Source organism: Vitis riparia, chromosome 16 (genome assembly GCF_004353265.1).
Source record: "Vitis riparia cultivar Riparia Gloire de Montpellier isolate 1030 chromosome 16, EGFV_Vit.rip_1.0, whole genome shotgun sequence".
NCBI classification, from domain to species: domain Eukaryota; kingdom Viridiplantae; phylum Streptophyta; class Magnoliopsida; order Vitales; family Vitaceae; genus Vitis; species Vitis riparia.
Genome location: NC_048446.1, coordinates 23,625,340 through 23,686,211, shown reverse-complemented (window position 1 = coordinate 23,686,211; position 60,872 = coordinate 23,625,340). Strand labels below are relative to the sequence as shown.

Here is a 60,872-nt window from a genome sequence, read left to right as displayed (position 1 = left end):
GAGCCGCTGGACCAGTTTACATGCTTAGTCGATCAATTGGTCTATAGGGTTTTAAAATTAAAAAATATATATTTTTCAATTTATTTTGATTTGAGCCCATTCGATTATCATACAAGGGTTTACTTTTCATATAAAAAGGCATTTCCAAACATTAGAAATACCAAGCACCAAGTGAGATAATGAAAGAGACATGGTGCCCCATACATGATACACCAAAGATCCCAAAACCAAATGTTGAATATTTTTGAGCTTGGCTTTGAGGACCCTACGCTTCAAAAGGGTTTTTCATTTAAAGGGTCTTTTTTCAGTTTATCCTTAATTCTTTACCAGCCTAATTAGCCAAGCTATTCATATTTTTTCAACTTAAAGGACAATGGAGCATCATGCACACATTGTCAGCTCTTTGTTAAGGACTTAATTTTTTGGAACTAAACCTTGAACTTGGCATGAAAAACCTCTAATTCCTATACAATTTCTAACTTATACAACAAAAAAGAGGATTGCCCATTGAGTTAAAAGTTCTGATTGTTTGATGACGTTTTCAAAAACATTTTTTGAGAACAATTCTTAAAAACAACTAATTTTTAGGAACCAAATCATGCTTGAAAACTCAAATGTCAAAAACTCTCTATTTGCAGTTTCGTACAAAATTCTCAAGATATTCTCCATTTTTTTTAATTATTGCTCAAAACACCATACAAAAAATAATTGAATCACCTGAAAATTTTTCTCTAATTCCTTGTATAAACTGTATTTCCTTCTCTCATTCTTTGCACTAACTCTGTTTGTGTTCATAGCAGAATTCCAATGAAATTATTGGGGATAGGAACAAGATTGAAGTTAGGCTACATTGGCCCAAACTAAAACCAAATCATCATGGGGGTCCAAGTTTGATTCACTTGGAACCTCCTCCCAAGGTACATTGGAAGGCAAAGAAAAATATGGGTTCTGCTGGCCTTGGTCCCCCCTACCTACCATCAATGGAGGTGGGGCTCCAAATCACATCTTTCAGGCAGATTGACAATGAATTTTTCCTCCCTCTCTCTCTCTCTCTCTCTCTAATGGGAATTTGTATAGTTTATAGTTCCTTTCCTTGCACCCCTTAGAAGGGTAGTTGAGGATCCACACAGAACCCCATTTATGGAATAGCCTTTGAAAGACTAGGAACCAAAATAGTTTGGCAGTTTGGGTCTTACACGAGAATGTAACTACTATAAATGCTTGAATAGATGGATATAATTAATAAAAACCTAATCTAGCAAGCAATTGACTCCCATCACTGGACCAAAGTCCTTGTCTGCCATGGTCTTCAACTAATTTTCTCCTCGAGACACCATTCCCACCTGACTGTTCTAACTTGAATTTCTTCACAGCATAGTACTTTTTTTTTTCAACCAACACAACCCACTTATGTTTAAGCCAGCAGACACAACTAAGTGGGTGGGGAACACAACTAGTACCAGAATTGGCCACAGCTGATCCTCATACCACATCGTTGGGACCAAAAATGACAATAAGAACCATGCTTCCCACCCGCATAACAAATATGCTGCCCACAAAGATAACAAGTACTATTTTTGGTTTAAATCCTACAACCACCAAGAGAAAATAACTGCTATAATGCACAAACATAAAGGAGAATTATCCACAAAGATTAAGTACTATTTTGGGGAAAAATCCTACATCCACCAAGAGAAAATAACTCTTATGATGCACAAGCATAAAAGAGAATTATACCCAAAAACAAATAGAATCATATTGATTTTGATAGATGGCACTAAAACTAGAAGGGAGTAATAGACATACTCATTAACCCTAATCAGCAGAATATTCAGAGCATGAGAATAGTCCATGTGAATACAGAGTTTCAGACAAGTGAGGAGAATAACAGCTGCAACTGTCTTTATGTAGATAACATGGCCTTATGGATCTTGACAAAGATGGCAAATCTAGCATGGCCAGTGGGCACTGCCCCTCAAAGCTTCAAAATATAATAAAAACCTCATAAAGCCAAAATGCTATTGTCTCCTTCAACTAATAAAAATTTTCATTCAAATGGCATCATACAAAGGACATGGACAATGCCCAAATTCACAAAAATCCATAAAAGATAATATATCACTTGATCATGAAAAGATGAGGCAAGACTACAAATACACTGCCTCTCTCGACAAGTGAGACTCAAAATACTCTTTCCAGCCTCTTTCCATATGTCATCACAATTCGTGACATTTTTTCAATATACCACTCTCTACAGATGGAGATCATCAAAATACGATTACACATTCCCCAAATCACGATTTAAAAAACCTATACTTAAGAGGCAGGAAACATGGCAGCACACATGATTTCATGAATGCATGGTATTTAACATTTGACTTTAAAGAAACACCTACTGTAATAATTGTAAAAATAAAATATGACCGATGCAGGATGTAATGAGTATGTGGGTGATGAATCCCAACCCCACATAATGAGTATACACGAAAACAGTGAATGATATGAAATGCAACTTGACTATGACAAACAAGAGACTTCGATACAATGCAAGACACAAATTAGAAGAGAGAGGGGGGAGGTGTTGTTGGAACAAGAAAGAGAACTGGTTGAAGGAAGGAGAAAATGTGGAATATAGCACTGGGTTGATTTGACGTGCCTCGGACACTTTGAACCAATTTTCTGCAGTCATCCAATCCGATGGCACCACCATGGTGGCATTAAGTCTCAATGATATAGCGTGAATTGTGAGCTCATCAACAACAAGGGCCGACCAACAGCAACCAACTCAATCAGTCATGAGTTGTGCAATCTATTCAGCATACCACAGCCACCTCTACCTCCCTATCCCAATCTTCTGGCACCAATAATATACTTTTGATTTAAGGGAGGTCTTCCCCATTTCTTCAACGCCATCACTACCCACTTCCTCCATGACAAAAGATAGAAAAAAGGAAAAAAGAATCTGACCCCATGGTGCTGATGCAAGAGTTAGTGACAACTCGAAGACCGATACTTCTGTTGTCTGAAAATGGTGACGACCTGACATGTATGCAATCCCGGACCCAACTCAACACACCCGAATGCATGCAGGGACTTCTAAAAGGAAAACAATAGACCAAGGCAGCAGCCTCAAACAGAAATGGCACGACTAATGGCCAGCTTGGCCCACTCGGCAGATTCCTTAATCAAATGGTCTTCTGAGGACAAGCATTCATTTAAAAAGTCTTTGCTTGACAGAGATTGCTGAATCAAAGAACCTGCATTGCTGCCCAGTGTGTCCGCTAGATCCCCAAGAACTCCAATGGCAGTCTTCATCACCACATCATCCCTGCATGCAAATCAATAAGTCAGTTACCAAATCATCAAAAGAAGATATAATTTAAATCAAGAATCACAGGAACTAAAACAGGTCTTAGTAAGAACTCACATGTCTTTCTCCATGTATATGCTATCTAGAAACTGGAGAATGTGAGGTGCATAAGGAATCAAAAGCTGAGTTTTTGGAGAGTTCTTAAAGCCTTGAAAGATGCCAGAATATGCCTCCAATATCCCATTTCTCAGAAGATTGGTGTACTCTGTCATTTCATCATCAGCACCTGCCGTGTGAGACGATAACTCTGCAGCACTCTGGAGCATGGGCATTGCATACATCAAGTATTTCTCAAAATTCTCGCCTATTGCCAATGCTATGTCACCAAAGCACGAGAAGATGGGGGGCTTCACAGATCTGTGCAACTGGTTGCTTGACAAGTCCTTTAGTAGCAATGTCATAATCCCATCACAGTAAGGCAGGATCTTATCCTCCAATGCCCTACATATATCCCCGACTACGCCGACGGTGACAGCACAAACTTGGTACTCCTCAAAATTTTGAAGACCCATTTCCAAATACTTATAAAACTCAGGCATGTATTTTGCAAAATCTGGCCCTGTTGCATAGGCAAGTGCCCCAATAGCAAGCATCGCCTCCTCATGCACAGTTGCACTTCTACAAGCAAAAACCCTCAAGAAGAGACCCATTATCTGGTCTGCATACTGCATGAAGACATATTTAGTTGGCTCTGATGATCCTAGCTTCTGAATGATAACCTGCAAGCACCCACAGAGCAGGCCTTGTAATTCATTTTGCTTTTCTCTTTCATCAGATGAAAGCTTCTGAGCCTCAAGTGTCTGATGAAGTTCCATCATAATGACAGGAACAAGTTGCAGCACCATGGGAGCTGTTTCATCAGTTGAACATCTCACCACTTCATTCAATGTTTCGTATGCAGAAGTCCTTAATCGTGACTCTCCAGCATCTTTTCTGTGGGTGACAGTGAGAAGGGATTGAACAATTTCCTGGAAAAATGGAGTTAGGGGAGATGCTGAACCCACATCCTCATACCCTTGGGCAAGAAAATAGAGAGCACCACAAGCCTTCTCAGCAACATTTGGAACATCCTTCATGCTCAGAAGCAGAACTGTGATAATCTGCTGACAGTTTGCATGAGTAATTATAGGTGTCTCCATTGTTGAACCATGAAGAAATTCAAATATTCGTCCAAGAGTCCAAGCTGTTGTGTCCTTAACATGATTATTTGGGTCCTTTGTTAAGGCACTAAGCATGAAATTCAAAGCAACATTAACAATGGGAGCCAGCTTGTCGGGGGAAGGACCCTCTAAGATGGAACCAAATGCATATGTGGCTGCCTCTCTCTGCCTCCAATCTGGTTTTGTAATGTTCTCTTCAATGAATGGCATAACAAGTGGGACAATATCATCTCCAACTGTTCGAGCAACCAAACCTAGGCATGTTCCACCAGCCATTGCAAGATTCCAAGCCCCTTCATCCTGATCCTGATCCTCCTCTTGTTTGAGAAGAGTCTCCAACAACATAGGGACAAGAGCTGGAAGTGCTTGTTTGATAAAATAGAAGCAAGGAATATCCGAATCACCAGAGAAATCACCCCCGTATTCTTCTAGGATATCTATCTCCTCATCACAGATAGAGCTCCAGAACTCAATGGCTTGAAGAGCAACAGGTTCCTCATCTTCCCTAACAGCCTTTGCTGTGATGTTAAAGATGTCCTGGATGTAAGGAGCCAATTTCTCATAATAAGTCGAAGAAATAGAAACCAAGCACTCAAAAGCAGCCTGCCGAATCTTGACTTCAGGAGACAGAGTTGCTTCACAGACAACTCTCATGATATAATCACGCTCCATATCATTGGTAAAGTTTGCCTGAGCAAAGCCAAGAGCATTATACAGTGCACGGGTAGCAGCAAGCCTAACATCATTGTTCCCTTCAGATGAATTCATACCCTGAACAACGGCTGTGAGTATTTTATTTACTTGATCTTGGTCGACAACATCTGGGGAGACTTCCTCACACAAATACCCAAGAGTCTCTAACGTGGCTTGCTTAACATGAGATGGAAGCTGGTGAATATTTGACAACAGTGACCCAATCAGCTCAGGCCACTGTTTCTGAGGCAGCTCAATGCCTGCAATCTTCGCAATTACTTGTGAAGCAGTTGACCGGGCATCAGGGACAGGAGATGAGAGGGTCTGCAACAAGCAGGTCTTGATCTGGGTCTTTACAGCAGCATCCAAAGACAACCATCTTTGGACAAGCTCAAATTTCCTATGTTGCTCCTTGGCATCCAATGCATTCTTAAGAATCAAGCCTGCTAATTTACGGCTATCAACAGGCTTTTCATCATTAGCTAGTTCTCCAGAAAGAGATAGCAGGAAACTTGGAAGATTTTGGTCCTGGAACTGTTTTAAACTCTCTTCTGCATGTTTCCGAATGTTTCCATCGACTGCTTGTGCATTCAAAAGCACTTGAGTGACTTCCATTGCCATATTATACCTGAAAGTATCACATATTCAATTAACTATAACTACATAACTCCAGAAGCAAGATGGTAGGTTGCAAAAATCAATTACTTTTTTACCCCACATTGCATATTCAATAAAGAACCGAAAATATTGAGGAGGAAATAAGTCAAGTTCAGAAACCAAGACAAAACTAAACATGACTTGGTCGAGGTATTTTTTTCCCAAACAAAACTCCATGAAAGAGAGGTTTCAAAATTGTGCTTTCTGCTCGTCCTTGGTTTTTCCAGCAACCAAACAGAGAACAAACCTAATTAGGGTTTTCATAATGCCTCAGTGCACAAAATGATCTAAAACACCAATCCCAACAAATCCAAACAAGTGTTGTGACGAGATTAGTAATCGAACTACTTGTCATAATACAAACATGACATAGAAAAGAGTTCATGGAATGAAAATCTTATATTTTCAAACAAATACTAAATTATGTATCCAGATCAATCAAGCTATTTCTATGGTTATTGCCTGAATAAAAATAAATCAATACACATTAAATAAATAATCACTGTAACAGAATTGGGCAATTTAGTAAACACCTAGGTCTATCACTAAGGAAATCCATACCTCCCCAACACATTAACACTGCAAAATTCCAACTTTCTTAACCAAACAACTGCAGATTTTACTTAGATCGCCAAACTTAAGTTAAATTCACAGAAAAATAACTGAACTATTCAAAAGAAATAAATAAGTATAATTACAGTACTACATCAATACTAATATAGAATTGGCTTTTCCAGTGAAGCCCCAATTGATCCATCAAAAACCCCAACCTCAACCAAACGAATCTATGCCCAACCGAACCATGTCAAATTAAATTCACCATCTCAACCAATAAATTTCAACAAACATAACAACAGCGACAGATCGAATCAGATTTCACATTCCAATTAACCCAAAACCCAAAACCCAAAACCAATCCTTTACTAAGCCAATGATTTACAAAATACAAAATAAAAAATGGAACACCAAGAAAAATTAGAAGCAAATACAGATCAAATATCGAGTTCCTAACCAAAATCGAACAAACTCGGACCAATCAGATCAGTAAAACAGATAACTTAAACAACACAAAAAACACAACCCATTTCCGAACAACGCTGATTCAAAGAAAACCCCAAAAAAATAACACCATGTACAGATCAAAGACTGAGTATTGAAGCCAAAATTGAAGAAATACCGAACGAATCAGATCAGCAGACCCGAGATCGAACACCCGAATCAGTCCATAAGAACCCTAATTTTGACACCAATAGAGAGTGGGATTGACATAGGTGGCGATGAAATTACCTGGGAACCACGGCTATGCTGCAGTCACGGATCGTGAAGAGAGCAAAACGGCGCTGAGAAACCCTAGGAGAGAGAAAGCGAAGAGAGAGAAAAAGAGAAGAAGACGCGAATGTAGAGCTGGACTCAAATTACAAATCTATATCTATTATTTTTTCTTTTTATTATTTTTATGGTTTTTATTCGATGCTACGCGGAATTCTATTGTTCTTTTACACCGAGCATCAAGGCCATTGATCTATGACCTCAGGAAGTTGTGGTTGGCGGTGGAGGAAACGCCAAACTGTTGGACGGCTGCAGTTATGAGTTTGTTGCGTTAAGGTGTGGCTCGTGTGGAGATTGTGGGTTCGCATGAGCAAATCGGAGCGGTTAATTTGTGGGCCCCGTTGGTACAGGTAGATAATCATACTTGTACGGCCATGATGGATCCAGGTCAACACATCGTGGGCTGTGATTGTTCGTTGGACTTTACTTGTAAAGTCGTGTTTTCGGGGAAGTTTTTTTACAGTTGGTACATTTACCTAGTGATTAGGAAAATCAGGCAATACATTTATGACAGGTGGCGCTACATTAGCCGCTGAACAATTCCATTACAACACTTCGTTATCAACTCAAATTATTTGTCATAGCTTTTAACTTTTCTTTATTCAGTTCTAAACCAAAAGTTATGGTACTAGTACTATTTTCACTAGGGATTTTATATTATATTTTTAAAAATAATTAAAAATATGATATATCATTTTCATCAAAATAAGACTAAAACTGTTTTTTATATTTTTTTTTTCTTAGCTTACGAACAAATTTTGCTTTTAAAAATAATTAATAGCAATTGATATTAAAACCTATTTCCAAACAAACCCTTAGAAACTCAAATTTTTTTGTATAAGAGAATTTATATTTCATATTAAATTAATATTATTTTTTTTGTTTTTAAAAACAAAAAGTATAGCCCTGCAAACCTAAATTATTAAAAATATACTAAGCATTTTTTAAATATTGTTTAGTAAACATAAATAGAATAGCAATGCTTTAATTATTTGAGAAACATATTTTATAAAATTATTTTTAATAAATTTCTATTAGCATTGATTGGAAATTATTTTCTAACTTAAAAAAAAAATATCTCAGATGCTTTTTTTTTGTAAAAAAATAAAAATAAAATTGTTTTAAACTGGGCTATACTTGTGGGAGATAAATGCCTCTCCCACATGAATTCTTGTTAAATAAATAATAAATAAAAACCCATAGATTATATTTCACTTTAAAAAATTTACAAAAAAATATATAAAAAAAAAAAAAAAGTAGAAAGAGAGAAAAAAAGGAAAAAATATAAAAAATATATTAAAAATCTATAAATTATTTTTATATACTACTTTAAACTTATTTTATTTATTTTAACTAATGTAAAAATTAAATAATTTAAAAATATATAAAATTTTAACTAATTTTAATTATATTTATTTATTTTTAAATATTTTTCATAAGACAATCAAATATAAAAAAAAATCAATTTTTTTTTACATTTTTTTTTCTTAGTATTTTTTGGAACCAAACATAACCATAAATTTTCAAATAAAATAAAATAAAATTTTCAATTCAATTTATGAGTAATAAATATTTTAAACTCATAAAAACCATTTATGAGTAACGATTTTAATTATTTTTTACTTTATTCTTGAGGATGGTATGATCATATTAGGATTTTATAATACATACAAAAACTATGTTCGGAAAAATATCATTAAAAAAAATTAAAATTAATAAATTATTTTTAATTTTTATATCTCACTTCGTACTCATTTACTTATTTTAACTTTTATATATATAAATAAGCCCACTTGAGAGCAGGTTCGGGGGGATGACCTCTCCCCGCCCGTCCCATTACCATCTCAACTTCTCAACTATAACGGTAGAGCTTGACAATGAAGAAGTGGAAGTTTAAAGGTTCGAAAAGAGAGAGTAGTAGAGATTCTGACAAAAGTTCAATTAAGAACACAAGTTTGAAACTGTTACAATACCTATGATTAAAATGCAGGAACCCATGAATCTGAATCTGAATCAGAATCGGAATCTGATATTGCTACTGACTCCAATCCTAAAATGGTCTGATTCTGTTCATGTTGGCTTGGCTTCTAATTGGGAAATCCTTGATCATCACTTTGGGTTGGATTCATGCTCTAGGGGTTCTTACTGTGCCTGGTTCCATTACAATCAATGGAGGGTGGTTGTTGATTTTGAAGGTTTCTCTGGCCTGCATCAGGGTTAGAAGACAAGCAAAATCAGAGTTGGAACTTGGAACATGCCAGCAAACCAGATGCTTACCACCATTGGATCCAGGGAGAGCATATTGAACCTCCCATTCAATTACTACCTCGACTCTGTTAAGGTGTTTGATATGTGGAAATAGGAATGGAAATAAAATGAGAATGAAGGTGAATCATAATACAAGGAATCAAAATCCTAATGAGTGTGATTTGACTTTCATAACAATTAATTCATTTATCCCCGTTCCCGTTTTAAAAACAATCGAAATGCATTAGTGAATGGAAAATGGAATTGATTTCTTGTCTCGATTCTCTATTCCAATGTTCCAAACATGGCATAAATTGCAGCTGGTAATGTAATGCACGCAATTCTCTTCGCCTACCACCAAACCAGCAACCTATATTTCGCCCCAAAATAATTTTCTCAGCAACACTACTTATAATTGACTCTTTTGAAAGAAATAGCTTTCATAAGAAATTGGTAGTTAAACGCTACCTTGTGATACTACCCAAGACCTCGGACATATTGGTCAAGAGTCATATTGAATAGCTCAGACCTGCACAAAGCAATTACAGGTGTAGCTGGTAAGAATTTGATTGTTGTTGCAGTTAAGATACTTTAAAGAACCTAGAAGAGAAACTAGTTCAGAAAAGTAAGATCTGGTTATTAATCCTAGCAAAAGAAGTATGATAAGAAATGTGCCGACCTTTGTAACATGCATTTCAATTTATTTTAACCTCTTTAACAAAAAAAAAAAAAAAAGGGGTGATAAAGGTGTCAACATCCAACTATGATGGGTCAAACACCAAGTCATAGCTGACACTCATTCGAGTCTTGTCTTTGGATACATGTGAGACTCACCTTGGATATTTCCCAAAGGAAATCTCCAGTGTCACATTGCGTGGGCACGGTTTCTATTTATGATAGCCACAGGCCAAAATCCTCAGCCTATGTATATGAGTTCAAAACTATAATACGTTGATTTGGTACCTGATTGGCATTCCTGGAGAATAGAGCGGATTCTTGACAACATATTCAACATACAAGTTGTAAATGTACTTTAGGGATTCCCGTAGATCACCAGTCCTAGGATGAGTGACCAAGATAATCTGCAAAAAAAGATATATGCAGTGTGTCACGACAACCGATATTAAGGTTTCCTACGCTCAAAATAATTAAACCAACACATATTTACATGCATCACTAATAAATTAAAAAAAGAAAAAATCCATAGCAAGAATATTTTAACTAACCTTAATCCCAGATGGACTTTCCATGAAACTTAGTTTGTATGTATTAGTACGAAAGCTATGAAATGAACACCCCTGACCAGTTAACTGAGGTACCCCAAGGTTTCCCTTCTCCACACTACCAAAAAAAAAAAAAAATTAGGAACAGAAGACAACCCTATATGCACAATCAATAACTTATACATCATCAAGAACAATGGAAGACATTGTTAGGCACTAAATGAAGTGCCCCGGGGTTCAACAGGCTTAATATTGGAACAATGTAAGAGTTTGGGAACTCTAACAAGTGACTTATCTAGAAAGTAGAAACTATATATTGAATTCAATCAATAAATATTGTTCAATCTAAAAGGGAATGAAAATTCACATTACGAAACATTGATTCAATAATTAAAGAAGTATTAGTACTGATAATGAGGAAGAAACATTCGATTTTCTACAAACAGTATCCAACATGAGTTCATCATGTTTCTCACCATGGTTAGATTTTAACCTAAGCTCCTTCAGCATAAAACCATTTTACAAATTTCAAAAAAAGAAAAAAGATATTCATGAGCATGTTTACTCCTCGTGCTTAGAAATACCAGAAGCTGTATCTCAGTCATTTCATAGAAGGTGGTCCTAGAGACTTCATGAGCAATAGATAGGGAGTTCAACCCAACTGTTTGGGATTGACTGAGAACTGGGTATGTTTTTTCATTACATGATGTTCTGACTGTCTGAGTTTGTAGTCACATTTGAGTTTATATATACATCATAATTCTATTAAAAAGGATGAACTTATGCTTTCAAAAACCGTTCATTTTGAAAATGCTCAAACACTTTAAAAACAGTTTCAGTTTGAAGTGAAGATTAGAGAAGAAAATATACCTAGTGGGATCCATCTTAGCTGTTAAGGACTTAAGAGAGAAAAGCAGACCAAACATGAGCTTGTGGTCTTGTTGGGCATTCAGAGTCCTAAGGGAGCGATTCCATTCTCTGTAAAGCAAGCACACCCCGTTCTTATTGAACACATACATCATGTGGGCATTGTTTCCAGATGCCGTTGGTGGTGGAGGCAATGGGCTGATGTCCGACCCTCCAAAAAACTGCATTTTTCTTGATTGATGAATTCACCCAGATGAACGGCTAAAAAGGTATCTGAATTCAGAGGGAACGCCAAATTTTAGGAGTTCCTGCAACACAGAAAATCCGTAATTCAATCCCATGATTAATTTTAGGTTAATTGATTTATATAACAAATATATTTTATATTTTCTGCATAATAAAAAAAGCCCTAGCATTTTGATGCAGACAAAAATAAGGAAAGGAAAAAAGAAAAGTTCAAAATCTACAGGTTCACCCAAATACTCTTAGGTACAGTTGAGTGGAGATTCTGCTTGTCTCCTAACAAAAATAGTGGAAAATCTGACATTTTAAATTTTCATTGCTTTCAATTTTCCTTCATTTTCTCAGCAAACAAACAAGCACTTTGGAATAAACAAAAAAGAACCATAACAGAGACCAAAGACAGTTTCGAGCAAAAAACCAACAAAACACAACCCATTTCTGAACAACGTCGATTAGCAGAAGCAACGAAAGACCACAAAAATTAGCAGGAAAATAGATCAAAAAAACAAGTTCGCAAGAAAAACAAAAAAAAATCAGATCAGATCAGTAGAACAAATTAGTCAAACAAACCAACGAAACACAACCCATTTCTGAACACCAATGAATTCCAAAAACAACGAAAACCCATAAAAATGACCACCAAATGCAGATCAAAAATAAAGTACTGAAAGCAAAATTGAGGAAATACAGAGCACATAAGATCAGCAGACCCGAATCGAACACACGAATCATTCCAAAAAGAACCTAATTTCGACACCAATTGCGAGTGGGATTAAGAAGGGTGGCGATAAAATCACCTGGAAATCGCGATCCCGGTGTAGTCACCAATCAGAGGAGCCAAATGGTCAGGAGAAACCCAAGAGAGAGGGTGAAGAATAAGACGAGAATTTCGAATTTACACCCATTAATTTTATTTTATTTTTACGGGTTTTATTCGGTGTTTCATGTGATAAATCATAATTATTATGATTATCTGCATAATAAATCATAGCCGTTGGCTTTGATCACGAGTCTTTGCGATTGCAACTTGGAATTGGACTGCTATGGTTATGAATAAAAATAAATTTCACCTTATTTATTTATTGGTTATTGATAAATTTTGGTCCAAATATTTTTTTTTAAATTAATTATTAAAACCATTAATAGAATTTTGTAAATTAAACAAAGTGAAAAAACTTGAAAATTTTAATTCTTAATATTTGTTTCTAAAATTTTCCTATAATATGCAATTTTAATAACGTTCTTATAAATTAATCGTACCAAACAATTTATGTTTCTAATAAGGGCTATTAAAAATTGTTTTATAAAAACATTGTCATGCAAATCTTACCAAAACAAAATTTAACATGAACTAAGTTTTGTAGAACTCGTTCCCAAAACATACCCTTTTCAAGAACAAATTTTAATTTAATTTGTAAGTGTTGTCTTTTACTGACCTTCGTTCAAAATAAACCCTCATTCAAAATAAATAAATAAAATGATTTTTATTTTTAAATCCTCAATCAAAATTTTATTCTCAGAAATAATAAAAATATGTTTTTAAAAAACATTTTCAAAAAAACTATTTTTTAAGAGATGTTCTAAAAATGGTTTCCAAACGGACGCTACATCTTTCTTGCAAAGATTTTTAACCAATATGTTGGGTACAAGCAAAATGAATCTACGCCATTAAGGGAGATTGAATCTTCATCATCCTGATCAAACAGTGCCCATGCCAAAGTTGTTCATGGAGATCATCTTCAATGCCTCCATGATTTGATCATTAGATTCATTGTCCATTGTTAAACTCCCATCTCCATTATCATCAACCTGAATTCAAGAAATGCACGAGTTAGAAAATACTCAAATATCCGTTATTAGAATGTTTCTGGAAAGTCACAAACCTCATGAATCAAACAACTTGTGTGATAGTAAATAACGATAATTATGTGTTAAGATTTCTAGGTGTCTAGCCGTTTGATATAGAACGAAAGAGAGAAATTTAAGACTCTCTTTGGCAATGTTTCAGAAAACCATTCTCAAAAGTAAGTTTTTGAAAATAATTTTCAAAAATAGTTCTCAATTGTTTTTAGAAACAAAATTTTGTCAGAGAACTCAAATATGAGAGACAATTATTGTGCACTTGTATGAATCATAAGGTTTTGAAAATAATTTTCAAGAAATAGTTCCCGATTGTTTTTACTTTTTAGGAACAAAATTTTGTCAAGAGAACTCAAATATGAGAGAAACAATTGTGCACTTATATGAATCCTCTGTTTCCTAGATCACCCTAAAAATCACTTGCTTTTCAGAATAAATTCTCAAAAACCTGTTTTTAATTTATTGAACATGTTTAGCAACCCAAGCTGACAAAAGCTTCATTAAAACATACACAAAGAGACATAAGTTGAACAGTTAAAATACCTATATTAACTTATGAATCTGAATCTGAATCTGACACTGCATCTGACTGCAATTCTAATGGTCTGATTCTATTCATATTGGCTTCTAATGGGGGTAGACCATCATCATCACTGGAGTTGGATTCATCCTCTTCTTGTTGGGAGGTGCTACAATGCAAGTTTCCATTAGAATCATGCCGGGCTGTTGATTTAAACTCTTCTTGTTGGGAGGTGTTACTATGCAAGGAGGTTCCATTAGAATCATGCAGGAGTGTTGATTTAAAGATTTCGGGCCTGCATCAGAGTTAGAAGTAAGCATATACCTTGCAAAAATAAAAATCATCTAAAAAATTTTGCTAACTCTGCAACAAGCAAAAACGGCATTGGTCTCATTATCCAAACTGTGGTTGCATTTTTTGGCATCACAATCAAGTAGTAATTATGATCTACTTGGGAAAATTTTCAATGGGAACTATCACATAAATTCCAAAACAAAACAAGTTGTCAAGCTGATCCAAATTCCTAAGTTGCATGCTTCATTCCATAAGGGAAACGGGAGACAAGGCTCACAACTTTACTTAGCCTTAGGTTCATACAGGCGGCTGTATGTACAAATAAGGTTATAGAAATGGGACTGTAGAATTGAGGAATCAGTCAAGTGCAGTTGGTCCAAAAGAATACAATGCTTGGAATTCCTTCAACAAAGAATTTTTTGTTTGGATTTTGGAGTCACAATCTGAATTTAAAAAGTGATCACTAAGTCTCTATTATCTCAGTACTTCTCAGCAAAATGATGTCCAGAATCTGGATTTAACTTTTTTTTTTTATAATCGAGGAACCTTCCATGGCTAAGCCATTAGGACTCTCCATGAGGACCCAAACCTTGGGGTGCTGACCGCCCTGCAACAACAAGCACAGGGTAGAATCTGGATTTAACCATTAAGTACTTCAAACAAGTATTTGACTCAAAACGCTTTGTTTGGGTTCAGTCTTTGACTTGTTGGTAGGCTGGATTTCAGCTTGTTAGCTACCCCTTTTTTGGAAAGTCATAATTTAGAACAAGCATATTGTTTCTCAAAAAATATGGCACTTCTTTTCTATAGGAGTAGTGACATATTGTTTGATTGCTTACTACTCTTTAAGATGTGAAGAAACAACACACCATTCTATAGACTTCTGAAGCACACGGACTTGCTCATAAAAGAGAACTTGAGAAACAATACATGCCACCTTGCTACCCGACTCCATAGCTTTCTCCCTTCCGCTTTCATCAACCACAACAAAACTCCCTGCATATTGGAAAAGAATCCTATTATTGTTTTCCAATCCATAAGAGGATGTCAACAGAAATCAGGAAAAGTCCAAAGAAAAAGGTGGAATAAAACTCCATAAATGAAAGAAAAGTGGCAAACAAAAGGCAGTCAAACGATGGTCCACCGAAAACGTAGCTCACCAACTGAAAGGTTAAATCAAGAAGTTCATGAAAGCATAGATGAGTTTGGACCAAAAGTAACTTGCCCTTCCTAGGCACAAAACACCGATGAGAATAGAAAGAAACAAATCAATACAAGGAGCTCTTCCGGCATAAAATTAGCAAAGCATTATGTCTGAGAGGAGTGAAAACCTTTTTTTATCCACATGCTCTTTTGAAATTTGGCTGGAAACAACGCCAGTGAATTCTCGCCTCGAGCATCCATTACCTAGGCAGATGCATAATTGGGCAAAAAAAGCACAATCAATAGATAAACACAAATCGCATACCTAGTGATCAGGAATAAAAAAAGGAACAACAATCAAATCGGGCAGGTGGAAAACCACATAGATTGATGTTTAAAAAAGGGAGAGATGGTACCTCAATGAGATTGGAGCCTCGAAGGGACACAACTTGCATAATGCTTTGACCTTCTTGAAGAGTCAAGGTCTGTTCCTCAGCTGCCCTTTTCAGATTCTTCCTTCCTCCTTTCATGGACCCTCTTCCAAGTCAAGTTCCTTTCCTCTGCAACTCAGCCACAATGGGTGTAAGACCAAGTTTGCAAACTATTCTTTCCCACCTCTTGTGCTTGGTTTTCTGTTTACCATGTGCAAATAGTGAGCAGTCAGCAGACAAACAAACAATTTAACATTAAAAAAAACAGAGACCAAGTTACGTTTTGAGCACAAAACCAACCACACAATTGAATTTTCAACAACACTGATTAGCAGAAAGAACAAAACCCCAGAAAAATTAGCAGTGAATATAGATAAAAAATAAAGTTCCAAACAAAAGTCAAACAAGAAAATTCACATCGGTAGAACAAATTAGTGAACAAAACCAATGAAACACCGCCCATTTGATCTTGCAAAAACAATGAAAACCCAGAACATTTACCCCCAAATACAGATCAAAGACAATATAGTGAATGCAAAACTGAAGAAATATACAGAGCAAATGAGATCAGCAGACCTGGAATCATACATGAATCAGTACCCAAAACCCTAATTTCGCCAAGATGTGTAGCATTGAAATCACCTGGGAATCACAGTTCTGCTATAGTCACGGATCAACAGAGCAAAATGATGTTGAGAAACCTTAGGAGAAACTAGAAAGTGTGAAGAAGAGCAATATGGCACTGAAAAAACCCTAGGAGAAAGAAGGTTAAGAATGTGCCAATTTCAAATTAATTTCTTTCTTTTAGTTTTAAATATGTTTTTAAAAACTATATACACACACACCCCATTATATGAGAGTACAAATAAATGCGACCAAAAGTATCCCCATTGTAAGTATGAAGAGTTTGTGGACTTTTTCATATTAAAGTATCCCAATTATATCACTCATTTACTCATATTTCACAACGAAGAGTTTGTAGACTTTTTCTTCCTTAAGTACCCCTATTATAAGTATGTAGGGTTTATAGACTTTTTCTACTTAAAGTACCCCTATTATATCACTCATTTCCTCTTATTTCACTATAACAACCATAAAAACTTCACTTTAAAGACCATAATAAATTCACCTTTTTATTATTTATCGGTTATAACCGATAAAATTAAATTCACTATACTTATTATGCACTTTAGAGCTCTTCATTTTCCTTTTTAAGATGAGAGTCTATACCCTTTTTTTGTTCCCCTTCCTTTCTTCCAAAGGCTTCGATTTTCATAACATGGTAGGTACTTAGTGAATGTTTATTCAAGCCAAATCTTTTTTATACAAAACTGTTAGATCCAAGTCTGCCCCATTAAATAGTTAAAATGAAAGGATGAAAGGATAAAGCATACAGTGCATAGACTTTTTATTGCTTCCGTCCAACTAGAAAATACTAATAATACCACATATAGATAGTAAGATATTCATCTCCAGGTATAGTCACTGATGGCATTAAATGTTCTCTTCAAACTTAGCAAGCTGCCAGTGAACTAGTGTGATTTAAGAGAAATTTCAAACCTCATACTTTCCTAAATTACCTACTATCTTAAAAATGAAAACGTGTTCAGACTCTAAAAATCAGTTTAAATATGTAACCATTCAACAGTAAGGCAAAACGAATTAATTACAGAGATGAACATTTTGCAAAATTTGATACTGCATCATTTAAGGCAGGTTGATGAACTTGCTTGGACGTTTCAAAGGAGTCCAATACAGGCCGCCTGACAGCTGAAAGGAAGAGGCCTGGAATTTTCAAAATAGAAGAACAGGTAAGATAAAATTTTCTCCACCATAAAAGGATAATATACACTCATATAAGATTAATTGCAGAAACTGTTCAAGAATTTCCTCTTTTTATAAGCATAATGCATAAGAAATTATGAAGAAGGATAGCCTTTGCAAAATATTCCACTTCACAAACAATGGATGTTCAAATCAGTGGCTGAACCAATTACATTTGTCATTCCAAATGACATCTTCTGCAAATTCCTCTCTTTCTCATCCATTCCAGAATTAGCCAATTTTTTCTAATATTTCCTCATCTATGTGAGCAATTCTCCATGGTTATTGTCACAAGAATTCAGCCCAATAACAAGAAAAAAAAAAAGGGTTTCAGCATCAATAGGGAAATGTACTTCAGTGATCATATGGTATTTTCCATGTAGTCCAGAACATAGTTTTAAAAAACGCCCGTAAAGCGCACCTAGGCCCAAGGCTCAACCACTCCCTAGTCATAGCGCCTTGCTTGCCAAGACATGTACCTTGTTGAAGAGGTGCACCTCGTCTACTTTATTTTTCCTTTATGAACACTTCTATTCTTGAAATCTCTAATTGTATATTGAAATATACATAATTTGATTACTTTTTTGTCAAATGCTTCTTTTAAATGTTTGGAATCTTAAATTTTTTATTGATTGGATCATATTTTACAAAATTGACATGCATCCCTGGAAAGGTTTCACTTCACTTAGGCGCGCCTTGTGTTGCACCTTGAGCCTAAGTTGTAGACGACTTTTGCCCCTTAGGTGCGTCTTGCACCTTTTACAACTATAGTCCACAATGAATCCCTAGAATTCAAAATTTTGAACAATTGCATTGACAAGGTAAAAGCATTCCAAGAGAAACCTATCCCTCTTTTTGGTTTCCAAAAAAATACAGCTATGAAAGAAAACAACATTTTCATTCCTAAGTCATTTCTCATCTTTTGCTAGAGAAAAGGAAAAAAGGAAAAAGCCCCTCAGCAGGGTCAATTTTAAGTGGCATTTTTCTGTATTCCCGAATCATTTGGTGAAAATTTTGCAAGTCAAAATTTTAATTACTTGTTACATATTCTCTCCGCATCAAAACTGAATCTGTTTTTATACAAGAAAACATTCCCAACTAGCAAATACCGTTAATCAATAAAAAAAATTCATCGTGAGCTGTAATCCAAACTAGTAATAGTTTCACGGCTGTTAAAAGAGAGAGCCTAGAATTCAAAACTCACAGCAATACATTCCCAATCTATAAAGCACTGAGAGTGAAATTCAACCCTCTGTTAGGATTACCAATCAAACGAAGATAAATCAAAATTCAAAAAATAAAAAATAAGAACATATTATGATTACTACCTCGACTCCTAGATGGTGAAAAATTTAGGATTCAAACTCGTCTTTCATGTTCTCACTATTTTCTCAGCACCCAAACGCTTGTACGTAATCTAAAATCTCATTGAACTAATTAGGAATAGAGATTGGAGGGGTACCTACCTTGAAGGCTTGAACTCAGAGATGGACCGAATGCTTTCGATCAAAGAGAGATGCTGCTGGCAAACCCTAATGCATGTAGAACGAGAGTGTGCTCAGGTGATACTGGGCTGGCCTGGCCTTGGGCGGGCCGGCCCGGCCCGGCCCGGCCCAATCTTACCATGTAACAAAACCAAAATAAACTATCCTTAATTTTCATTAAATTTTTTTTATTAAAATATAATAATAATTCACATTCATCTAAATATCAATTAAAATCAACTATTTCAATTAGTTTTAAAATTTTAAATTTAGGAATTGATGCCCTTTCCCTAAATGTAATTCACAATTTCGATTTTTAATTATTGATGTCATCGTATTTGTTCGATAATTATGATAATATCGTGACTTTCTTTCTATTTTTTTTCTCATATTTTTCTTCAATTTTTCCACAAACTAATAGTATTTGGAAGAAAATGAGAAAAAATGTTAGGAGATTTTTCTACAAAGGTGAAGAAAGTTTGAGAAAAATATATTTCTTAATATTCTAACTCTTTTTTCTCAATTTTTCAAATGATAACCAAACAAACAAAAGAAAAGTTTTATAACTTTTTATCTTCTTCCTTCAAAATTTTTGGTAACCAAATATAATTTTAAAATATAAATAGATAATTTAAACGGTACTTATCAAAAGTAGCGATGATGGAATCTAAAAAAAAATACAATTAGAAATTAAAAAATAAAAATAAATGGAATTGTGTGCAACCAAAAATGAATCTCACTACATTGACCAATAATTTTGGAGTCTATACATGAATGTTACACCAAAAATCTTAGTCAATTGTAAAAGAAATAAAAGCAGAAAGAAGAAAATCTGGAGTCTATAAAAAAAACGACTCCTTAATTTTCTACACAATTTCCCATCTCATTGTAAATTTTCTTCTCAGCCAAACAACAGTCAAAATCAAAATTCATGATGGAGATCATCATCAGTGCCTTCATAGACAATATTGTAGAAAAGATTCTCATTGTTGATCATTTCTTGCAATGATAAACGTCCATCTTTGTTCTCATCAGCCTGAGTCAAATAAACGTAAGAGTTAGAAATTTTTTCTAAAATGTTTTGAAGTTTCCTAAAATTTTAAATCAAAGTAAGAAAATATGAATTTCATCTTGCTTTTCTTTTTTTTTTTTTATGTATTTTTTAACATAGCATGATTCCAGCATGAGCAGATTGAAACCAACCTCATGAATCAAATACTTTGAGTAAAACCCAGCATAAGCTGATTCCCCAGGATGAAGGTAATGTAGAATGGGCTTCATTTCTTCCTCGTTCAAATACCTGAGACCGAAACTTTGTAGCATGAGTTGATGCTAACAAACAAAATGGTCATTGGCAAGATCATATATGAACAAACCTATCCTTGTTCGCATCAAGTTCAGCAAATTTTTCTTTGGGTTCAGCTGCTACAAGTCCAGAATTCTCGAATCCGACATAAGTCTTGTAGAGATTGAATGGTTGTTCTTGAAACTCGATGTAGCTGAGTTTTCCATCGTTGTCGTGGTCAAATTGCCTAAATTGGAATGATATCATGCATGAATAAGAGGAAAGGGCGACAAAAAGAGACATATATAAGTTATATTTATTCCTATAAATAAAATATAATTAAAATTAATTAGAAACTTTTATATTCTTTCAAACTATTTAATCTTTATATAGAAATAAAAAAAAATAAAAAATAAAATGAGTTTTTAAAGAATTATGTAAAATAAATTATTAATGTTGATTTTTTTTCTTTTTCTTTTCCTCTTATTTTCTTTTAAATTTTTAGGAACCAAACATAACAGAAATGAAATGTAGGATGAGATGATGACTTGCTTTATTTTTTCTCTTGAGATCCATTTTTGAATTGTTGCATTCTCGCTGTCTTTTGGGTATAGGAAACTGCAAGAAAATGTGGATTTTATTGATCAAATTTGACAAAAATATGAAGAAAATAAGGGAGAAAGAATAAATTTACTCTTTGAATTCTTCAAAGCCGAGAGCTCCATTGTTGTCAAAATCGGCATTCTTGAATTGATCCTCCCACCATCCAGCTTCACCATGTGTCATGCCATTGTTTTCTAGCATACAACGATTAACATCACAATCCATTTGGCTACCAAGAAAATGAGAGAAAATAGAAGAAACTTGGGAACGTATAGAGAATAAACCAAACAAAATAATTCACTTACCTATACTTTGATAAGAGATTTTAGGGAGGTATTCCCTAAAAGTGATAGCCCCATCTTCATTTTGGTCAAACAATACCAATTCTTTATGTGTCCTGTAACTCAATCGATGAATCGCTTGTTGCATATTCCAATGCTCGAGTTCTTTTAGGCTAATGAACCCATCACGTGGTTCTACATCTAGCAAAGGAAACAAAACCATTAGCCTCATTGTTATGTTTAGATTTTTCACTTGGCTAACAAATTCGTATTTGTCCTCAACATCATTTAGAAAAATATTTGATAAATTGAAAAAAAAATGATGGTCAGAAGTTTCTCTAGCTTTTTCTTCAATTTCCTCAACTAAAGGGTTAAATGCTACTCGATTGTGGCCTAGGCGACGAGCTAGGTAAAAATTGTTGTGACCCTTTTGGGTAGTGGGGGTGAAAACAACAAAGAAGACGAAGGCGATGGTAAGAAGGCCAGAAACCATCGCCTTCAACATTTTTTTTATTTTTTTATTTTTGAAATTTTGGATGACAAAGATGAAAAAGGCAAAGGGAGGATTTACTTCTCCTTTCGATAGAGGACACTTAAATCCCTATTTCTAGAGGAAGAAATAGTTGGAAATACGGTTATTGACAGTTAGAAATTAAGGGTATATAAAACACTATAGCTAATATTTGAACACTTGGTGTATGATACGAGGCTTATATCCTCTTGTGGGAATTATTTTAAGAAAAAAACAAAGAAAGATGTACTTTTTTTTTCACTATTAAAGAAAATAAAAGAAAAATGATGTTGAAGAATAGGGTTGGGGTTGAAAGGTTGAAGGGTAATTTTGTCCTTTTATATATACAATTGTAATTTTTTTAATAAACTTAAAATGGAAATAGTGACTAAAATTACATGTCTAAACCCTAGCATTATTAATTTGTTTTTATGTTTTTTTAATTGTGGTCAATGGTCCACAAACTTGTAATTTAATCTCTAAATCAACGGCCAAGATCTTCCCAACGCAAGAATCATTCTCATTGGCTGACGCCACCCTCTCTCGAATCCTATTGGTCCATGTCATCACCGATGACACCATCCCCAAAATCTTAGACTATATATATATAGACCTCAAAGTTGATGAAAATTACTAGTCTCGAACCCGAACTCTCAGAAACACAGAGCTTCACACCTGGACGCGATGTACGGTGCGTGGGGTCTACGCGCTTCCTCTGTCGTCCTCGGCATCCTTCTCGTCGGTGAGTGTTGTTTTCAAGCTTTTTGGGTCATGTTGGTTACATGGTGTGTTTAGGAGTCCAGAAAGTGAAAGAAAATTTGAATTTTGGACCTTGTTTTGTTGGGTTGGGTTGGTTCTGTGTTGGGAGTGAATGATGAGAAGTCCGAGGTTTCGGGTTTGTTTTCTTTTCGTTTTCCGTCACTTTCCTGGGAACCAAACGGAAAGATCTTTGATTTGGCTTGGATCTTTTGTCGATGGTTACTTGAGTTTTTTAGGATATAATGTGATCTGCTTGGATGAGGGTTCACTGAATATGCTTAGCTTTTGTTCTTCAGAGCAGTTTAACGTGTTCATTTCAGGATTTGATTTATACAAAAGAAAAAAAAAATAATCAGAAAAAGTTTGTGATCTTAGTGGTTTGCGAAAAATCAAAATTTGGTAGATTTATTATATTCTATTAGATAGAGCCTGAATTGATTTTGAAACCACATGAAAAATTCCATGGAAAAAAAATAAAAGCTGAATAATTTCAATTAATTCAGTGCTGAAAAATGCCTAATTGTAATTTGAAATTGTGGGTCAATTTATTGCTCATATTCCAACTTTATGTGAATTTGATCTGCCCAAAATTTTGCTTCATTGCTTCATTGGTTTTGCTTCACCATTAATGACCTGATGATTTTTTTTTTTATTAATTAAGGCAAAAATGTAGATGGGGCAGGTTGGGTTTCTTTCTCTCTTTCGTTTTTTTTTTTTTTTTTGTCTTTTCCAATTTATGATTCAGATGGCCCTCTATAGTCATTGAGATTAGCTATGGTTTCTTGGATATGGGGTTTAACTATGTTTGAGTTAAACTTCATTCCTGAGTTCTTTAGGTAAGTTTTCAGAATCAATGGAATTGAATGTTGATGAGGTTAATCTACACTATGGCAGGATGTTTGGTTGCGATCTCTATCGCAAAAGAGGAATCCAACAAATTGGGAACAGTTATTGGTATTGATCTTGGAACAACTTACTCTTGTGTTGGTGTTTACAAGAATGGACATGTTGAGATCATAGCTAACGACCAAGGTAACCGTATCACCCCATCATGGGTTGCCTTCACTGACACTGAAAGGTTGATTGGTGAGGCTGCAAAGAATCAGGCGGCTGTCAATGCCGAGAGGACTGTATTTGATGTCAAGAGACTCATTGGAAGAAAGTATGTGATAAATCCTTTAATCTCCTTTCTGTTCATATTTGTTGATCTTTTGAATGAAGCCCATCAAGGCTCTAACCTGGTTTTTTGCCTTTTGTTTTTTCTGTAGATTTGATGATAAAGAGGTTCAAAAGGACATGAAGCTTTTCCCATTCAAGATCGTGAACAAGGATGGAAAGCCATATATACAAGTCAAGATTAAGGATGGGGAGACCAAGGTCTTCAGTCCTGAGGAGATTAGTGCCATGATTCTAACAAAGATGAAGGAGACAGCGGAAGCTTTCCTTGGAAAGACAATCAAGGATGCAGTTGTTACTGTTCCTGGTAATGTAAAACAGTTTGATTTGATGGATGAAGTAAATTGCTGTTTTTCTGTTGAGATGACTTATGTTTCTATTCCTACAACTTCTACAGCTTACTTCAATGATGCCCAGAGGCAGGCCACCAAGGATGCAGGGATTATTGCTGGACTGAATGTTGCAAGAATCATCAATGAACCTACAGCAGCAGCCATTGCGTATGGTTTGGACAAAAAGGGTGGTGAAAAGAACATCCTTGTGTTTGATCTTGGTGGTGGTACATTTGATGTCAGTATCTTGACAATCGACAATGGTGTTTTTGAGGTTCTTGCCACTAATGGAGACACTCATCTGGGAGGTAAGCATCGCTTCCTTGGTCCCTACCATATTTCTGTGCATTTTTTCCTTTGTAAGATTAGTTACGGTTTAAGGATTCTTGGTGTGTAGAGACCTCTGTGGTAAGAGATATGACAGGAAGCTCCTCCCAAAATCTTGAATACAAAATGGAACTTCTTCAGATTTTGATGGTTTTTATTTATTTATTTATTTTTTGTCACTTCCAAAATCTTCTTTGTTTAAGCAGGGAAAGACATTGAACTTTGATTATTAAATGTATATCACCTTCAATACTTTGTCCATAAGATTCTAATAGAATTACGGTGGCAAATGGGTGAAACCCTACCAAGTTTTTGCTTCTAAAATGATGATCATTTGGGAAGTAGAAAACTTATGTTCATTTTTTCTGCAGGTGAGGATTTTGATCAGAGAATCATGGAATACTTCATCAAATTGATCAAGAAGAAGCATGGAAAGGACATCAGCAAGGACAACAGAGCTATTGGGAAGTTGAGGAGAGAAAGTGAGCGTGCCAAGAGGGCCTTGAGTAGCCAGCATCAGGTCCGTGTGGAGATTGAATCTCTCTATGATGGTTTGGATTTCTCAGAACCACTTACCAGAGCTCGATTCGAAGAGTTGAACAATGACCTATTCAGAAAGACCATGGGACCTGTTAAGAAGGCCATGGAGGATGCAGGGTTGGAGAAGCGTCAGATTGATGAAATCGTTCTTGTTGGTGGAAGCACCAGGATTCCTAAAGTTCAACAGCTTCTAAAGGAGTATTTTGATGGAAAAGAACCCAACAAGGGTGTGAACCCGGATGAAGCCGTTGCTTATGGTGCTGCTGTACAAGGAAGCATCTTGAGTGGAGAGGGTGGTGATGAAACCAAAGGTATTATTTCCATCCTCACCATCTTCGCAGAACCTGCAATGGCATGGTTGAAAGTTTGCTAACTCTTGTTCTGTTGTTTCATGTATCAGATATCCTTCTCTTGGATGTGGCTCCACTCACTCTTGGTATTGAAACGGTTGGCGGGGTGATGACCAAATTGATTCCCAGAAACACCGTTATCCCAACCAAGAAATCTCAAGTTTTCACTACCTACCAGGATCAGCAGACAACGGTGTCCATTCAGGTACAACTTCTTGAATGATAAATGAGACCTTGGTTTGGTGTTACACGTAGGACAAGGACAATCCTCAGTCTTTATCATCTAGCATCTGTCTGATCTGAATCTAATGCTTTCAAACAGGTCTTTGAAGGTGAAAGGAGTCTCACAAAGGACTGCAGGGAGCTTGGAAAGTTCGATTTATCAGGAATTGCCCCAGCACCAAGGTTATCCCTCATGCCTTTGGTCTCTGTTCTATCTAATCATGTTTCTCCTATCAAATTTGTGTTTGCTTACTGACCGGGATCAACTTGTTTGTTTGGACAGAGGGACCCCTCAAATTGAAGTCACGTTTGAGGTTGATGCCAATGGCATTCTAAATGTAAAGGCTGAAGACAAAGCTTCAGGGAAATCTGAGAAAATCACAATCACCAATGACAAGGGTCGCTTGAGTCAAGAGGAGATTGACCGGATGGTGAGGGAAGCAGAGGAATTTGCAGAGGAAGACAAGAAGATCAAGGAGAAGATTGATGCCAGAAACAGCTTGGAGAGCTATGTCTACAACATGAAGACCCAGATCAATGACAAGGACAAACTGGCAGACAAATTAGAATCGGAGGAGAAGGAGAAGATTGAGACAGCAGTGAAAGAGGCCCTCGAGTGGCTGGACGACAACCAGAATGCAGAGACAGAGGACTACCAGGAGAAGCTGAAAGAGGTGGAAGCAGTGTGTAACCCCATCATCACTGCTGTTTATCAGAGGTCTGGTGGTGCCCCTGGTGGGAGTTCAGATGGAGGGGAAGATGAAGACTCCCATGATGAGCTGTAGAGAAGCTTTTGTAGATAGATAGCAAGTTGCTAATTGTTGGGGTTTGGTGGAAGAGGGGAAGGAAGAAGGAAAAACAAGAGGACACAGAGACAAAAGAGGAGATGATGACTCAAATGTGTGAATGTTGTTTTGAGTTTCTTCATGTTTGAATTTTTTGGGGTGGGGAGGGGTATACATAGAGACAAGAACATTCTTCTTGGAATGAGTAGTAGCATTTTCTAGCAGGATTCAAGTTTTAATTCTTATTATAAGGTAAGTTTCAGACATGTATGAGATTTTTGTTAAATGAGATCAAAGTTCACCCTTATTAAGATGTTTTTGTTTTTTTGGGAAAATTAAGATATTTTGCAAAGGAGAATCAGATAGGATTCACTCTTGTTGGCTTCTGTATGAGTAGCAGATAAAGCAAAATCCAAATTCAGTGTTTGTATTTACTGATTTTAGAATGGGAAGAGCAGAAAAATGGAGAGAGAGAGAGAGAGAGAGAGAGAGAACATATAGATTTAAACTTTATAAAATTCTAAAGGTTACTTTTTAGCATGTTTGAAACTATTTTGAAAAATGATCTTTTGCTTTTCATTGAAAACAATTCTTGAATAATTTTTCATTGAAAATAATTTTTTTAGAATATGTTTTTAAAATTACATGATTTTTTTTAAAAAATAAAAAATGTTTTGTACTTTTCTTAAAAGCGTAGGCAAAGAATAGATAAGGAAAACTGTTTTTTATATTTAAATTTTCAAACAAAAATTTGTTTATAAAATGTAAAAACAACAGAAAGAGTGTTTTGTTAAAGATTTTTCCAGAGCCTTTTGCTTACCAAAACATAAAAAAACACTTTTTCTTTGCTATAAATTTTTAAATAATATAACAAACCAAGTCATTCAAAAACCACATCAATATAAACTAAGCAAACCACGGGATTATAATTTATAACAATCCATAGTAGACATTATGACTATGCTTGATTTCATAGAATTTAAGAGAAAGTATTAGTTAAAAAAAAAAATTCTAGATTTAAAATGAATAAATCATTTTTATATATTACTTCAATCTTCAAACTTATTCCACTGATCATTTCTCTTTTTCTCATAAGATTAAAAATATATGAATTTTTAATTGATTTTAATTACATTTTATTTTCTTTTATATATTTAAAAAATTATTTTTTTAATTTTTTTTTTACTTAGTATATATATATATATTTACATAATATGTATAATATAACCCCATAGAAAAGTAAAAATATGTTTGGTAATGATTTTAGGAACACTTGAAAATTTTTATATTTCAAGTATTAAAAAAATTAAAAATATTTCCTAAAATCACTACAAAGGCACACTAAGTGCCATACTGTAAAAACAAGAATCAATTATATGACAGAAAAGCATTGACAAAACAAAACCATATGAATGCCAATTCACATTCTAAATTCAATCTGCTTCAAATTCATCCTAATTCAATCGTTCAAGTAAAAGAAAAACAGTGGAAAGAACATAAAACCCTATATAAATTATACCATGACGATGAAAAAGGTTAAGCTGTGTGAAAGGGTTATACATAACAGCATGTACATCCACCAGGAACCTATCAGGAGGATTTGCATTAGTTGGTGGGATAACTTTAAAAAAAAAAACCACCATTCTAAGCCTGTTTAGCTGCACCTTGCATCCAAGGCCAGTTTGATTCGCACAGTTCAAAAGGGGACGCACCATCATTGTCCTTTGCGTTGATGTCTGCATTTTGCTTCACAAGGAACTCAGCAATAGCTTCTCTCTCACACACGACTGCGTAATGCAATGGGGTTTGGCCTTCATGGTCCTTAATCCAAGAAAATACAACATATTATAATTTTTGGTGAAAGGGAAAACATAATGAAAATAGGAGACAAACACAGTTGGATTTGAGCACATATGAAACTCAATGTAAGCTTCCTAAAAGGTAATAAACCTTAACATACAAACTCATAAAGTTACACACACAAATGTGTCCATGAGCACCAACAAAAGAAAGCAGGGAGAGAAGTATAGAAACTACACTAGCCATGAATGAAGAACCGTTACACACTCTGTTCTAATTTTGCAGTCACTACATGAACGCCACGTACCAGAAAGTAGTCAAACAACAATCCCAAAATGATGATAAAATTACCTTGGCATTCACATCAGCACCATGGTTGAGAAGCAATTCAGTGAGATTAAGGTGGCCACGATCTACAGCCCAGTGCAATGGGGTTCTTCCCTCACTATCTGCGGTCATTTCATGCAAACTGTTTTAGAATGTAAAAGAAGTTTCAAGTATTCTTAGATGCATGATTAGGTTTAGCAAACAAGCTCTCCTCTGATCTCCTGTTTTTTATGGGCAAGGAGCAGATGGCAAATAAAAAGTAGGGAGAGAGAAAAAAAAAGGATCTACATGTAAGAGACTGACTGATTAAAAATATAAAATGTTTCTAGTAGAAGCACATCACTCATGTGCAAGCAACAGGAAGTTTCAGAGTTTGAGCTTCCTTTGATAACTGGAACTTTTCGAGCAGTTTTGGGTAAGTCTCAGACAAATCCAACCTAAGGTTGAAGCAGAATTTAAAAAATTTTGGGAATATTTTACTGGGTGAGGAAAGGAAGCATGACAATAAAGAGAGGTGACAACCTTGTGCAAGTTGGTTGACGTACCACTACACGTGGGGATATTCAAGGATTGTTTTTGACATTTTAACATATATGGTATCTCAACAGCCAAATTCTCAAGGGATCCAACAATAGCACAGATAGTGGTGAATGAGACAACTATGAAGTAACTAACCCTTTAGATCCACTGAAACGCTGTTATCAATACATTTGAGCAGATTATCTACCTCTCCTTCTCTGGCAAACGCATGTATAGCATCCATTTTCCTGAAAAGTGGAATAACAAAATCTTTAGTATTATTATCACAATTTCATTCTCAGAATACATAATTTCCTGGATAAATGGAAATTCCTCATCTATCTCAACACACACACAATATATATATCTTGGGAATATTATGAGTTTTTAAAATTAGTTAAACTTCTTGTCATACTTACCCAGTTTGAAAAAAATTTAACAGATGAGTGTTCACATATTTAGTAGATAAGAATGTTTCTGAATTAGTCATGCTCCACATGTGTAAACACTTCTATGATTTATAAATTGGGAAAAAATTAAGCGCAGGTAAGCTATTTCAGCAACATTCTAACTATTAAATAATTCATTCCAGGTGCTTTGCTGTAGAGTTCTGTTCTATTTTAATTTTAACATGAAGCATACAATCCACAGCTTGCCAAAGATTGCTTATCTGTAATCAGATTACAGCTTATAACCGAGTCCATTTGTCCTAAGAGAACTGACCAGCACTCACAAATTTTTTAGCACATAAGAATCCTAGATTCATTCAAGAGTGCCATTGTCTCTACAACATCATAATATATACCAGGCTCAGAAACCCATCTTCACCTACTTCCAAACTACATGTGGGGACTGAAGACACGCACACAGGTGCATGAATATGAAGCTGCACAAAGCTCATGCAAGCATTCTTTAACTCTGGGGAGAAAACCCTCTCTCTATAGCTGATTATACGCACACCCCTTGAAATATCTGTACTCCTAAAATGGCTCGGCACATCCACCAAAATACCCCTATTATGTTCCTATAGGTCATGTCTTATGTGATGGCTCCAATTCAATGCAGCAAATGGTAAAAAATAAGCCTCACCAAACTTTGATGATAGACCCCATAAAGCAGGAGTTATAAGAACCTTACAGCTCAGTTCCACATTCCTCCTCATAGACAAATGTGCTGAAAACCGGCCCCATTGGTCCTTTAGCATCTCCACTTGGTGCACTGCTACCTCCCTCATCTTTACTCTTCTGGTTATAACAAAATAAAGAACAAGTGAAAACAAAAATCTTATCAAAGTTATGCAATTTACCTAAGTATCAAACAAAAGCAAGCTGGAAGAAAAGAAAGATTCTGAGATCTCACATTAGTTGAACCAGTTGCCCAAGTAGGATATAGCTCTGTAACAATTGCAATGTACTTCTGCATTGCTTCTTCAGGAGGCATAGCACCCAATTTCTGCCATGCTTGCCTAGCAGATGTCATCAAAATAAGTCTTTCAATCAATCAACCACGAAAACTTCAATTTAAGAACCTCATCTATCAATCCAAAATGGAACTAACATAAGGAATGAACAATTTCTTCCATTTCTTAACCCATAAGGATCCTAAAAGCTGATATCCATACCATGCACATTATACTACCAATCTGCAGATACCCTGCATCAAGAATGCTTTCTCCAAGTGTTTAAATTTCATTAAAAACCATATCCCATTAATCAAAAATAACATTTTCTATAATTAACATCAACCGCAAAACCAATAACTAATAGTTAAAACAACAACATGAAAACCACAACAACCATGAATTTCTAATCATAGAGGAAGCAAGACCATTAAAAAAATACAACAATTATGATTTTCAAATCATAGAGCAATACCATTTAGCCCGAGCTGTCATTTTCAAAGCTGATGGCTGCGGGGCACTGCACGGTCCCTCGGTCGCGATCTTGTAAAGCCCATAAAGCTGCAACTGCACATCATTCGACACCTTCTGCGACAGCCTATCCGCCGCCGTGGCGGCCACGAAAGCCGTCGCAGCACTGAACTCCTCGTCCAATTCAGTACTCTCCACCCCCTCCCAATCATCATCGTCATCCAACAGACTCCCACTACTCCCACTCCCCTTCTCCGCCAGCAGCGACTCCTCCCCTTCAGAACCCCCAGATTTCTGAGACCCCGCGGAGTCGTCATCGGCAGAGGCGGCTCCTCCCTTCGATTCGGGCTTGGAATCACGGGTCAAGCTGAGGTTCTCGTCTCGGAAGGAGATTACAATCGATATGAGCTTCGCGAAAAGGTAGGAGAAAACCAGACCGAAGAACACTGATTGAATCAGCTGCTGCCACTCTCCTTCCATGGCGTTAAAACCCTAGGGAGGATTGTACGGAAACCCTAGAATTAAAAACGTTGAAAAGAAAAAAAAAAAAAACAAAAACCCGTAGAGACCGTAAGAAAACCCTAGGGATTAAAGAAAAAAAAACAGAGAAAGGAGAAGAAAAGGAGAGAAAATTGCAATTGTGAGATTGAAATCCTAGAAGAGTAGAGAGAAAATCCAGAGAGTTACGTCTAGAGAGAGATTAGCGCCGGAGGGGCAAGGAGGGGAGCCGATATTAATAGTGTTTGGGCGGAGGAGAGAGCCGTGAGACTGTTGGTAGTTGTTTTCGAGGCGAACTCCTGTATACGACGTCGTTTTTGGGGTGCCGAAACGGAGAAACTTCTCCTAGAGAAAAAGAAAGGAAAAAAAAAAAATTTACGATAAAAGGATAACTATCTCAAGATATATAGATAGTATTTATATGTAAATGAGATAATTTTCCTTATTCAAATTAAGATATTTGTATGTACTGAAGTTTGAATATATGAAACGATAAGATTAACCAAATGAATAAAACCCGAGTCATATATTAGATGTTATCTCATTAATGATATCGTTTTTATAAGTATTCAGAAAATAGACTCCGCATTGGAGTCGGGCCAAAAAACTATTATGCGATAAATGTGAATATGTACGAACTCCAGAATAAATGGATTTGCGTGGCAAGTCAGTGTTTTTCTTATTAATATATGGTTTCTTAGTACACCCACGCCCTTCTAAGATGAATGAACTAGAACAAAAAGCCTCACATCAATTAAGCTGATTAAGCTTTACTTCTATATCATCTCTTATTCTATCTGCCTCACCCAAAACCCAAAACCCAAAAACCAAAACGCTAATTAAGCAAAAGGCAGTCTTCTGCATCCGGGTCTTCACTGTCCCAAGTATTTGCATCTTCCATAGCCTGTCAAATTCCAAAACACACAACCATAGTCAGAGGTAATTAGACGATGACTTTGAATGGTTTTTGTAAAAGATGGAGGTTATATCTCAGGGCCTGTTTTTCAACCATTTTCAATTATTATTTTTAAAATATTTTTCTATTTTGTAGAACAAAAAAATAGTTTTTTACTTCTCAAACATGTTTTTTGATTTTCTATTTTTTTATTGTCAAATATTCCCCTGCTTTTGTTTTGGAGAAAGTAAAGGTGTATTTTTTCTTCTATATAAAAACCGCTTCCAAACAGGCCCTAGACCTACTTGGATCGACGTCAGTGAGGGCTCCGGTCTGCTCAAAATCACAGTCAGACTCGCTCCCTCCTGTTGTTTGGTAGTATGCATTCATGGCATAGGCCGCATGGGCTCGAACCGTGTCAGGAATGAAGCACGCTCCGCCTTCTTGGATGGGCTTGCAGTCCAGTCCTAGCCCACATACATAGTCGATGTTCTTCTGCAGGGCGTCGGAGTGGGCGTCAGATGTGGGGAGACACCATTGTTTTCCGCCCTTGGGATGTTGCTGTGGGGCTGGACCCAGCTGAGGAGCAGCCGCCGGAGCTGGGTTCCAAGGAATGGAAGCTCTAGCCTGCCAGAGCCAAGTATAGAAACCAATCAACCAAACATATAATCATCAATAAAATTCGATTATCGTACGCAGCAGCAGCGGCGGCATCAGCTACCGTTGGCCTCATGATCCCGATGTCGTAGACCGGAGTCAAGTCCGGCTGGAACAGCCCAAAGTTCCTCTCACACAGCGGCCCGGGCTTGAGGTTCTCGTTGAACAGCGCGAAAATGTACGTCTCAAACGTCCGGTTGGGCATGAGCGGTGTCCCGACGCCGGAGATGACATGCTCCCTGAGGTTCCCGTTATACTCCGCCGCGCTCTCGGCGTTCACCCCAACTTGCCCTTCGTCCCCGTCCGAGGGCCAGCCGGTCTCGGCTATAACGATCTCTACATCGGTAAAACCGAGGATCTTCATGGCCGAGAAGACGGCATCTAGCTGCGCATCCAGCATGTTTGTGTAAACCCTTTGTGTGTTTTCATCCAACACCCCAGAATTAGGCCTGAACAGCGCGTAATCTAGAGTTTCAGCCGAGTAACCGAAGAAGGGATAGGGGTTTATCATGAAAGGTGAGTTGGTGGCTCTCAGGAAGCTCAGCAGTGGCTTGATGACATGGACGTCGTAGCCCTGTCGGAACTTCCCCGTCGACGGAGGGCTTGACGTTGAGAGGATACCCAAAGAATGAGGGGTCGAGACCTTGATCCTTCTGTCCAGGGACACCGCCGCAAGGGCTGTGTGGAGGGTCTGCATCGCCGGGACAAGGCCAGCGATGAGCAACTTATTGGCCGTCGACAACACCTCATTGCCCACCAGAATTCTGATTAAATTCGTCGCCGGGACGTACGGCTGGACATTGGTTTTCACCCATTGTTGGGCAAAGCTCAGCTTGGTGAGCCGCGGGATTAGCTCGTTAGGAACAGTGACTGTGACGGCAATCCCAGTGTGAGCAAAGGCTTGAATCATTTCCGGGTCAGCATCAAACATCCTCACGCGGTTGATAGTCGTGGATTCCAGAAGGAAACGCGCCACCTCTGATGGCGGAGGCAGGTCGTTCGCCACCGTCCCATAGTTAACTCCGATGTTTCCTTCCACCACCCCTATGGTAGCATAAAATCATCAGCTTATTTTACGCCGATCAAAATGAGAAAGAAAACAAAAAGTGAGATATTAATTTATACCTTGGAAGAAGACGGATGCAAGGAGAAGAACAGCGGCGATGGCGGTTTCCATGGCGGCGGGGAGTGAAGATGGGGAATGGGGAATGAGGGGATAGCCATGGATGAAGAAGTGGAGCTCAGATACTTTCCTTTACGGTTGGGAGAGGTGTTGTTTCTACATTGAAGCATGTTGCAGAGAGCTTTACTGCCTGAACCTTGCTTTGAATTTTCCCTTTTCTTCTTTAGAATCAATGCTGGATGATTTTTTCTTGCTGGTTCATCAGATTGATCTTTGCTTCATTTACACACTTGGGGGCAATGGGAATAATCAGCTTTACTCTACACACAGACAAGGAATATATAGTTCAAAAGACTTAAGGCTAGCTTGGCATGTTTCTTAAAACTTGTTTTTAAAAATCGTTTTAAATGTTAAAGAATAAAAAAAACAATTCTTTTAATATTTTTTAAAAATAAAGGTGTTTGATTTAAAAAAAATAAAATCTTATTTGAAAATATTGTTTTTAAAATAAATTTTATGTTATTCTATGAAAAATGTAAATTCAATATATATAATATTCACTTAATTTAATTTAAGTCTTATTAAAATAAAAATAATTTTGCAATTATAAATAAATTAAAAATAAATATTTTTAATAAAATATGAATAATAATATTACAATAAAATCATAGATTATATTTTTTTATAAAAAAATATATATTATTTTAGTATATGTTATACATATATATATATATATATATATATATATAAAGCATAACCCATTATTATTATTTTTTTAAAAATAAACAATAATAATTGTTAATAATAAAAATCTCCTTGGAGTTGTGCTGCTTTTTATGTACAAAATGTTGCTGAGATAGAAAGAGGAGCACCAAGATTAGTAATTAATTATAAACCTTTAAATAAAGTATTACAATGGATAAGATACCCTATTCCTAATAAGCAAGATTTACTCAAAAGACTACATAGTTTTGTAATTTATTCAAAATTTGATATAAAATCCGGATTTTGGCAAGTTCAAATTAAAGAAGAAGATAGATATAAAACTGCTTTTACTATTCCTTTTGGTCATTATGAATGGAATGTCTTGCCTTTTGGTCTTAAAAATGCCCCTTCTGAATTTCAAAATATTATGAATGATATTTTCAATCCTCATTTTCAATTCATAATTGTATACATTGATGATGTCTTAGTATTTTCTGATTCATTAGAAAAACATTTTGTTCATCTAAAAAAGTTTTTCAATGTCATTAAAGCAAATGGAATGACTTGTTCTGCTCCAAAAAAGAAATTATTTCAAACAAAAATTAGATTTTTAGGACATGAAATTTTTCAGGGAAAAACAAAACCGATTTAAAGGTCAATAAAATTTGCTGACAAATTTCCTGATGAAATAAAAGATAAAAAACAATTGCAAAGATTTCTAGGATGTTTAAATTATGTTTCTGATTACTTCAAAGATTTGAGAATCATTTGTGAACCCTTATACAAAAGACTTAGAAAAAATGCACCTGCTTGGACTGAGCATCATACTAGTTTGGTCAAAGAAATTAAACAAAGAGTCAAACGTTTACCATGCATCAGCATCCCTCATCCAAATGCATTGCTCATTGTAGAATCAGATGCATCTAATTTAGGTTATGGAGGCATACTAAAGCAAGCATATAACAATCAAGTGCATATAGTTAGATATCATTCGGGGATCTGGTTGGGCGCTCAAATAAATTATTCAACTGTCAAAAAAGAAGTTTTATCAATAGTTTTATGTATTTCAAAATTTCAAAGTGGTTTGATAAATAAAAAATTTCTTTTGAAAATTGATTGCAAAGCTGCAAAAGATATTTTACAAAAAGATGTTAAAATTTTGGTTTCAAAACAAATTTTTGCAAGATGCCAAGCTTTACTTTCAAATTTTGATTTCGAAATCGAATTTATCAAAGGAGAGTTGAATTCCCTTCCCGACTTCCTTACTCGGTAGTTTTTGCAGGGTAAGGATCCTTCTCCATCCTAATGGGTACTCCCGTTAGGCCTCAACTTCCTTCATCATCCAAGAAAACCAAAGCTTCATATGCTATGATTTCAAACTTTTCAAATGTTCGTCCTACTTTTCCTTTACAAACATCAAATTCCTTTCAAGTTTTGAGTCTAGATTTTCCTCTTCTTCAACCTTCAAAAAGTTTTATTCAAGCTTCTAAATCAACCCCTAAAAACACTATTGTTCAGAGACAATCCAGCCCCAACACTATTTCAACATTACCTTCTCCTTCACAGTCTCCTTCACCTTCATTTTCTTATAGTCAATACATCAAAAAACCCAAAACCTTAGAAATTGCTTTCATCAAGCCAGAGTTCAATTTTGAAGAGATTCCTAAAATTCTTCCTTACATCTTTCCTCAAGAAGTCAACTTCAATTCAAATGATCCTTTGAAAACCCGTCAATTCTATGAGTTCATCTTGGTGGACACCGATTAAGTTGAAATTACTCATAACACTGACAAAAACAATCCTCAGAGGATTGCTTTTTCCAAATGTCAAATTCTCAAAGTTATGACCATTGCAGATTGGAATAAAAAACCCTTCACTTGTAAGACTTTTATATAATTATGTAAATAAGAGAAACAAGTAATAAAGTGAGACAAATTTAATTAAATCTATTAATTTGTTATAGTAATTATGTTATTTTTTGAGTTTCAAATTATTTTTTAAAATTAGTATACTTATTAACGAATCTAATTCATTAAGTTTTTTTTTTTTTTTTGATTGGGGTATATTTGTCTAATGAAATAATTCAAAAAATTATTGTTTCCTACAAATGAGAAACCATCGTGTCATTTTAGATAAATTTTTGTTTATAAATTTATAATATTAATTCATTCATTATTTGAGTTTCAAATTATTTTTAAAGATTATTAGACTAGTTAATAAATTCAAAACATTAAGTTTTATTCAATTTAAAATTTATTTTCCAAATAAAAAATTCCTAAAAATATGATTATATGTAAATAAAAAATAGTAAAATAATTTAAAAATAAAAAAATATTTTTAAATCACATTATCAAACAAACTCTATATTCTTATACATCTATCTATTATTCTCCATAACAAATCTTCAAAACCAAGAAAGTTTAGTAAAGTTGAATCAACCACCTTGAAAATTTGAGGACTGAGGAGAAGTTTTGACAAGAGGAATTTGGGGTTCCCCAGCTAACACTCTCTTTGGCTTTGAACATTACATGGAAGGTTTTGCAGATACCATTAGGTCAGGATAATTAATATATATATTTTTAAATAGTATATATTTATAAAAAAAAATATATAAATTTATATATATTTTTAGTAAAATAAAAAGGTATATGATGTATTTATGATATAATATTTTAAAAAAATTCAAAAAATAATAAAATGGTATTATTACATAAAATAATATAAATTATAAATATTATCAAAATATTAAATCGGTGGGTCCCAAAACCCAAAAAATTGAAAAAACTTTATAATGCTTTTGATGGGAAACCGCAAGAAACTTTACAATGATTTTGATGGTTGCTGGGGTTGAAAAGAAGGTAACAATTCTGGTAGAAGTAAAAATAATTAAATAATTAAATAAATAAATAATAATAATAATAATAATAATAATAATAATAATAGAGGAGGGTAAAACTGTTAGGTGCAGTTTGGTGAGTGGGTCACATTCTTCCTCTATGGGCTCTACCCCATAGAGGAAGATGGTCCACTTGGGGGATCCTGTCCATTAAGGCATTAACATATACATTCTTTTTTTTGCGGGAAAGTCCCATCAGTCTGTCCTGTTGCCTTCTTTTTATTTTTTTATTATTTATTTGTCAGCTGTGATTTTATTTTATTTTATTTTTATTTTATTTTATTTTATTTCTTAATTTGATCATACTATTTTTCACCTTGGATCAGGTTTCTGTGTCTCTACTGTCAGCTGAACCTTATCAGTCTACCAAACTGTTTTTATTTAAAAATTTAAATATAAAAACAATTTGTTTAGACTTATTCTTTAACCCTGTCTCCTTATATACCATGTAAAGGTTCCTAAAGTATTTTTCATCATTTTTAAAAATAAATCAAACATCTCAAATTTGTTTCTAAAAAACAACATGTTTTCAAAACAATTTTAAAAAAAATTGTTTTCTTGAAAACATATCTCGGGTTTTATGTCCTAAAAATCATAAAACTATTTTTTAAAAATAGCTTCTAAACAGAAGATAAAAGATGTATTTGAAAACGTTTTTTGAAATCAGTTATATAAAAATATTTTTCAAAACATTTTTCAAATATTATTTAAGAATCACTTTGATTCACTAAATTTTATGGTAAAACAATATTAGAAACAACCATGCCATTATATATTCTACATTTTAAGATTTATTAACTAACAACTACTACTAGAATTCTCTCAATAAATAAGAAGAAATAACTGATCTTTCACAGAATTATGTATCTTTTCCTACTTTATAATTATTTTTCTTTTTATAACGCCATGTTTGGCTGGTAAGAAAATTAAGTGGTGGCAAGTGTGGCTAGAGAAAGAGAGAAAGAAAGAAGGAAAGAAGAACCCACATGTTTGAATATTAAGAAAAATTGAGCACCTTCTAACATGTTTGGCAAAAAGGAGAAGTGCTGGTTGGCCAACAAGAAAGTTAAATTAAGCACCCACTTGTTTGACTAGCAAGAAAATTCAGTATACTAACATCTTTGGCAGGAAAGAAACATGTTTGGATGGTAAGAACATTAAAATTATGTTCTGACATGACAGGCCAGCAATAAATCTAAATACTAACATCTTAGTGAGGCAACAAAACCCTAGAAACAACATGTTTGGCAAGAGAGAAAGTTTCATAGTACCCACATCATTAGTTGACCGGCAAGAAAAATCAAACACACATATTCAGTCAATTAACAAGAAAAAAAAGGGGGGGAAAAATTAGGTGCTAGCTAACATGTTTGACAGGGAAGAACATGAAGGCCTATCAAACATGTTTGGCTTGCAAGAAAATAGTGGAAAGACTTATCTGATATCCGAAGAAGAAGAAGAAGACCCCTCCATTTTTAAGGTTGCTTCCTCAAATGAGCATCTCAACAACAATCCACATGCAGAGACTATGACAGTACTCATTGCTTCACAAGCTGTTGTTTGGAATACTCATTTGAGCAAGAAACTTTATAGGGAGTGGAAAATTTTTCTCTCCCTTTTCCCTCACTTCCTCTTTCTTTCTCAGCTCACCAATGAAGTTTAGTGCATCCAAGAACTTCGGTCTATGTTATAAATACAAGGGCACGAGCAGCAACCACTTTCCATGGTGACCAAAATGCCACCAACCCATTTGGTAGACAAGAAAATATTGATTACCCTACAACAATTATATCAATAGCTATGTGCCCTTTGTGATTTTGGGACCATTCTTTACAAGGGTATTTTTGGAAAAAAAGAAGAATATTGAAACAATTAGGGGTAAAACCCATACCAGTTTCAATTATATTCCTGTAAAGAATGGAAAGTGGGAATTTTAGGTTTGAAACTTGGAAGAATGGTGGTTAGATCAAATGCATGCAACACATTTGAAACCCAACAACCCTTGAATGCGATGGAGAATGAGAATGAAACAAATATAGTTTGGCCTCTTCCTAAGATATGCTACTGTTTGAAAGATTGTTATATAATCCACTATCATAAGGTTTAGTTGTGGACTATAATTTTTATTTTTTATTTTTTTAATTTGAATTTAAAGTACTAAAGAAAGATTTTTTTTTTTTGCCAATTAAACTTGTATTAAAGGAAGCTTTTAAAATTTTAAAATAATTTTTATTATATTTAATTTGTTTTTTACTCATATAAAATGGACATTTGCATGCCACTAAAGTTTGGAGGTTAAAATATTACAAATTAAAATTTATTTTTGTTTCAGGATAAAAAGGAATTTTTTTATAAATATTTATGCTAAATTTTGGTTATAATTTTAATAATTAATGGTATCCATGATTTCATTTCTAGTTAAAATTATTTTAAAATATATATATATATACTATGAGCAGGTGAAAATGATAAAATCGAGACTATTTTATCTCTTTTATCTAATAGTTTACAAAATTTAAAAACAAATTATACTTTGATATCTTGATTATATTATTTAAATTTATCTATTTATTTGTATTAGTAACCTTAGTACAATAGTAATATTTGAGAAGAGTAAAATGAATTTATTTATTTATTACAAATTATAGAAGTTATGCAATAATGAAAAATAATTTAAGGGTCTGTTTAACAACTATTTTCGATAACAGTTTTATATCTTCGAAAAAAAATGGAAAACACGTTAAGCAACCACAGTTCTATTTTATGTTATCAAGAATGGAAAAACATGATGTTTTCAGATAATATTTTTTAATTATTAATTTTTGCTTGTTTTGTGAAAATTGTTTTAAAAAATAATTATACCAACATGTATAATAATTAAAAGAAAATTCTAGACATAGAAATTATTTTTAAAAGTATTAAAACATGTTTAAAACATTTCAGATTCCTAAACAAACCTTGGTTTTACAAAACATTATAAAACAGTTTTCAAAATTTGTTCTTAAAAATTATTTTTAAAAATAGTTACCAAGCAGAACCCTAATTTCTTAATCAAATATGAAAAATAAGTAGAGAATGAGAGGAAATGAGTTCCCATTCATAATTTTGTTTACTAGACTCTCAAGTAAGTAATTTTTCTTGTTTGATTTGTTATAGAAAATACAATAAAAATCAATCATAAAAAATATTTTAAACATTATATATCTTCTCATTTATAAAAGAGAAAAAAAATAGATAAATAAATTTAGAGAAGTTTTTTTAGAAAGATTTATTGAGTTTAAACCTTTTTTTTTTTTCTCATTTTTTATTTCTTCTTAGTAAGAAAGATCAGTTATATCTTTCTGCTTCCCTTTCCTATTAGCCTACGCGGTATAGACTAGCCATCTTTATTTTGTTTCATTTTTCCTCAATTTTTTGAAGAATGAAATAAAATTTTAGGCTCCCAGAAAGCATGGGGAGAAGATGAGAGAAAAGAAAATAAAGGAAACAAATGGAAAGAAATAGGGAAAAAAAAAAGGAGAAAAATAAAACTCAAGTTAAATCTCATTACATTTTATTTTACATGCCCATTCAATTTTTATTTTATTTTTCTCTTCACCAATTTAAAATTTAATTTTTATTAAATTTAGTTTTTTTCTATGCAAATGTTAAATCACTTGAAGTATAAATTTTTTAATTAATTTTAATAATATATATATATATTTTGACAATCTAAACATAAGAAAATAATTTTTAAATATATTTTTTTATTTTCTTTTCTTTGCTATTTTTTTTCCTAATAAGTTCCCAACATAGCCTTGAAAAGAGTTGCCATGGGGAAACAAAGAAAAAGAAAAAATTGTTGGTATTGAATGGAAACCCCAACCTCCAAAGACACAATAGAAAGGGAAGTGGAAGGGAGATGAAATAATTGCAGATGAAAATTGAGTAGACAAGAGAACAACACATTGAAAAGGAATGGACAATGGGTCTCCATTGGTATGAGTTGTAAATAACCAATTAATAGAAATGGACAAGGGACTTTGAATTTCTCAATTGTTATTAAAAATAAAATTTGTAACTACCTCTAGGCCACCAACAATGCATGTGAAACCCAACTAAAATTTGAAAGATGTGTGGTCAATTGAGTTAGTGAGCATCCAAGTTGTACTTGGACTTGGTTTTTGGTCCCCAACATAAATATGAGACCTCTCCCCACCCTATTCTCAAAACTTAGTACTCAAGGTTCCTTTTATGAGTTATAATATATATACAAGGAACATTGTAGGATATATGCCAACTTAGTACCTATCAAGCATATAATTTCGAGTTTCGTTAGATGATAGTATAAACAAATGAGATAAAAGGACAAAAAAAATGTAACTACGTATAAACAAATAAGACCGAGGTACAAAAGAATGTGATTAAGTTATAAAATGTTGGGATGTAAGTTAGATACAATGTAATAAAATCAAATTGCACCTATAACATAAAGTGATTTGTATTGTCGTTTAATAGGTATTGATTCGATATTGTAGTGGTTCTTATACATAAATTTTAATCAAATTACCTAATGCATGTTTGAATACATATCTTATTTTTGTTTTAAAAAGTAAAAAGTCTTATACAAAATATAAGATTTTTTATAAATATTTATGCTAAATTGTGGTTATAATTTTAATAATTAATGGTATCTATGATTTCATTTCTAGTTAAAATTATTTTTTTTAAAAATACTATGAGCAGGTGAAAATTATAAAATCGGTACTATTTTATCTATATTTTATGTTTACAAAAAAAAAAAAACTTTGATATCTTGATTATATTATTAAAATTTATCTATTTATTTGTATTAGTAACCTTCAATACAATAGTAATATTTGAGAAGAGTAACATGAATTTATTTATTTATTACAAATTATAGAAGTTGTGCAATAATGGAAAATAATTTAGGGTCTGTTTAACAATTATTTTCGAGAACAGTTTTCTATCTTCGAAAAAAAAAATGAAAAACACATTTAGCAACCACAGTTCTATTTTATGTTCTCAAGAATGGAAAACATGATGTTTTCATATAATATCTTTTAGTTATTTTTTGTTGTTAATTTTCGCTTGTTCTGTGAGAATTGTTTTAAAAAATAATTATACAAACATGTATAATGACTAAAAATAAAATTCTAGATATACAAATTATTTTTAAAACATATTTAAAAAAATTAAAAACATGTTAAAAACATTTCAAATTCCTAAACAAACCTTTCTTTTACAAAACATTATAAAACAATTTTCAAAAACTGTTCTTAAAAATTATTTTAAAAAATAATTACCAAGAAGAACCCTAATTTCTTAATGAAATATGAAAAATAAGTAGAGAATGAGAGGAAATGAGTTCCCATTCATAATTTTGTTTACTAGACTCTCAAGTAAGCATAGTTTCTTGTTTAATTTATTATAAAAAAATACAACAAAAATCAATCATAAAAATATTTTAAACATTATATATCTTCTCATTTACAAAAGAGAAAAAAAAAATAGATAAATAAATTTGGAGAAGTTTTTTCAGAAAGATTTATTGAGTTTAAACCTTTTTTTTTCTCTTTTTATTTCTTCTTGGTAAGAAAGATCAGTTCTTTCTTGTCTTACTTGACTAATATTTGGCAATACCCTTCCCAAGTTACTAAGACTTTTTAACTAGTACTATTGGTTTGCAGACTACCGGTATTATTGGTACTATTGGTTGGGAGATTATTGTAACTAAAGAACTTTTTTTTCCTTTCTTACTTAACTTTATGAATAGTGACCTTATTTATCTTCTTTTCTGTCTTACTAGTTCCACTTTACTTATTGTCTTGTTCGACTTTCTGATTAAATATATATTCTTTACTTATTTCTTTCTACTTCCCTTTCCTACTAGCCTACCTGTATAGAAATGGAGAAATTTTTTTTTTCTCATTACATTTTATTTTACATGCCATTCAAATTTTTTTTTTCTCTTCACCAATTTAAATTTTAATTTTTATTAAATTTAGTTTTTTTCTATGTAAATGTTAAATCACTTGAAGTATAAATTTTTTTAATCAATTTTAATAATTTTTTTTTTTTGACAATCTAAACATAAGAAAATAATTTTTAAATATATTTTTTTATTTTCTTTTCTTTGCTATTTTTTCTCCTAATAAGTTCCCAACATAGCCTTGAAAAGAGTTACCATGGGGAAACAAAGAAAAAGAAAAAATTGTTGGTAAGGTGGTTGAATGGAAACAATTGAAAAGGAATGGACAATGGATCTCCATTGGTATGAGTGTAAACTTTGCAGGCACATAACCAATTAATAGAAATGGACAAGGGACTTTGAATTTCTCAATTGTTATTAAAAATAAAATTTGTAACCACCTCTAGGCCACCAACAATGCATGTGAAACCCAACTCAAATTTGAAAGATGTGTGGTCAATTGAGTTAGTGGGCATCCAAGTTGTTCTTGGACTTGGTTTTTGGTCCCCAACATAAATATGAGACCTCTCCCCACCCTATTCTCAAAACGTAGTACTCAAGGTTCCTTTTATGAGTTATAATATATATACAAGGAACATTGTAGGATATATGCAAACTTAGTACTTATCAAGCATATAATTTCGAGTTTCGTTAGATGATAGTATAAACAAATGAGATAAAAGGACAAAAAAAATGTAACTATGTATAAACAAATAAGACCGAGGTACAAAAGAATGTGATTAAGTTATAAAATATTGGGATGTAAGTTAGATACAATGTAATAAAATCAAATTGCACCTATGACATAAAGTGATTTTTACTGTCGTTTAATAGGTACTAATTCGATATTGTAGTGGGACTTATACATAAATTTTAATCAAATTACTTAATGCATGTTGAATACATATCTTATTTTTGTTTTTAAAAATAAAAGGTCTTATACAAAATATAAGAATTTTTATATAAAAAGTAGGTTTATATTTTGCATACTTGAAAACACTACTAAATTTTTTTTAAAATTCAAGGAAGCAAAATGTTTTTACTTCCACCAAATTGTTATAATTTGAAAAAAGTTTTTTGAAAAATGAAAGGTAAATTTCTACTTTTTGTACAAGAGTTATTATATTTTGTATAGAAGTTTTTATTTTTAAAAGTAAAAATATAGAAAATACATCCAAACTTTAACTTAATAATTTAAGAAGATTTAGTCTAGATTTTATAAATTTATTAAATTAAAAGTTATTAATGTTAAGTATTAAAGTATATATATTTGGCATAGTTAACCTAGTTAATATTAGGTAATAAAAGTGTAAAATAGAAACAAGTGAGGAAAAAGCCATGGTCATACTAGAGTGCAATTGCAATTGAGAAGTAAATGAGAGAGTTTTGGCCATTGTGATATTTTTCTTTTTGTTTGATTGGTGGATTATTGAGTGTCGGTGCACTACATGATGTCACGATCATATTGATCATCGAACCACGTTAAAAATCTTGTCTTTTTTTTTTTTTTGTTCGTGTGTATACGTGATTTGATTAATAAAATCTCACAAAACAAAACCATATTAATGAATAAAATGAGATTGTGAAACATGAACTAATTCTTTCTCATTATTCTTCCCTACCTCTTCATATTTCTACATAAATTTTCCCAATTTTCAACTAGAAATTTCCCCCATTTATGGAGCTTTTCCACACCATTTCTATAGTATGATGTAGGGAAGAGAAATGAAGCTCAAAGCAAGAGGCCAGCTGGTGGCAAGTTGTGAAAGCTGCCAACCAATTATTGTTGGACTATTTTAGGTCATCCAACATGACTATTACCTTTGGCATTCAATTATTGGTTGTGGAATCAATTCATGTGACAACCCATGGTGTAAAAATTATTATGTGGTTAAAATTGGCAATCAATAGAATGACATGTAACCAAATGTGATATGAATGATACAAAGGAAAATATTATAGAAACACATTAGAACTTAAACTAGGGACATCCTAATAAAATTGGGTCAAAGGCAAAATAAGAACCAAAAATTAAATAAGAATGTTTAAGTTTTAGCATGAAAAAAAATGTAATTATTTGAATCTAATTGATTTGTAAAAGTTCAATTTAATAGGAAATTGTATCTTATGTAAGCCAAAATTTGCTAGAAACAATGGTTCTATTTAACAACTTTTTTTTTTTATAATAATTTTTATTTTTAAGAAAAAATATATTAGAAAAATACATTTGATAACTAGAAAATAGGGCTTTTTTTTTTCATAAAACAATTGTAAGTTATTTTCAATTGTTTTTTTGAAGGTTATTTGAAAAAATGATTATATAAATATGGATAATAATTAAACAAATAGAGTATTATATAAAAATGTTATTTTAAAAATATAAAAAATTGGTTAAGTAACACTTTAAGCTTCTAAAAGTTTGTTATAATATCAATTTGATATGTTAGTATTTTTAAATTTATTTACTTAAATTAAATCATTTAATAACATATTAGTTTTGCAAAATTATAAAAGTTAGAGAGTGTTTGGCAAATCAATTTAATGATTTAAAGTGACTTAATAACTTAATTTAAGTCAAAATAGTTAACTTATTATTATTATTATTATTATTTATCATACTTGTATTTAATAACCATGATTCTAGATTCATGACTCATTATAAATTTTTTAATAATAAATATTAATTACTATAAATATGTTAATTTAATAATTTAAAATAAAATTTAAGTTAATTTTACTAAACAATTTAACAATAATTTAACTTAAAATCAACTTAAGTTTTTAAATAATAAGTATTAAGATTTATCAAACATTCATTTAGTTATACCATATGGTGAAAGCCTTAAATGGGCATGACTAAAATTGTACAATTTATGACCTCAGTACTATTCCAATAGACGGGTGTCTAACCATACCACGTGAAAATGAAAACGAAAACGTGAAAATTATGTTTACTATCAAGCACAATGAAGCATGTGATAAAAATGAAATGAAATGAAATGAAATTAAAATGTGAAAATTATGTTGAGAATTCAACACAATGAGCATGTGCATAAAATTAAAGCAAAATGTGAAGCACGTGTCAATATTAAGTACATTATGCAATCTCAAAAAATTAATCACTTACAGATCATCCATTCTACGATGCATGAGAGGATAGCAAGCATGCACACGATAAAGCTATACTTGTCTACCTGCATTGTGCCCTAACGAAAGCAAACCTCAAATACCATTCAAATATAAGAAGTCTATTAAGAATTTATATACTCTTTCAGTTAAATAATAGTAAATAGAAATTTTGATGCAAGAAGAAAAAAGAATGTTCAAAGATATGGAATGGCACAGAGATATGAAGAATTTGGTGGTTGAATGAACAAATAAATTGGAGACACTCGGACTAAGGATGATGATAGGGTGAGTTTGAAATTAAAAATAGGATTTGAGATTTTTGTTTTATAACCCAAGATGGGTTAGGTATTATTTTTCCTAACTAACCCTGGCTCGCCTTGGTTATATGGATATATATAGAGAGAGATATTTTATTTTCTTATTTTTAATACATATAAAATAATTTTAAAATGTTTTTCAACCAAATAAGTGATAAAAAATTATAATACTTTATTTGTACATCAAATATATTTATTTACAATATAATAATTTTTTATTTTAAAAAAAAATTAGCATATCCTACTCTATCACGTTTAATTTTTTTATTAGGATGGGTATGAGAATAATTAATTTATATAAACGTGATGAGGTTGGTATGAGGTGACCTATTTTTCAAATTCATTCGGTTGTTATCCCTACCATTAATCCTCTTTATAGACACCAAGACACTCTTTAATTTAAGGTCTCATTCTTTGGAAATTGGACATATTTTAGTATTTATTTTTAAAAAATGTTTTTAAGTTAAAGAAGAATAATAATTTTTTAATATTTTATAAAAATAAGAGTGTTTGATAAGTTATTTAAAAAAAACAAAAAACAAAAGACTTATTTGAATATGTTGTTTTAAAACATAATTTTTATGTTTGATTTTGTAAAAACATTGTAAATTCAAATACTCAACCTTTCACCAATATTGAACTTTTAACAACACTCAATAGTACAATTATGACTCAATACAGAGAAGTTATGATGAATATAATGGGGGTGTACTAAATAGATTTACAAGTGAAAGAGTAAATGCAATTGGTTGAGAGCTTTTAACGAGAGAAGAGATTAGGTAAGCAAGTTAATACAAACGTTATCTTGTCAATAAATGCATAAGAGTTTTCAATTTATAAGAAAACAATCTCAAGTACCTTATTATGCAAAAGTAGGTCTCAACCGATTGAGTTTAAATTCGACTAGTTGGGTAGCCATTTAACAATAAATGCATTGCAAGTACCTGTTTGTCCTTTATAAGGCTTGACAACTCTCAATTGGGAAAAACAAAGTTTTTGTCGGTAGCATATTGATTTTGGAAGGGATAAAACTTTTGGGTGTTTTGATTTGATCTTGATTGGGAATACTTAACTGGTTGAACTGATTTGACTAGTTCAATGTTCCCTTTGACCAGTTGAGTTTTTTCTTACTTAACAACTTGATTGTTTTTAGACCTGACCTCCCATACACTTACGCGTATCATTTTGAAACCTTTATAAGTTGATTTTGAAGGAATTTAGCCTAAGGTTTCAATGTACAAGTTGTATTTTTTCAATTTTAAAACGTTTAAGGTTATTCTTATGAAATATGAATGAATGTAATGGAAGTGAATGAAAACAATTTAATCCTAAGTACACCCAATAGATTCATCTTATAAAAAAATTCTAAACCTTACGAGTCTTCAAAGATCCATGTCCTTATGCCATTTGAACCTTTTTTGAGCGAACTTGAGTTTTCTTTTGATTTTTTTACTTGATTTACACATGTTAGTACATTTAACCATGTTTTATTTTCATCAAAACATACTTAAAAATCCTTGGGCTAACAAGTTTGAATTAAAATAGAAGATGAATTTGTGTTTAAATTAAAGTAGAAGATAGAGTTTGAATTAGAGAAGAAGATAAACTTGTTCTTTTAATTTAGTTAGTCAAGGTTTATGCATGAAATGTTATTTCTATATGAATATCCATCAATTGACAATGAGAAGACTATATCATATTTTTTAATCTTCTTCTTTCACCATAATCCATTTAATTTTTTTTAATAAAAGGGGGATAAAAGTTAATTTATATAAATAAAACGGGGATAAGAATTAATTTATATAAATGAAATAAGGTCGAATCAAGACGACCTATTCCGAACCCATCCTATCAACATCACTACCTTTGATCTTATTCATAGACTCCAAGGTAGTATTTAATTTAGAGTTACATCCTTTGGACATTGCACCCATTCAATTTGGGTTGCATCACTTTGTTGCATTCCCATTTATGTAGAGTCTTTTTGAAATATGTCTTTCTAATTTTTAGATATATTTAATTTAATTTTAAAAATATTTTCTAGTGCAACCTTTCAAGCCCATTTTCTTTGTTTTGACTGTTTCTTAGAATACCTTATATTTGTTTAACAAATTCTTAAGGAATCATCTTTAATTGAACATTTATCAAATATGTTTTTGAAATTGAAAAACTATTTTTTATTCTCCCAAATGCAGATTTAAGAAAACCATTTTCTTTAATTCGAGTTAGAAATTGAAATTAAAGTTAAAATTTAATCCATAATTTTTAATTTTTAAAAGATGATATTAAAATTAATAAAATTTCATTAAACCAAACCTTTTTCTCATTATAATTATAAATTAATAAAATTTCAATTTTTATTTTTTTTTAATAAGAGATCGAAATGGCTAACTTTTGGGACTGTATCAACAGTGAGGAGAAGGTTGGACTCTATTCCTTTGAAGAAGCTCAAGAAAATAAGACTGAAAAAATCACCCAACACTTTTAAAAACTGCATTTGATCTTCAAATGTTGCTTTTAACATTCGATAAACTTTACAAAATATGTCATAATCTCGCCTTTTCTCGTAATAATCAAAACAAAATAGCTTAAAATAGTCAATGATACATGCTTACAAAATCACCAACATAAAAATTGGCAGCTGATCTCTCCATCATCAACCTTGAGAAGATTGAATTAAGGGAGATGCAGGGAGATGAAAGAAAAAACGGTTACCGGCATCCGAGCTCAGCTCTTCCGTCTGCATTGATGCTGGTGTTTGTACAAATCTTCTGAAGATCGATGTAGCCGATAATGGTGTCCTCAAACACTGCATCTTCCAGCTGAGCTTGGTCGAAGGTGGAGCCTGATAATACAGTGTTCTTGAACACAGCTCCTTGGAGATTGGCCTTCCCAAAATTCACCCGGTCCAGAACTGCATTCGTGAAGTCTACACCTGCAAATATTTGGAAGTCAGGTCATGATCCTGCAGAAACTTAATTAGCTTGGGTTTGTTTTCTCGTCTGTAGTCTGAATAGGTATGAATTTATCCAAAATCTAAAAAGATCGATGCAAGAGTGTCATTAATTCAAACTTTAAATTTCAGAAAAAAGTTAATCGCCTAAGTGCACATTTGAATCTTTTGAGAATTTATTCTTTAAAAAGAAATGTTTTTCAAAACAAATTTGAGATATTTTTCAAGTGTTTTGAGAAATAATTGTATATTAGTGCACTACTCCCTCATGAAGAATCAGCCGAGAATTTATTTATTTATTTATTTTCATATTCAAGTTTTCAAATAGGATTTTGTTTCGAAAACTTGAAACAACTGCTTTTTGTTAATAGTTTTCCAACTTAAAAACACATTTTAGCAAATTTTGAAATAAAAATAACTTTCCAAGAATTTGTTATGAGAATAGGTCGATTTTTAAGAATAAGTTTGAAATGTTTTTTTTTCTTTTAAGTGTTCTAAGAAATCCATTAAAAACACAAAAAAATTGGTGAAAACTTTTGTATTTCGAGAAAAGACCATTAAACTACACAAAAATAGATTGAGAAAATAATAATTCATTTTTAATAATTGTTTTTGAAAACATGGTCAAACAAACATTTTTCTTTTTTGACTTTTATATTCAGACAACTACCAAACAGATATTAATTTTTTGCTTTTTATATTCAGACAAAATATTGAAAAATAAGACTAAATCTGTAAAACAAAACTATACTAAAACATCTTTAAGTCTACGAAGACTCATTCCAAGTCTCCAAGAAGATTATGAAACGAGGACTATGAAATATTCAAGCAAATTAGTCAGAGAAGGCAAAAAATCAAGCCTACTTACCTTTGAAGCTGGCTCCAACGGCATAAGCCTTTGACATCACTACCTCCGACATGTCTGCACCATCAAACTTAGCATCTGACATGAGTGCTGCTGCAAGAGACTTCCCCTTGAGGTTGGATTTCTCGTTCGTGTAGTCACAGAAGCGGAGGTCGATTGGCTTGTCATAAACGCCATTTGCTTGACCGATCGTGTTTCCAACAAATGCCCGCTCACAGCGGTTGGGCTCTGTGGACAATGGAGGCAGCCTCTGCAAACATACGACAACATCATAATTTATAGACATCCTCATTATCATCAGCAGCAGTAACAGGAGTAAATTAGTTAGAAAGAACATGGATGACTGAAGAAAAAGAGGAAATGGGGTTCAATGAAGAGTTTTATAGCTGTGAATGAGGGAACTTTCAGGTGGGAATCCAGAAAAATAGAAGAGCAAACAATACAGTGACAAGAATTCACATTAATGTTATGATAAACAATGACTGTGGAGAGATGGATGTGTTTAACATAGGGTGGTCCAATGTCCCAAGAAGTTGATAATTTGGTTTTTGCTTCATTTGAGTAATAATGGAACCGAAAAATGAGAGTATGCTCTTAACCTGACTGGCAGCAATGACAGGTGAGGCAGCAGTCACGGCACAAACAGCAAGAATCCCAAAAGCTACAGTTTTAAGTTCCTTTAACTGTGATGAGCTTGCCTTTAGTTCAGGACTATCCCAGCTAGCTGCACTCAAGAACAGCAAACATAAATCATTTATCAGCTCGACGAACTGGAAATCATACAAATATACCATAATAGAACATCCCAAAAGCAAAATCAGGCAAGCAGAGTAGGAGAAAGGACAGACAGGATGGACAATTTATGGTCCATTTGGTAGGATAAAAAGAAAAAATGAATCAAAATCTCAGAAGGCATGTTGCAACCCCAATTACTTGTAAGATCCCCAATTTTCCTTTCCCGGTTTCTTGGTAGCCAGACAAGTATTAAGACTAATACACAAAGTGAAACTTGTATATTTCTAAAAGTAATTCATGAATGGGGCTATGAAAATGGAAAATACAAACTGCTAAAAAAAATTACATTCGGTTTATTCTCAAACTAACAACTATATCCAGAGTAACACACCATGTAAAATGCTGAAACTTCAGATTTCTTAAAAGAAATTCCTGAACTTGGATAAACAAGGTTGAGCTACAAAAGTGTAAGATACAAACTACTGAAAAAGAAAATCAACGTGAGGTTTATTCTTAGCCCTGAATTCAGTAACTAGCCCCGGGGTTCTACTTATCCAACCTTGAAGAGCAACCTGAAACACCTAACCATTATGTTCAACATGACGACGAGCATGTTAACTAATATAGTGCTTACAGTACAAAACCGACCTTGTTGCTACTGTTTGACATACTCAATGTATGCAACTTGCAATCATATATTCCAAAACAAAAGCACTAAATCAAATGCCAATTATGGTGTAAAAAATTATCAAACATGGATTGAAACCTCATGTCTCAGTTGATTACCTTATGAACAAGTTCATTTTAACAATCTGATTTTCCTAGAAATTCTCTTCCAATTTATGCCCTTTTTTCTTTTTTTGTATTTTTCCCAAAAAAAATTTCCATGCAACAAACAATTCATTTCAGCAAATACCCAAACCTTCAAATAAGGAAATAAACAGAGTGTTTACACATAAACAAATGATCAAAATGGAAAATTACCCATCATTCATTTCAAGAGTGATTTTCCTAGAAAATTTCTTCCAATTATGCCCTGTTGTGTATTCTCCAGGAAAACTTTTCCATGCAGCGAACAATTCATATCAGGCAATGCCCAAAACTAAGAACACGCATCATGGATAAAAAAAACATCAAAATTGAAAATTACCAGCTATTCATTTCAACTGTCTATGATTTCCATAGAAAATTTCTTCCAAATTAAGCCATTTTTGTGTCTATTTTCCAGGAAAAAATTTCCATGCAGCAAACCAAATACCCAAACCTTCAAAAAACAAAGTCACAACCAATTACACATAAATCAATCCAATGCTCAAATTTGAAAAACTACCCATTATTCAATTACGAGTTTTCTGAAATGGGCATCGATTTTTCTTGATGATTTCACCATTTCAACTCCATTTCAAACCAACCCACAAAAGCAATACTAACAGTAACAATAAAATTGAGTTCGGAATGTGGGTTTTGTACCAGAGCAGCTGATTCGGAATGGTGAGTGCAGTTCTGGAACAGAAAAACGGTGCCGTTTTGGAGAGGAGTGTTGAAGAGACAGCGGAATCGAGAGGGTCGCCATTTTTTCTCTGTGAATTTGTTTCTTTTGTGTGGGCATTTTTCTCAGTTATCCATCCACGGTGATAGTACATCTGTCTGACGTGGCGTGACACGTAGGACTCTGCTTATTAGGAGTGTTTGGATACATGGCTCCGATAACCCTGACAGAGGATGGAGTTTTATTCCAGTTTATTCCATTTTTGTTAAAATAAAAATCTATTGATAATGTTTTTTAGGTTGAATAGACTTATAATTCCAAAATCAATAATCCATAGAAGGAAATTATTTTTACGAAACCTCCTTCAAAAAAGGAAATAAGAATGAAAAAATTTTCTACTTCTTAAAATTTTTTATTTATTTCTTAAAAAAAAAAAAAAATATATATATATATATATATATATATATATATATATATATATATATATATATATAAATAAAAACAACCTCATAAAAGGTAATTAAAACTGATTTTAATTACTTGTAATAACATAATGAAATTTTAATATAATTTTACCAAAAAAAGCAACAAAAACTACTCCCCAATAAAAATAATCCATAATTTGTCTTTTTTTCAACGGTCCATTCCACCAAACGTGACATTGTTCAGACCAAGTCCATTTGTCTTATTATTAACATTTTGTCCTCTCTCTCTCTCTACAACTCTCCCTCGTTTATCGCATTCTCTCTCTTAGGGTTTCAACTTCGAAATGGAGAATTCCAGCTTCTTGTCCTACGAAAAGCTCAACGGTATGGCGACGTGGGTCGGCACCAGCGTGGCATCAGCCTTCTTCGCGTCTCTGGAGCGCTGCTCCTGCATCAATCTGTCCACGGCCGACATGGACGACGACAACGACGATGGGGAGGAGGCCAAGGACCGGCCTTTGATGCTCACCAATGAGTCCCCGAAAAGCGACGTCGTCAATCTTCCGGTTTGATCGTCTCGATCGGCGGCAATTGTGACGCGGAAACGCGGGTTTGATCTAGTTTTCTGTGGGTGTGTCGAATTTGAACTGGGTTTGATTTGGCACATGGATGTGTTCTTTATCGCAATTATAATGTGAAAAAAAGGTTGTTCTTGGACGATTGTTTCAGATTTGGTTCAATTGTTATTATAATGATTTCAATCTGAATTGGGGGGTCTCTGTTGGTTCAAAATTAGGGTTTGTCGATTGGTTATTCGGTACATGGATTTGAATTTCAACTTGCTTTCTCTCTTTCTTCACTATTAGGTTTTGTTAATGGTAACTGGGGGGAAATGAGTTGTTACTGTATGATATTTCAGATGCTTATGGTAGGTTTTTGAATTTGAATTGGGTTTCTGCATCTGTTTAGAATCAGGTTTGTTCATTGGCAAATGGGTATGTTCTTGATTACAACCATAATTGGAAAAAGGGTTGTTATTGCTTGATTTTCGAGACTTTGAATTGATTTTTTAGGGTTTGGATTTTAACTGTTTCAATCTATTTTCCTTCTTTGTTTTCCCATGCCAGTGTTATATATGATGGGCGTTATGATTCATATATGCTGGTTCCACATGTTTCCTCACCAATGTGCCTTTTTGCTGCAATTGTAAAGTCTTGTTTGGTTAAACTTTAGCTATTTTTTTAGCTCAACAAGTGATCTTATATCTGGCTAATTTTGTTTAAAGAGGTAATAACTCAAGGAAAAATAAACATTTAATATGGAAGCCAAGAAAATGTTGTTTCAAAAAGTTTTTCCATCCAATATTGTCTTTTAAAAATTGTGATTTTCTATACCAAACAAGGTCTAATGGGTGGGTGAAAGGGATGGTATCATGTGATTGCTTTGGGATTATTTGACTTTCAGGGAATTGAATTGAATGGTTAGTGTTTTGTCCTTCATTACTAATGTGTCATATATGGTTAGTGTATTGAATTCTAATGAGAAAATAAAGAATGTAGGGCTTGTTTGGATACACTTTTTTATTTTTATTTTTTTTAAATAGACAATAGTAATCATTTTTATTAAAAAGGTATGGGTTCATCCTTAATTTTTTTATTTTATAAAAGTTCTAAAATTTGAGTTAGTAAAAATTTATTGATATTTTAATTTTTTTCAAACAATTTTTAAAAATTATTACCCTTTTAATATAAGTTGTTATTTTTTTACATAAAAATTATTATCATTTTCTATTTTAAAAAATGAAAAACCAAAAAGTGTATCTAAATGAGCACATCCATACTTGGAGTGGAAACTAAACTTTGGGTTTATTTGATTTCTCTTCTTTAGAACAAAAAACAGTCAACATAAATTTTAGATGTTTTTTTAATTGTTTTCTAGTATAGCATTGTGAAAAACAATTTTAAAAATATACAATACTTTAAAAAATTTTGCATTTTACATAAATGTATTATAATTTCATGGGTAATGTTGGTACAAGAACCTTTTGAAAAAATTGTTGGGAAGAGTCGACCAGCCTCTCTGGAACCAATAGGTTGAGCTTCGTGTTTTTCCTCTACCCTTCTCTTGCTTGTCGATCATTAGCTTTTATAGTTTTTCTTTGGTGGATGTTGATTTTCCCTTTGAGAAGGAACTTGTGTAAGGCCAAACTTAGAAAACTTCATAGGGCTTGCTAGTGGTCCAGCCGACGCATGGTGTTTCCTTGGGAGAAGCATTCCATTAGTAATGTCTTTTCAACTTGGGAATCGTACCTCGTACCTCGTACCTCGTACTTGTACGAGTAGTTCACTATAATCTGTGGAGGTTTTGTAGTTCTTGGGCAATTTGTTCATTGGGGCGCCATATGACCCCTTGTTGGGTGTCGACGCTCCGGTGGTTCGTCCCCAAACCCCCCATTATCCGATAATATTGGTCGAGCGGTTGTGCTATACCCAAATGCTTTCATCCGAATATCTCCCTGAATGATCTGTCCCGGGTGGTGGTAGAAACTAGAAACAAGTATTAAGTTAGAGAAAAATGATTTCATATTTGAATTCTCAACAAAATTTAATTTCTAAAGATAATTATAAAAATCGTTTTCAAAATTTATTTTTTTATAGCCTATTTTTGAAAATATTGTCAAACTACCATTTAATGTTCATGTTTGCCATGGCTCGTATTCAATGATGGGGATTCTTTGTTTGTTGGTGCATTGGAAGAAAAAGGAGGTTCCATATGTGCCCTTTTTTGGGTTAGGAATATGTAATAAGATGTCTCCATGGCGAGCTTTTCTTGTTAGTCTCGTCAATACTCATTCTAAGATTACTCATTTTTTTTTACTATTAGATTTTATTTTATTTTATTTTTTCGTGATTAGTAGTGGAAATATATTTTATGTTTTCTATTTTTAAAAATAGACAATCAATACATTTTCTTTTTTTTAAAAAAAACTAGAAAATAGTTAATATATTTTTATTTTAAAAAAATAAAAAATTTATATAAAAAAATATATATACTTACTTTGCATCTTTAAAAATTATGTTAAATTTTGAAATAGTAAGAAAAAATTAATATCACTATTTATTGTATAGTATTCCTTGAAATAAAGATTAAATAACTTGCAAATGTATAAGTTTTCAAATAATTTTAATTATATTTAAATTTCTTTGGTATTTTTCATTGAACAACCAAATATGAAAAAATAATTTTCTTTAACATTTTTTTCTTTCCTTTATACTTTTTTAGAACCAAACACGACTTTAAAGTTTGATTCGGATTAAAAATCCATTGGTCTAGAGTTAACCCATAGAACCCTATAAATATGTGGTTTTATATAAAATTTTAAGGGAGGAAAAATGTAAACAAGGACTAAAGAGAGATAGCTAAAATGTGTCTTTGGTAGGTATGCGTTCAAGTATTTTGTCTAATACTAACTAAACTCTTATGATGAATTTTGAATCATGTTGTGGTAGGAGGTGCCTTGCTATCCTCGTGTGCCATAGTTCCCTTTGTACATCATGGCCTTATAGTGCACCATGATCTCCTTACTTCTTATGTCATTTGATGAGAGTACAATTGACTCCACCTTCAACTAAAATTTGTTTCACAATCATTTTTTGTGTTTTATTCTCTTTACTATTTTTGAAATCTTCAAATAATAAGACTCTTTTAGATATCTTCAATCAGGATTCTTCTATCACTTATTGAGAAACCACAATACCCAAATGCAACATGAAAAATAAAGTGAAATAGAGAAGAAAAAAATATTTAAGTAGTTCAACATAATTGCATATATTCATAGGAAAAGAGAGATTAAATTTATTAATAAATTTTAGAAATACACACTTCAAACTTTCTCAATCTTTCTCTATCAAAAACCCAATAACCTTTGACTTTCTCTCTTCACTCGTTGCTTACTTTTTCCCCTCTCTTAAAATCCTATATAGAACCACATATTTATAGAAATCTATGGGTTATCCTTAAACAAATAGTTTCCTAATCATAATCATACTTAAAAAAGATAATTTATCAAAGCAAAAACTTTATAAATATTGACTCTCCTAAAAATAAAAAATAAATCATTAGAGTTACCCTAACAATATCCACCTTGACTCAAATTTTCTCAATCCTCATAATTAATGAAAATAAACATGTATCAAGTTCAAACTCTTATTGAACTTGACTCGAGAAACTATTCTTGTATTTTTCATAACTTCATTCTTTTTACGAATAGTCTCATTTTTGTGCCAATGACTACTCTTAGTTGAAAATAGAGTCTTAATCATCTTATTGCACTCTTCTACTTTAACTTCTTTAACACTAGCAAAAGGCTCATCATGGCTTAGCTCTACCTTCATAGCCCCTAAAGTTGTTTTCCCAATCAAGGTGTATAAATTTTTCATATTTTCCTTTTCATGGCTATCAAAGTACCTTATTAATATTTATTATAATGTTCTTTGAAAAAAACAAAAACCATAGTTCAAAGTGAGCCCCTAGAGAAATTAAACTCATCCTTAACTTAGGAACATGCTTAACATTACTCAATATCTTCACAACATCATCAAACATCATCAAACATCTTCACCTTTATGGTATCAATCCCAATGGTTTTTCAGCTTGAATCATTGCTTATTAAGGGGATATTAGTATCACATTCCTTATAGGTATCAAACAACACATATGAAAACAACATCTAGAATCCAAAATCCAATGATCAACAAAATTTTCTTCAACTATAACAAAAATAACATGACCTTCCCTTATCAAATTCTTCATTAGCAATACTAGTAAAATCTGAAGTCTCTTGAGATTCAAGAATTTTTTATGATGGTAATAACACTTCATATCCCTTTAGAAGCATCGGGAATGATTATTTCTCCTATCATAATATTTCCCTTGCGATATACTCCTACCATGACGTGATTCAGAATTCATTGTAAGAGTTTGTTGTGCATGAGACGAATTGACTATTTAATATTTTTGGTCTCTCAAAGAGCATTTGACATCTCATCAATTGTCAACGTCCTCTTTCCAATTAAAATCATAGTCACCACTATCTCATATGATTTTTGTAGGGATGCATATAAAATAATAACTTTAACCAATGCTCGTCTTGACATCTTCAACAAAGGCTCTCATAACACTTATCATGCATGTGAAAACTCTAATACCACTTGTTGTGCATGTGGAAGCTTTAATACAAATACATTAATGGAAAAACATAATATAAAATCCTCCACACATAAAGATACACAAGGTTTTAAAATGTTTTGACTGACTATACCTACATTCATATATAAGAAATAATATTCTACTATATAATAGAAAATATCACAAATGATAGAAACAAATACAATTATTGGGTTTTGAAACATTGCATGTTTTCCTACTCATCATATCTTCACCCTACATCATGAGCCGAGCCTTCTTGCCCCTCTGAGTGTCTTTCACTCTTTCTCCTTACATTCACACCCTAAATCGCAAGCCCTTACTTCATTGGGTATCTCACTCTTCCTCATATCTCTATCTACCATGTATAATCCTCACAAACACATTTCCCTCTCATAACTTTTCCCCTCCTAACCTAGAATATATAGAGATATTCATAATACATTTCTTTATTCTATAAAGAATCTAATTATAATTACCTATGTGTTAGCCCAAGGGTTCTCCTAATCGGGTTTTGATAATAACAAATCATGGTTAAGTGACTAATTGGTTTAATGTTTAAGAATCTCAGGTATAAACTCGAAAATTCATCAAAAGACCAAATGGATACAAGATCGAGACGCTTGGAAAACTTATGATCATAGGAACCTAATGTAAGATGAATGCATGAGTGCACTTAGGATTTTCATACGTTTCATGCATCTTAGAAAACTCGGTTTATTCTTTAAAACGTCGATTTCATTAAAACCCGAGTTTTTAACTAATTTACCTTAGGCAAAATGTTTCAAAATTGACTTAATAATTTACTTAAAGACCTTGCCTAAGTGTTAGAAAAGAAAGGAATCAAAAAGTAGGTTTTTCGGGGCCAAAAAGGCTCAACCGATTGAGGTCGTCTGGTCGAGGAAGGTCAAAAACCTTCTCTCTCTCCCAGTAATATTCTCTTCCCGATCGAGATGATTCCTTCACCGGTCATGGTCCGATCGAGGACCGGTCGATGTCCAGTTGAGGCAACGGTAACTTGTCATGCATTAAATGCTCCAACGGCTAGTGAACTAGTCGACTCCTAACTCGATCGGACGAGGTTACCTTTTGCTGTTTTTGACTCCCGAGCTTAGAAACCTATAAATTGAGAGCTCCGCTTCATTTATTGACAAGAGAACACTTGCATTCAAAGCCCACCTACCTGTTCTTGATCAAAAAGCTCTCATTTTTTTCATAGTGCATTAAATCACCACTTGCATATCCTTTAGTGCACTCTTGTTTGTCATCCTAGCTTTGTCTTGTATTTGAGCCATCTTTAAGCTAGGTTGAGTGATTATATCTTGTAACAATCTGAGTGTTAAAGTCTTCAAGAGGGTTGAATCTTGAAGAGATTGTGTAAGAGCCTATTGGAGCCGGAATCCAAGTGTAAGAAGATTGGAAGTTTGGTTGAAGTTTCAAGTTAGTGGAACCCTCACTCGGTTAGGAGGTTGAGGAGAGTAGACGTAGGCAAGGAAGTGTCGAACCACTATAAACCCGAGTTTGAATTCTCTAAACTCTATCTCTTTACTTTGCTTATATTTTGTTTAAATTTATTGTGATTGAAAAGATTTTAAAAACTCAATTCACCCCTCCTTTTGGGTGTTTTTCTTAACTAAACATAGCATTTGTTTTCTCACTATGAAATTATGAAATATTCTACTTAATAATTTTTTTGTAAAAAGAACCTCATATCCCTTGTATTTAAGCCACAAAACCTAGTGGATGAGTGAAAATTAAGTTGAAAGACATTACTTTTCAAAATTTCCTGAAATACCCTTGACAGTCAAAAAGAAAAAGAAAACAACTAACTTCCCACTCTCTCTCGTTCTCTTTTTCTCTCTCTCTCTCATCATTTACCTTATCTTTCTTTCTCACATATTAATTGGTGGGACATGTAAATTAATTCCTTACCAGAGAGGTGTTACTATTTCCATCAATTATTTTTTTCCCAAAAAC

The 60,872-nt window shown here is 33.2% G+C and overlaps 9 protein-coding genes across 21 annotated transcripts; 2 read left to right on the top strand and 7 right to left on the bottom strand.

Annotated features, from left to right (window-relative positions):
- Nucleotides 1-2,021: 2,021 nt before the first annotated feature.
- On the bottom strand, nt 2,022-7,284 carry LOC117933141 (importin subunit beta-1). Of its 2 annotated transcripts, none has more exons than XM_034854537.1 (3): nt 7,168-7,284; nt 3,428-5,851; nt 2,022-3,328 (listed from the first exon to the last, which is right to left on the bottom strand). In XM_034854537.1, the coding sequence occupies exons 2-3, from the start codon at nt 5,842-5,844 to the stop codon at nt 3,130-3,132; spliced, it is 2,616 nt and encodes an 871-aa protein (XP_034710428.1). In that variant the 5' UTR covers nt 5,845-5,851; nt 7,168-7,284; the 3' UTR covers nt 2,022-3,129. The 2 variants fall into 2 exon arrangements, with proteins under 2 accessions (XP_034710428.1, XP_034710429.1); XM_034854538.1 differs by lacking the exon at nt 7,168-7,284 and adding an exon at nt 7,058-7,151.
- Nucleotides 7,285-9,087: 1,803 nt separating this feature from the next.
- LOC117932908 (trafficking protein particle complex subunit 1-like) lies at nt 9,088-12,693 on the bottom strand. Of its 2 annotated transcripts, none has more exons than XM_034854225.1 (6): nt 12,587-12,693; nt 11,550-11,854; nt 10,683-10,797; nt 10,420-10,538; nt 9,925-9,985; nt 9,088-9,826 (listed from the first exon to the last, which is right to left on the bottom strand). In XM_034854225.1, exons 2-5 carry the CDS (start codon nt 11,771-11,773, stop codon nt 9,934-9,936), a joined length of 510 nt encoding a protein of 169 aa, XP_034710116.1. In that variant the 5' UTR covers nt 11,774-11,854; nt 12,587-12,693; the 3' UTR covers nt 9,088-9,826; nt 9,925-9,933. The 2 variants fall into 2 exon arrangements, with proteins under 2 accessions (XP_034710116.1, XP_034710115.1); XM_034854224.1 differs by having other exon boundaries at nt 9,088-9,415.
- A 660-nt stretch (nt 12,694-13,353) lies between these two features.
- Nucleotides 13,354-19,390, bottom strand: LOC117934124 (probable RNA-binding protein EIF1AD). Of its 10 annotated transcripts, none has more exons than XM_034855746.1 (8): nt 19,328-19,390; nt 17,708-17,822; nt 16,614-16,679; nt 16,023-16,238; nt 15,795-15,870; nt 15,333-15,459; nt 14,193-14,464; nt 13,354-13,598 (listed from the first exon to the last, which is right to left on the bottom strand). In XM_034855746.1, the coding sequence occupies exons 4-7, from the start codon at nt 16,134-16,136 to the stop codon at nt 14,203-14,205; spliced, it is 579 nt and encodes a 192-aa protein (XP_034711637.1). In that variant the 5' UTR covers nt 16,137-16,238; nt 16,614-16,679; nt 17,708-17,822; nt 19,328-19,390; the 3' UTR covers nt 13,354-13,598; nt 14,193-14,202. The 10 variants fall into 10 exon arrangements, with proteins under 10 accessions (XP_034711637.1, XP_034711644.1, XP_034711639.1 ...); XM_034855753.1 differs by having other exon boundaries at nt 16,023-16,166; XM_034855748.1 differs by having other exon boundaries at nt 16,626-16,679.
- A 675-nt stretch (nt 19,391-20,065) lies between these two features.
- On the bottom strand, nt 20,066-22,018 carry LOC117934224 (calumenin-A). The gene is made up of 6 exons (XM_034855881.1): nt 21,539-22,018; nt 21,325-21,427; nt 21,183-21,248; nt 20,722-20,877; nt 20,549-20,645; nt 20,066-20,381 (listed from the first exon to the last, which is right to left on the bottom strand). The coding sequence occupies exons 1-6, from the start codon at nt 22,005-22,007 to the stop codon at nt 20,268-20,270; spliced, it is 1,005 nt and encodes a 334-aa protein (XP_034711772.1). The 5' UTR covers nt 22,008-22,018; the 3' UTR covers nt 20,066-20,267.
- Nucleotides 22,019-22,709: 691 nt separating this feature from the next.
- On the top strand, nt 22,710-26,829 carry LOC117933747 (luminal-binding protein 5-like). Its single transcript, XM_034855266.1, has 8 exons — nt 22,710-22,767; nt 23,679-23,946; nt 24,053-24,267; nt 24,358-24,600; nt 24,991-25,470; nt 25,560-25,714; nt 25,832-25,914; nt 26,015-26,829. Exons 1-8 carry the CDS (start codon nt 22,710-22,712, stop codon nt 26,514-26,516), a joined length of 2,004 nt encoding a protein of 667 aa, XP_034711157.1. The 3' UTR covers nt 26,517-26,829.
- Nucleotides 26,830-27,925: 1,096 nt separating this feature from the next.
- Nucleotides 27,926-31,873, bottom strand: LOC117934196 (acyl-CoA-binding domain-containing protein 1-like). Of its 2 annotated transcripts, XM_034855836.1 has the most exons (7): nt 31,720-31,873; nt 31,037-31,547; nt 30,522-30,627; nt 30,300-30,406; nt 29,319-29,410; nt 28,668-28,765; nt 27,926-28,337 (listed from the first exon to the last, which is right to left on the bottom strand). In XM_034855836.1, the coding sequence occupies exons 2-7, from the start codon at nt 31,510-31,512 to the stop codon at nt 28,161-28,163; spliced, it is 1,056 nt and encodes a 351-aa protein (XP_034711727.1). In that variant the 5' UTR covers nt 31,513-31,547; nt 31,720-31,873; the 3' UTR covers nt 27,926-28,160. The 2 variants fall into 2 exon arrangements, with proteins under 2 accessions (XP_034711727.1, XP_034711726.1); XM_034855835.1 differs by having other exon boundaries at nt 31,037-31,873.
- Nucleotides 31,874-32,176: 303 nt separating this feature from the next.
- LOC117932990 (glucan endo-1,3-beta-glucosidase) lies at nt 32,177-34,636 on the bottom strand. The gene is made up of 4 exons (XM_034854334.1): nt 34,208-34,636; nt 33,147-34,126; nt 32,731-33,052; nt 32,177-32,434 (listed from the first exon to the last, which is right to left on the bottom strand). The coding sequence occupies exons 1-4, from the start codon at nt 34,257-34,259 to the stop codon at nt 32,403-32,405; spliced, it is 1,386 nt and encodes a 461-aa protein (XP_034710225.1). The 5' UTR covers nt 34,260-34,636; the 3' UTR covers nt 32,177-32,402.
- A 15,050-nt stretch (nt 34,637-49,686) lies between these two features.
- LOC117933064 (thylakoid lumenal 17.4 kDa protein, chloroplastic) lies at nt 49,687-53,369 on the bottom strand. Its single transcript, XM_034854428.1, has 4 exons — nt 53,247-53,369; nt 51,641-51,765; nt 51,045-51,291; nt 49,687-50,158 (listed from the first exon to the last, which is right to left on the bottom strand). Exons 1-4 carry the CDS (start codon nt 53,347-53,349, stop codon nt 49,935-49,937), a joined length of 699 nt encoding a protein of 232 aa, XP_034710319.1. The 5' UTR covers nt 53,350-53,369; the 3' UTR covers nt 49,687-49,934.
- Nucleotides 53,370-53,957: 588 nt separating this feature from the next.
- On the top strand, nt 53,958-54,735 carry LOC117933809. Its single transcript, XM_034855353.1, has one exon. It carries the CDS (start codon nt 54,035-54,037, stop codon nt 54,260-54,262), a length of 228 nt encoding a protein of 75 aa, XP_034711244.1. The 5' UTR covers nt 53,958-54,034; the 3' UTR covers nt 54,263-54,735.
- The last annotated feature ends 6,137 nt before the right edge of the window (nt 54,736-60,872 follow it).

Excerpts from the sequence above, each read along its gene's own strand:
- LOC117933141 (XM_034854537.1), bottom strand. The coding sequence starts at position 5,844 with ATGGCAATGGAAGTCACTCAAGTGCTTTTGAATGCACAAGCAGTCGAT. Across the intron at positions 3,329-3,427 it reads ATATACATGGAGAAAGACAT|GGATGATGTGGTGATGAAGA; the intron begins GTGAGTTCTTAC and ends ATTTGCATGCAG.
- LOC117934124 (XM_034855746.1), bottom strand. The coding sequence starts at position 16,136 with ATGAAAGGAGGAAGGAAGAATCTGAAAAGGGCAGCTGAGGAACAGACC. Across the intron at positions 15,871-16,022 it reads GAGGCTCCAATCTCATTGAG|GTAATGGATGCTCGAGGCGA; the intron begins GTACCATCTCTC and ends GCATCTGCCTAG. Across the intron at positions 15,460-15,794 it reads GAGCATGTGGATAAAAAAAG|GGAGTTTTGTTGTGGTTGAT; the intron begins GTTTTCACTCCT and ends TCCAATATGCAG.
- LOC117934196 (XM_034855835.1), bottom strand. The coding sequence starts at position 31,512 with ATGGAAGGAGAGTGGCAGCAGCTGATTCAATCAGTGTTCTTCGGTCTG. Across the intron at positions 30,407-30,521 it reads GGGCAACTGGTTCAACTAAT|AAGAGTAAAGATGAGGGAGG; the intron begins GTGAGATCTCAG and ends TGTTATAACCAG. Across the intron at positions 29,411-30,299 it reads GAGGAATGTGGAACTGAGCT|GAAAATGGATGCTATACATG; the intron begins GTAAGGTTCTTA and ends TCCACTTTTCAG.
- LOC117933809 (XM_034855353.1), top strand. The coding sequence starts at position 54,035 with ATGGAGAATTCCAGCTTCTTGTCCTACGAAAAGCTCAACGGTATGGCG.
- LOC117932908 (XM_034854225.1), bottom strand. The coding sequence starts at position 11,773 with ATGCAGTTTTTTGGAGGGTCGGACATCAGCCCATTGCCTCCACCACCA. Across the intron at positions 10,798-11,549 it reads GCTAAGATGGATCCCACTAG|TGTGGAGAAGGGAAACCTTG; the intron begins GTATATTTTCTT and ends TTTTTTTGGTAG. Across the intron at positions 9,986-10,419 it reads TCTCCAGGAATGCCAATCAG|GTCTGAGCTATTCAATATGA; the intron begins GTACCAAATCAA and ends TGCTTTGTGCAG.
- LOC117933064 (XM_034854428.1), bottom strand. The coding sequence starts at position 53,349 with ATGGCGACCCTCTCGATTCCGCTGTCTCTTCAACACTCCTCTCCAAAA. Across the intron at positions 51,766-53,246 it reads ATTCCGAATCAGCTGCTCTG|CTAGCTGGGATAGTCCTGAA; the intron begins GTACAAAACCCA and ends TCTTGAGTGCAG. Across the intron at positions 51,292-51,640 it reads CTGTCATTGCTGCCAGTCAG|AGGCTGCCTCCATTGTCCAC; the intron begins GTTAAGAGCATA and ends GTATGTTTGCAG.
- LOC117932990 (XM_034854334.1), bottom strand. The coding sequence starts at position 34,259 with ATGGAAACCGCCATCGCCGCTGTTCTTCTCCTTGCATCCGTCTTCTTC. Across the intron at positions 33,053-33,146 it reads TCGGGATCATGAGGCCAACG|GCTAGAGCTTCCATTCCTTG; the intron begins GTAGCTGATGCC and ends TGGCTCTGGCAG. Across the intron at positions 32,435-32,730 it reads CCTCACTGACGTCGATCCAA|GCTATGGAAGATGCAAATAC; the intron begins GTAGGTCTAGGG and ends GGAATTTGACAG.
- LOC117933747 (XM_034855266.1), top strand. The coding sequence starts at position 22,710 with ATGTACGGTGCGTGGGGTCTACGCGCTTCCTCTGTCGTCCTCGGCATC. Across the intron at positions 22,768-23,678 it reads CCTCGGCATCCTTCTCGTCG|GATGTTTGGTTGCGATCTCT; the intron begins GTGAGTGTTGTT and ends ACACTATGGCAG. Across the intron at positions 25,915-26,014 it reads GGAATTGCCCCAGCACCAAG|AGGGACCCCTCAAATTGAAG; the intron begins GTTATCCCTCAT and ends TTGTTTGGACAG.
- LOC117934224 (XM_034855881.1), bottom strand. The coding sequence starts at position 22,007 with ATGGTTTCTGGCCTTCTTACCATCGCCTTCGTCTTCTTTGTTGTTTTC. Across the intron at positions 21,249-21,324 it reads GGCTTTGAAGAATTCAAAGA|TTTCCTATACCCAAAAGACA; the intron begins GTAAATTTATTC and ends ATTTTCTTGCAG. Across the intron at positions 20,382-20,548 it reads CAAAGTATTTGATTCATGAG|GCTGATGAGAACAAAGATGG; the intron begins GTTGGTTTCAAT and ends TATTTGACTCAG.